General features: G+C 38.7%; 2 protein-coding genes across 4 annotated transcripts; both read right to left on the bottom strand.

The window, feature by feature from the left end:
* Positions 1-30,314: 30,314 nt before the first annotated feature.
* On the bottom strand, positions 30,315-45,767 carry ptger3 (prostaglandin E receptor 3 (subtype EP3)). Of its 2 annotated transcripts, none has more exons than XM_046855245.1 (2): positions 44,531-45,654; positions 30,315-40,009 (listed from the first exon to the last, which is right to left on the bottom strand). In XM_046855245.1, exons 1-2 carry the CDS (start codon positions 45,374-45,376, stop codon positions 39,653-39,655), a joined length of 1,203 nt encoding a protein of 400 aa, XP_046711201.1. In that variant the 5' UTR covers positions 45,377-45,654; the 3' UTR covers positions 30,315-39,652. The 2 variants fall into 2 exon arrangements, with proteins under 2 accessions (XP_046711201.1, XP_046711211.1); XM_046855255.1 differs by lacking the exon at positions 30,315-40,009 and adding an exon at positions 41,153-43,876 and having other exon boundaries at positions 44,531-45,767.
* A 3,974-nt stretch (positions 45,768-49,741) lies between these two features.
* On the bottom strand, positions 49,742-59,991 carry zranb2 (zinc finger, RAN-binding domain containing 2). 2 transcript variants are annotated; one of them, XM_046856393.1, is made up of 10 exons: positions 59,770-59,991; positions 56,757-56,809; positions 56,564-56,672; positions 56,327-56,409; positions 56,092-56,168; positions 55,250-55,387; positions 54,990-55,179; positions 51,983-52,042; positions 51,516-51,668; positions 49,742-50,469 (listed from the first exon to the last, which is right to left on the bottom strand). In XM_046856393.1, exons 1-10 carry the CDS (start codon positions 59,823-59,825, stop codon positions 50,402-50,404), a joined length of 987 nt encoding a protein of 328 aa, XP_046712349.1. In that variant the 5' UTR covers positions 59,826-59,991; the 3' UTR covers positions 49,742-50,401. The 2 variants fall into 2 exon arrangements, with proteins under 2 accessions (XP_046712349.1, XP_046712357.1); XM_046856401.1 differs by lacking the exon at positions 54,990-55,179 and adding an exon at positions 52,744-52,934 and having other exon boundaries at positions 59,770-59,986.
* Positions 59,992-72,089: the final 12,098 nt, after the last annotated feature.

Here is a 72,089-nt window from a genome sequence, read left to right as displayed (position 1 = left end):
TGATAATGTGCATGTGATCAGATGTTCTGGAGCACAAGGTTATGATGTGATGTGTGTTATGTGTAGGCTTTGCTAAAAGATACGTTTTAATCTACACTTAAATTGGGTGAGTGTGTCTGAGCCCCGAACACCGTCAGGAAGACTATTCCAGAGTTTAGGAGCTAAATGTGAAAATGCTCTACCACCTTTAGTGGACTTTGCTATTCTAGGAACTACTAGAAGCCCAGAGTTTTGAGATCTCAGGGAGCGTGGCGGATTGTAGCGTGTTAAAAGACTGGATAGATACACGGGAGCCAAACCATTTAGTGCTTTATAAGTGAGAAGTAATAGTTTGTAGTCTATTCGAAACTTAACAGGAAGCCAATGTAGGGACGATAAGATCGGGGTTATGTGATCATATTTTTTTGACCTTGTAAGAACTCTGGCTGCTGCATTCTGGACTAACTGAAGCTTGTTTATTAATGAAGCAGGACATCCACCTAGTAACGCATTACAGTAGTCTATTCTGGAGGTCATAAACGCATGGACGAGCTTCTCTGCATCGGATATAGACAACATATTTCTTAGCTTAGAAATATTTCTAAGGTGAAAGAAGGCTGTTTTTGTAACCTGATTGATGTGATTTTTGAAAGACAAGTCGCTGTCTAAAATAACACCCAGGTCTTTTACCGTTGAACTAGTGGTTACAGAACATCCGTCTAAATGCAGGTTGAGATGCTGGAGCGTCTGTATACCAGTTTTGGGCCGATGAGCAAAATCTCAGTCTTATCAGAATTTAAAAGTAGAAAGTTATGGGTCATCCAATCTCTTAGTTCCTTAACACACTCAGTCATCCGGGTTAATTGAGCTGTATCGCCTGGTTTAGATGAAATATATAGCTGAGTATCATCAGCATAACAATGGAAGCTAATTCCATGCCTTCTAATAATATTTCCTAACGGAAGCATGTATATTGTGAAGAGCAGGGGTCCTAGAACTGAACCTTGCGGCACGCCATAATTTACTTGCATTAGCCTGGATAGCTCTCCATTCAAATCTACGAAATGGTAACGATCGGACAGGTAGGATTTAAACCAGCTTAATGCCTGTCCCTGAATGCCGATGTAATTTTGTAAGCGATCTAGGAGGAGATCATGGTCTATAGTGTCGAATGCAGCACTAAGATCTAGTAAAACCAACAGCGAGATGAAGCCTTGGTCTGAAGCTAAAAACAGGTCATTAGTTATTTTAACTAGAGCAGTTTCTGTGCTATGATGGGGCCTAAAACCTGACTGAAATTCTTCAAAGATATTGTTCTCTTGCAGGTAGGAACATAACTGTGCAGCGACAATCTTTTCTAAAATCTTAGACATAAATGGGAGATTTGAAATTGGTCTGTAATTTGATAACGTGTTTGGATCCAGATTAGGTTTTTAATGAGGGGCTTAATAACTGCTAACTTGAGGGATTTAGGACGTGACCTAAAGATAGTGAGGAGTTAATAATATTTAGAAGAGGCTCACCAGTTGTATATAACACTTCCTTCAGTAATTTAGTAGGAATTGGATCTAACTGACATGTTGTCGATTTAGCTTTGGCAATAACATTATACAGCTCTTCCTGTCCTATACATGTAAAACAGTGGAGTTGTGGAGTTGAAGGTAACACTGTCTCAGGAGATGCTGTAAGAGGTTGAACTGCCACAATTGTTTTTCTAATGTTATCTATTTTTCAGTGAAGAAAATCATAAAGTCCTCACTACTAAACTGTGATGGAACACAATTTTCAGAGCCCTGATTTGTAGTTAGTTTAGCTACTGTACTGAAAAGGAACCTGGGATTGTTTTTGTTGTTTTCTATAAGTTTGCTCAGGTGTTCAGCTCTAGCAGCTTTTAGCGCCCGTCTGTAGCTGAGCATACTGTCTTTATACGCGATTCTAAATACCTCCAATTTAGTTTTCCTCCATTTTCTCCAGATTACGTGCTGTTCTCTTGAGGGCATGTGTATGACTATTATACCAAGATGCAGGTGCTTGGTCTCTAACCTTTTTAACCGGATGGGGCAACGGTGTCTAATGTGCTAGTGAGGATAAGGTCTATGTTCTTAGTTATCTCATCAAGATTAATAGTAGTTATGGGTTTAGTGAGAAATTGAGATAAATCAGGCAGGTTATTTATGAATCTGTCCTTAGTGGTTGGAACAATAGTCCTACCAGGTCGATAACGTGGTGCAACACGGCTAATCTGCTCTACCGGTAGTGTGTACAGTATGAGGTAATGGTCTGTGATGTCATCACTCTGAGGTAAAATATCTATATCAGTGACGTCTGCTCCGTGTGATATTATTAAGTCTAGTGTGTGGTTAAAGCGATGAGTTGGTCTGGTGACGTTTTGTTTAACCCCAAAAGAGTTTAATAAGTCAACAAATGATAATCCTAGAGCATCGTTTACATCATCTACATGAATATTAAAATCTCCTACAAGCAGCACTTTATCAAAATTGATCAAGAGATCTGATAGAAAACAAGCAAACTCTTGAAGAAAATCAGCGAGGGTCCTGGGGGTCTGTACACGGTGACCAGAGCGAGTTTACTATGTATGTCCGAAAGTACAACTTTAAGAACGAGCACTTCAAATGATTTAAAGCTGAATCCTAACATCTGACTAACATTAAGAGAAGCAGTATAAATGGTTCCTACACCCCCCCCACGACCAGTCTGACGGGGCTCATGCTTATAAACATATCCTGACGGTGTCGACTCGTTTAGACCCATATAATCACCTGGTTTAATCCAGGTCTCAGTGAGACAGAGTGCATCGAGATTATTCTCTGTGATCATCTCATTTATAATCAGTGCTTTGGGTGCAAGTGATCTAATGTTTAAAAGACCAAACTTTAAAACTTTTTGGTGTTTGTTTATCTGGCATTTTTCAGTTTTAACTTCAATGAGATTGTTTCTGGATCTTGTGTATTTACTTCTTGGTTTTGCTACACGAGGATAGATACGGTTTCTATAAACTGGGCTGTGTGTGAACTTGTAACTATTTGGTCTGTTGTATGCGTGTTCTCATTGTCGAAGATTTCCTGATGTCTTACCAGTCAGATGGTGTGAAGTATCCTAGAGATGTTATCTGATAGCACTGCTGCTCCAACTCTGCTGGGGTGCAGGCCATCAGGGCGGAAGAACCTAGGACGCTCCAGAAACAGTTCCAGTTATTAACAAAGAGAAGTTTATGTTCTCGACACCATGACTGTAACCATTCATTTAGAGCTAAAAGTCTACTAAACTTCTCAGCCCCTCGCTGGTAAGTGGGAAGAGGTCCTGACACTATGATCCTCGTTGTGGGTGATGTGCTGCGTACCGTCTCCACCAGGATCCTGAAATCCTCTTTAATACCTCCGTTTGTCTCAGCCTGGTGTCGTTCGTTCCGGCATGAAGAACAACCGCTCGAAGTTCTCCTTCAGGACCGCGGGTACCTGCGCAGCGACATCAAGAACACGAGCACCAGGAAAACAGCGAGTGTGCACCTTACCTTTAGCTCCGGTAGCGGACATGCCGGACGATGGAATCTCCGAGAATCACAGTGTCGCGTTCCGTCTCGCGGAGAGGCGGCGGTTCTCGGTCGAGATCTCGAAGGCCTGTAGTGGTGGCGGGGAGACGTCCTCGACCGGGCTTTGCTTGTCTCTTCCGCTGCTGCCGCATCCAGGGTCCATGTTGCACCTTTGCCGGAGTTGTAGGTGCGCTGGGTCTGGGCAGAGAAACACGCGGAGTTGAGGTGCTGGGAGCGTTAGGTTCAACCCGGAATTTACCTGGGACGAGTGCGCGTCCGCCGGGATGTTTCCAGCGCCGCTTTCCGCTCTCGAGGCTTGGAAGACGTTGGACCTTTCAACAGGACAATGATCCCAAGCATACCTCCAAGTCCACTAGAGCATGGTTGCAGATTAAAGGCTGGAACATTTTGAAGTGGCCATCGCAGTCACCAGACTTAAATCCGATTGAGAACCTCTGGTGGGACTTAAAGAAAGCAGTTGCAGTGCAAGCCTAAGAATGTGACTGAACTGGAGGCTTTTGCCCATGATGAATGGGTGAAGATACCCGTAGATCGCTGCAAGACACTTGTGTCAAGCTATGCTTCACGTTTAAAAGCTGTTATAACTGTAAAAGGATGTTGTACTAAGTACTAAGATTGAATGTCACTTGGGGTTGAATAATTTTGAACACAACTGTAGATAGTTAGATAGATAGATATTCAGACAGATAGACAGATATACAGACAGACAGATAGATAGATAGATAGATATTCAGACAGATAGACAGATAGATAGATAGATAGACACAGACAGACACAGACAGACATGATAGATAGATAGACAGACAGACACAGACAGACAGACAGATAGATAGACAGATAGATAGATACAGTTGTGTTCAAAATTATTCAACCCCTTAAAGACTACCACTCTGAAGAACAGAGGTTCAATGAAGTGTTTTCAATCAGGTATTGAAAACACCTGTGGATATCAGGGAGCAGCAATAAAGCCTAATAAGCACCAATTAGGCAGCTTTAAAATGACTGTGATACTCAGCTCCTTCTAGACATTTACTGGTGTGGTTACAAACATGGTGAGGTCAAGAGAATGGTCCAGGAAGACAAGAGAACAGGTGATTACTCTTCACAGGAAGGGCAATGGCTATAAGAAGATTGCAAAGATGTTAAACATACCAAGAGACACCATAGGAAGCATCATTCGCAAATTCAAGGCAAAGGGCACTGTTGAAACGCTACCTGGTCGTGGCAGAAAGAAGATGCTGACTTCGACTGCTGTGCACTACCTGAAGCGTAGAGTGGAGAAAAGTCCCCGTGTGACTGCTGAGGAACTGAGAAAAGATTTGTCAGATGTGGGTACTGAAGTTTCTGCTCAGACAATACGGCGCACCCTGCGTAATGAAGGCCTCCATGCCAGAACTCCCAGGCGCACCCCCTTGCTGTCCCCAAAGAATAAGAAGAGTCGACTGCAGTATGCCAAAAGTCATGTGGACAAACCACAGAAGTTTTGGGATAGTGTTCTGTGGACTGATGAAACAAAATTAGAACTGTTTGGGCCCATGGATCAACGCTATGTTTGGAGGAGGAAGAACAAGGCCTATGAAGAAAAGAACACCTTGCCTACTGTGAAGCATGGCGGGGGGTCAATCATGCTTTGGGGCTGTTTTGCTTCTGCAGGTACTGGGAAGCTTCAGCGTGTGCAAGGTACCATGAATTCTCTTCAGTACCAGGAGATATTGATGACAATGTGATGCAGTCCGTCACAAACCTGAGGCTTGGAAGACGTTGGACCTTTCAACAGGACAATGATCCCAAGCATACCTCCAAGTCCACTAGAGCATGGTTGCAGATTAAAGGCTGGAACATTTTGAAGTGGCCATCGCAGTCACCAGACTTAAATCCGATTGAGAACCTCTGGTGGGACTTAAAGAAAGCAGTTGCAGTGCGCAAGCCTAAGAATGTGACTGAACTGGAGGCTTTTGCCCATGATGAATGGGCGAAGATACCCGTAGATCGCTGCAAGACACTTGTGTCAAGCTATGCTTCACGCTTAAAAGCTGTTATAACTGTAAAAGGATGTTGTACTAAGTACTAAGATTGAATGTCACTTGGGGTTGAATAATTTTGAACACAACTGTAGATAGTTAGATAGATAGATAGACACAGACAGACACAGACAGACAGACATATAGATAGATAGATAGACACAGACAGACAGATAGATAGATATTCAGACAGATAGACAGATAGATAGATAGATTGATAGATTGATAGATTGATAGATTGATAGATAGACAGATATACAGACAGACAGACAGACACAGACAGACAGATAGACAGACAGACAGACATATAGATAGATAGATATTCAGACAGACAGACACAGACAAACAGACAGACAGATAGATAGACACAGACAGACAGACACAGACAGACACAGACAGACAGACACAGACAAACAGACAGACAGATAGATAGACACAGACAGACAGATAGATAGATAGATTGATAGATAGACAGACAGACAGATAGATAGATATTCAGACAGATAGACAGACAGACAGATAGATAGACACAGACAGACAGACATATAGATAGATAGATTGATAGATTGATAGATTGATAGATTGATAGATTGATAGATTGATAGATAGACAGATAGATAGATAGATAGATTGATAGATAGACAGACAGAAACAGACAGACAGACATATAGATAGATAGATAGATAGATAGATTGATAGATTGATAGATTGATAGATAGACAGATAGATAGATAGATTGATAGATTGATAGATTGATAGATAGACAGACAGACATATAGATAGATAGATAGATAGATAGATAGAGACACAGAGACATAGATAGATAGATTGATAGATTGATAGATTGATAGATTGATAGATTGATAGATTGATAGATTGATAGATAGACAGATAGATAGATAGATTGATAGATTGATAGATAGACAGACAGACATATAGATAGATAGACAGATAGATAGATAGAGACACAGAGACATAGATAGATAGAGACACAGACAGACATGATAGATAGATAGATAGATAGATAGATAGATAGATAGATAGATAGATAGATAGATATTCAGACAGACAGACAGATAGATAGACAGACAGACAGACAGACAGACAGACATAGATAGATAGATAGATAGATAGAGACACAGACAGACACAGACAGACAGATAGATAGATAGATAGATAGATAGATAGATAGATAGAGACACAGAGACATAGATAGATAGATAGATAGATAGATAGATAGATATTCAGACAGATAGACAGACAGACAGATAGATAGACAGACAGACACAGACAAACAGACAGACAGACAGACAGACAGACAGACATATAGATAGATAGATAGATTGATAGATTGATAGATAGACAGATATACAGACAGACAGACAGATAGACAGATAGATAGATAGATAGATATACAGACAGACAGACAGACAGACAGATAGATAGATAGATAGATAGATAGATAGATAGATAGATAGATAGATAGATACAGAAGAAGAACCATTCAAATATTTATTGTTTGAGTCATGAGTCAAATGTTGAAGGTTGTAGCTTAAGGCATTGCGCTTTTGGGGCCCCCGAGCAGGGCCCTTAACCTGCATAGCTGCTCACCTGTATCAATAAGAAAAATGTAAGTCTGCCACATGCCGAAAATGTAAATGATGGAGTGATTTCTATACCATATAAAGCATTTTATTAGCATTTATTTATGTATGTGTAACATTTTTTCTTAAGCACATGCGTCGCCTGAATAAATAGGACTGGAGTGAAAGATTTTATGAAAAGCTATAATATTAGGTAAACCTTAAGATACAAAAAAAAAAAAAAAGTTGAGGACGCACACTGTGCTCTCACTAAACAAAGCCTCGAGGTCGCTCTGCTCAGCTGAACAGCATCATGAAAGGCACACGGAAGCGTGAAAGGGTCTGAGATTCTTCAGATAGTACTTCAAATTCAGCAGAAAAAAACCATCAAAAACCATGAAGAAACAGGAAAATATGAAAGGAGAACTAGGTGTGATTTATTTTTAGACGTATACTATATGCAAAATGTTTGCAGACAACTGAGCAAAAGATTTGTCCTAATTTCACTACTAGAAAGGTGTTAGTAAAGTCAGCTACAGATGTAAGTGAGGCAGTGAGGAGGCCTGGAGTGCAGTCAGCATTCACATTCATGCCAAAGGTGTTCAATAGGGTTGGAACAGGAGATCTTCCACGCATGTAAAGATCTTCATGTAGCTCAATTTGTGCACTTTGTGTCATGCTAGAACAGATTTGGGTCTCCAGGTTCAGAATAATAACGCTTCTTCATCCAAAGAAGTGCTATACAATTGTGTGCCTCTAAATTTGTGGTAACAGTTTGGTGTGGAGTGTCGCAATACTTTACAATGTACAATGGTGCAATGCCCAGTGAGCATGCACAGTTTTCTTTTTACCATTGCAGAGCAAGAGTTATTACTAAAATGGCATTAAGGTTTTAAAAACCCTATTAAAATGGCAAAGAGCACCTAAAAATCTAAAAACAAAAACAAAGAGAGGACTCTCATAATAAGTGTCTGTACTAAATTATGAACAAAACATTTTTTCAAAATGTATAAATAGCCTATCTAACATTAATATATTGATGATTAATCCATAATCATTGATTCAGAGAGCAGGAAAAGTGTCTTTTTTAAGTTTTACACCACTCTTTTTTGGATTAAAAACATCTACCATTACACACTATGTCCTGTTTTACCTTAGATGTTAAAACAGCCATATTGATTTTATTATATTTTAATGATAGTAAAAATGGGCAAAAACATTTTGGAACTGTCAGGATTTATTATATAACTGTGAACAATTACATTACATTACAACGTGAAACATGCCTTAACATAAAAAAAATCCTCATAACTGCTAAGAACTTTCTGTAATTATCAATATGAATTCAGCATTAACACTTAGACCCAATGAACACTTTACCACCGTTTCATAAGAAACAGTTTCACAGTTTCAAGACTCTGACCATATTTCCTGATTTCTTGGGTCAAATCTGATGTACAAAAAATCGTAGCACCAAAAAGTATAATAAAAATGTTTGGTTTATTTTGGGTCACTTTAGAAAAATCCAACAAATTTCTGGCTAAAAAGATAAATATTTAGGGTATTTATATTGCTGTCATTCAGAAATTAATTATATATACGTATATAATATATTTATATTATAAATATAATAAAATTAATTTTTTTACATAGTGCGTTCTTAAAGTCAGGGTTTTTTACATATATATATATATATATATATTACAATTTATTCTTTTACAATTTACACTTATACTGAGTGTTCTGGGTCAACCTAATCTAGGACTAGTGATGAAAGATTTCTTACACTGTGTTTGAAAATAAAAAGCTGAAAAGCAAAGTGTGGAAAGAAAGGAAGAGTGGTCCAAGCTTGTCTCCTCATTCCTCCAGAGGCAAGAAACGTTACACAGATCCTCTGTTTCTATCCAATCACGTGCATTTATGTAAACTGTTTAGCTAAAAGCAGCTCAACAGACCAAAAACTATCCAGAGTGGGAGATCTTCTCTCCCAGAGCAGAGAGATTTCACAGACCTTCATTGATTTGAATTTTATTACTGCCTCTGGTCTGATTAGTGAACTGATGACACGGTTGGTTAATAACAGAATCTCGATCCAACATGGCGGCGTGGCAGCTGTCTTAATGACCTCTGTGTTGTTTTGGGATTTATTTTATTTTGAATCAACTGTATCTGCTTAAAAAATGACCATAAACCCAGATAGAAGTTTCTGTGTGCATCAAACTAAACACATACCAGTATAAAACCAACCAGACCTCATTTATAACCTCATTTATAACCTTTTTTATAACAAGTGTTACAGATTTGAGATAAATACTGGTATAATATAATATGACACAGACACCAGGCTGTGACCAGTTTTGCAAGAACGTTCTGGGAAAATAAAAGAACATCCTATTTTCCAAGCTTGTTAGGAAACCAGCATCCCTGGAGCTGATAGGGTTAAGGGCCTTGCTCAAGGGCCCAACAGTGGTAGATTGGTAATGCTGGGGCTTGAACCCTTGACCTTTTGATCAGTAACCCAAAGCCTTAACCAGTTCCCACACTCTGAAAATACTGAAATACTGAAAATACCTATAAAATATACCACAGGATAAAACATCTTTTCCACCACTTTCATAAGTGTTGTAATCTATTCATAATGTCAGTGCATTAAGAGGAGCAACTCATTGAGATCGCAAATGATAATAGGCTTAAAACTATATTTCAGACATTTGTTCCTTGCAGGCTTCTGGATTAAAACAGAAATTAAATATCTATCTATCTATCTATCTATCTATCTATCTATCTATCTATCTATCTATCTATCTATCTATCTATCTATCTATCTATCTAGCTAGCTAGCTAGCTAGCTAGCTAGCTATCATATGTATGTATGTATACAAACATAAGGTAAATCTTAGCTCAGTGTTTGAGATGTTGGACTTTTACTCAGAAGGTTGTGAGTTCAAATCCCACCACTCCACAAAAACATTTTTAAAATGAAACACGGTTGAAGGTGTACAGAACGTTTGAGATTGAGATTGCACCATCGGATTTATTGTTTTTAGTTTCATTTAGTTGTATTTATTAAGTGTCATTGCTTCTCTGGTACTCACCTCACTTTTCAGGAATTGTATTTTTTTCCGGAGAAAACAGAGACATCAGGCTGAGCAGTAAACGTCAATATGTCAACGGAAGACATTGTGTTCTGTCAACAAACCGCCACACAGGATTCTAAGGAAAATGTGTTATCGCTGATGTTTGAAACATGGAGAACTTTGTGTTTCAGCTCTGGAAGTTTGTTTCCGCCAATCAGAGAGTCTTATTTAGCTGTTTATTCAAGCATTTGTGAGAGTTTTGTAGGAGAACAAAAAGCAGGTCCTCATTTGCATGACCTTTGGAATACTTTGGAATGTGATTGGAATGTTGATTGTTAGTGGAAGATCTGTAGTTAAAACATTGGACTTCTGATTAAAAGGGTGTGAGTTCAAATCCCAACGCTCCCAACACTAAGTTACCAAGCATTTGTCCCTTAACTGCTCAGTTGTATAAATGAGTTCATCTCCAAAAAATAAGTTCATCTGCCAAATAACATAAATGTAATTAGCTAGTGACAAGTTTTCTTGTGTTGTTTAATGTCAGAATAAATCCGATGGGATCAGTTACCTCTTGTTTTTTTTTTCCAAATCTCTGCCCCCAACCACCAAACCTGCAGTTCCAGAAATGAGTTTTTTTGCAGTATATAAGAGCGAGTGCTCATATTTGCGCTGTGTGTTGTTTTTTTATTTGTCGGAATTATCGAGACCCCTAACATCTGTAGTTGGAGCGAGACGTCTTTATCTTTTATTCTGGTGAAATGAAAACAATAACTTTTTTTAATCTGTGTGAGTTTGATACTTATGATAGAAAAAATTCAGACAGGAAACCAAATACAGTAGGAAAATAACTGAATCTAGGGGGATATTAATATGAAATATGAATTAATTGAACAAATAAATTTAAAAAATTGTATTTTAAAGCACAGATGAAATGAGATTAATCCAAATTTACCAAGAATTTGCATTTTTTCTTCGGGATACAAATCAGGAGCAGAAGGGGGCGGGGCTAAGGAGAAAGCATGTTAGCCACAATATTAAAAGGTAAGCACACACACACAGAAATGACCTGTATTCAACTTATTATAATATTCAAATAATTTAGTATGATAAAACTGTGTAGACTATACTACTATTTAGCCAAAAATATTGGGACACGTGACTTTTCCAACCATATGTGGTTCTTTCCTAAATTGTTAGCAAAAAGTTCTTTACCTGTCCTAGCATGACTCAAGTGCACATGCTCCATGAAGATCTGCTTAACATGGGTTGGAGTAGAAGATCTCCTGATAGTGAGCTCCAATTCTATTTTGGGATGAATGTGAACACTAACTGCACCTCAGACCTTCTCACCACAACTAGATCAGTACCTGAATGAATATCCATAAAATCTCCACAGAATCTAGTGAAACATCTTCCCAGAAGGGTGAAGCTTATTATAACTGCAAACGGTGGGTAACTGTAAAATAGTCTGTTCAAAAAGCATGTCTTATGGTCAGGTGCTTGCTGGTTAATGTGGTGGACATCTACTCAGAAGGTTGTGAGTTCAAATCTCACACATTTAACTCCGAACATCAGGGTTTACTGGGGTGATGCCCAAGCCTCAGGGTTGTCAAGGAAACATCTATGATAAGTTCACTGACTACAACCTTGCTCTGGAAAACACCACTAACAAGAACATCGTCACAAAACCTTTGTAGAAAGAAGCCATATGAAGACCTCCTCACACTTAACCATACAGGATAATACACTCTATTGCAAAAAGTATTGGGTCACCTAGTCATAAGTATCGTATGTACTTTTTGAGCATCGCATTCTACATTTAGTCCCAATTTGCGCTTATAATTCCCCCCACTCTTCTGGGAAGATGTTCCACCAAATTTTGGAGTGTGCTTGTAAACATTTGTGTTCTTCATCTACAAGAGTGTTAGTAAAGTCAGGTAGTGATGTAGGTGAGAAGGTGAGGAGGCCTGGGGTGCAGTAAGTGTTCACATTCTACCCAAAGGTGTTCAGTAGGGTTGAGGTTCAGAGCTCTATAGCAGGGGATCTTCCTCTCCAAACCATGTAAGGCATTTTTTTCATGTAGCTCACATTGTGCACATTGCCATGCTGGAACACTTTTGAGTTGTCATGTTCAAGTAAACGTAAAATTTTATTGTCTGTATCCAATACAATTGTGTGCCTCCAGCTTTGTGGTAACAGCTTAGAGAAGAATCACATATGGCAGGAAAGATCGTGCGTCCGTGAAATTTTTGGCAGTATAGTGTATATGTGTCATAGCAGATCATTATCAGGGCTAATTTGCATAAACAATGACCTGAAGGCATTTGGATTGCTTGTGTGGCACAAATCTCATCTGCCGGACTAATTATGATCATTATCACCTTCAATTAGAGAAAGGTATTTCGAGAGGTAACTATCAATCGAATAACATGGGTATTACAGCACAGCATCTTTGCTTAGTGTCTGACAGGAGAACATTGTGGGCAGGGGAATTCTCCACAGCCAGGAGGAGCTTTCACACTCCATTACTTTGGGAAATATGTTTCACTTAACTGGCGCGAGGTCCTGTGTGGTGCTCCGAGCCCTGGCTTCATTCGGTTCGATTCAAATTGGATTTGCAATCTGCTTTTCACGTTGCAACAAAACAGCTGTAGGGAAGCAAATCGATTAGAAAAAAACATTATAAACTCATAAATGTATCCCTAATGAGGAGACCTAAATCTGTTCAGGCATGACAATGTCTTTCCACAAACATATTACTTACATGGGTTGGAAGATGGAAGATCTCCTGCTGTAGAGCTCTGACCTCAACCCTATTGAAATGAATAATTTAGTTGTTTAAAGGCTCGGAATGATTTACATTTACATTTGCGGCATTTAGACGCCTGTGTCCAGAGCAACGTACAAAAGTACTTTGAGTCTCTATCAATAAATTAATCAACACTGGTACACTGGATATCAAACTTAATATAAATGAACTCTTTTTTTTTCACAAAGCAAACTTGAAAAGTGCTAATTTAAGTGTTTCAGGAATCAGATTGGAAGGGTTTAGGTTCAAGTCCCAGTATTGCCCGAGCTGCCACTCTTTGGCCCCTGAGCAAGGCCCTTAGCTCTCTAAAAAGACCCTGTGCTCTGATGCCAGATTTTTAACTTCTCTGGGAAATACGAAGAAGGGATTTCACTGTGCACCTATACCTATTGAACACCTTTGAGATGAACATGAACACTGACTGAACCCCAGACATCCTCACTTCCTCACCTACACCATACCTGACTTTACTAACACCCAGGTAACTGAATGAAACTCCACAAAATTTAGTGAAACACCTTCCAGAAGAGTAAATAATTATTTATGATGAGTTAATGGTGATAATGGTTATAAAGGTGTTCAATGTTAATTTTGAAATTAACATGTGCGTGTAAAAGAACCGAACAATTCCAGGCTCTTGTCCTTATCATTGTCATGAGTAAAGATCCAAATTGCCTGCATAGAGAAGCTCTTCATCATTCTTTTTCTTCTGGCCTTCAGAGCTTTAGAGTGGTGCAGGGAAACAGGACATTTTGGAACTAGGATTGGGTGACCCTGGGGCGCGGGCGATTATTAGGAACCAGTGCGAGTTCTTTCTGAACCCCTTGTTATTAGTTATAATGGAGCAGCGGAGTGGTGCTCAACGAGCGTTCACTAGTAATAACCACGAATGCTGATAGTGTGAGTGCTGCGCAAAGAGGATTTTGGCATCATTACCAGCTAGGACGTCATGATCGTGTTCCGTCTGCTAATGCGATTACAAGATAATTTCAAAGAAACAGCGATGATGCGTGTTTGTGGAACGGAGCTGCGAGGGCTCCTTACGATGGCAGCTCAATATTTAGCCCACCACTTTACTGCTCCATTCTAAGTAATGGCATGGGGTTCGAAATGAGCTCACACTGGTTCCAAATAATAGCAGATACCCCAGGGTTCCAAGAGTTCACATTTTCCTGTGCCACCCTGTACTTTCCTGACTACAACAGAAAGATGAGCCTCTGTGGTGTGATGTCCTTCACTGTATTCCTGGTCTTGGTCCAGCACCGCTTGCAATTGATAGACTTTAAGTCTGGGACCTTATTAGTAATGCAAATCTCATTTGATCACACCAGCCTTTGAAGAAGAACTCACCCACCCTGTCTGGTGCTGTTCCCAAACCAGGCTTGGAAGTTCAATATTTCAAGTGCTAACAACGAAGGCTCCTTCCATAAATGCATTTTTTTCTTCAATACCAAATTATTAATGATTTTTTTTCCAGAGTCTGTTCATATGGAACGTCTGCTGTTGTATAACTGTTGCTGTGGCTGCTGCTATTTTCTCTTGTGGCTCTTTCGTTTTTTTTGTGTATTTGAGTTGTAAACTATCACAGAGATGATTTGTGAAGGTGTACTCCTGGCCCGTGTGAGCTGATTGCATCATGCATCACGTCTTCTCATTTCGCTCTCAAAGCAGCTCTGTACATGAGTCTTCCTTTGATTAGAGGCAGCACTTCCCTCACACAGAATCCTTTCAGGCTCCACAGCTTCACTTTACCACATAATAAACGGTTCAAATGGATTTTTGTGGTCAACACACTGAGGATGAAGGTGTTTTTTTACTACAGAATTATGGAACTGGGTTACTCGCCTGAAAATAAATCCCATCCCCATGATATCTCCACCTGTGAGAACATCTGGCCAACTATTTTATCATGTATATGTAAATGAATTGTTCACAGAAATTTGTCTTGCTTTCTAGATGGCATTAATATTAATAATCTAAACAGGAAGTGACATCTGAAGCCAGAGGTTAGTGATGTGATACAAAATGCATTCAGCCACAAGGGTGTTAGTAAAAGTCAGGGACTGATGAAGGTTAGGTGAGAAGATCTATAGCAGTAGATCTTTCACTCCAACTCATGTGAAACATATGTTCACTTTGTGTCATGCTGGAACAGGTTTGGGTCTCCTAATTCAAGTGGAGGGAAATTTTTATGATACCAAATGCATCCACAGATGTCCTGTACAATTGTGAGCCTCAGATTTTGGTAACAATTCAGGCAAAAACCACATATGGCTGGAAAATTCTGGTGTCCCAATACTTTTGACAATGGATAGTATTTTGTGACCAGGTTCACAAGTCTCTTGCCTGCAGTCACAGCTTTTTTCTGAAGCATCACCAAAGAAGCTTGCAGTGTTGTATCCTCGCAGGCAGCCGCTTTGAGTAATCGATATTAAACCCATAAGGATAATTAGAGTACGGGTATTTGCCATAATACAGATTGAATCCCGCTCGAAACACAGACGTCTGCTTCAGCACAAACTCCAAATCTCCTTCTCATGCCAGGTCTCGAAATTGAACTTCATTTGAATGATCTATATCTCTGTTCCTGCGCGCTGTAAAAGAATCAATAATTAAATTGGTTTGTATTACATTTAGGTAGCAGTGGGAGCAATTAGATGAACGGTACAGTAATGTGGGCTTAATTCACTCTCGAGGGTCAATCAGGGATACGGTCCTACTGTTATACACTGCACCTACAGGAAGTAAGTACCAGCAAGTGACAGAAAATATTCTCTTTAAAATATGATGTATAAATATAATTTTTCTAAGATGTTCACACAGTTTTCAAAATAATGAGCATCATTTTAAGTAGAAAACATAAATCCATAAATCAAAAATAGAATTGTATTTATAATTGTATCCATTAAAGGCATTTGATACAATAATGATATCTTAGTGGAAGGAAGAATAATGCAAGCTGCATTCATTTCTATAGTATTGCCCCTTACGAATAAAAAAAAAGGTTGCTGACATATGAGGGGTGTACTCACTTTTGTGAGATACTGTGTATATGTAAATATATAAGGTTATATATATATATCTATATCTATATATCTTGTGTTGTCTTGGCTTGTGCAATAATATATATATATATATATATATATATATATATATATATAGAGAGAGAGAGAGAGAGAGAGAGAGAGAGAGAGAGAGGGAGAGAAAGACAATATTATTGGAGACATTTTCAGTCTCCCTAAACGGAAACCACGGCCCACCTTTTATACTCTGTTGTCTTCTCAAAGATGATGAGGAGCTGCTCCACTCTTCGCTCCGCCCCGCCTTCCTCCCATGTGCATGTCAGCTTTCCACAACACAGGTGCTGAATGGGTGCTGTCCATGTTCAGAAATTTCCTTCCTGATCAGTCATAATATTATGACATTATAAGATCATAAATAGTGAGTGAATAACACTGATTATCTCGTTATTAGGCAGCAAGTAAACATTTGTTGATGTGTTAGAATCAAGAAAAATGGGCGAGTGTAGTTTTGAGCGAGTTTTACAAATTGTGATGTCTAGATGACTGGGTCAGAGCATCTCCAAAACTGCAGCTCTTGTAGGATGTTCCCGGTCTGCAGTGGCCAGAATCTATCAAAAGTGCTCTAAAGAAGGAACAGTGTTGACCTGGCGACAGGGTCGTGGGAGGCCGAGGCTCATTGATGCACATTTAGAGTGAAGGCTGGTCTCTGTGGGCTGAACCATCAGACGAGCAGACAGGTCAGAACTGTTTAAAGGGGGACTAACACAAGGCTAGGCAGGTGGTCATAATTTTATGTCGGATCAATGTATAGCTACTAGTTGATTGGAGAATACAGAAATCTTTAACTCTACATGAAATGTACACCGCATAGACAAAATCATTGGGAATGGCTCCAAGTATTAAATTATTTGACCTAAACCCTATTGAACACTTTTGGGATACATTTTTTACACAACCTGCATCCCAGGCCTCCTCACCTCACCTACATACTATCTGACTGTAATAACAGCATGTGGCTGAATAAATCGCCACAAATCTCTACAAGTACACTCAAAAATCTAGTTGAACACGTTCCTAGAGCAGTGGAGTTTATTGTTTATTGAGCAAATAGGGACAAAATGTGGAATGGGATGTCTTTAATTTTTGCATCTGGTAGCATGTATTTATCTCTTTTAGCTTCAAATGGACTTGCTCACCACACAATTACCACACGAACACTCTAAATGCTGAATTTTCAAATTGACCTTGTGGTCTGAAATGTTTCTGTTGCTCAGTTAGAACATTATTCAGAAACTCTATATGATTTCAGGGTTCAGAGTTTTGTTTATAATTGCTGCAAAACCAATAATCGATTCACTACACATTGTTACCTGCTGGCTACTTCTGTGTTTCATGCTCACTGCATGCAAAGGTCAGGATGGAACAGTTCATACAGAAATGAAAATTGATTTGCACAGACTTACCTACATTGATCATTATCGAGAAAAAAAAAGAACGCAAAAAAAAAAAAAAAATCGATTTATATGATGCGAAAGCAAAAATACTTTGAATGTTGTCAAATCGGCCATGTCCTGATTACAAGCTATAATAAAAACAAAAAACAAAACAAAACAAAACAAAAAATAAACATATAATATTTAATAGAACTATATACATTTTAATTCTGTGGTCTTTTAAGTAAATCCTGGGATCGCACTTCCTGTTGGTATTAAGTGCAGCAGAGTTAGGGAGAACTGATGTGGGTGGAGCTATAGCATGATTGACCCCAACATTTTGTCTCCAACTTTTTGTGTCCAGAGTGTGAATGTTGATGAAGGGTGAGACAAACCGTGTCAGAGAGAACGTCTCCATGTTACGCTTGTAAACCATGGTTCCCAGAGGGAACGAGACACTGTGGTAACAACGCTTTGGGAACGTTTCTGCATTGTCCACGCTCTGAATCACATGTGCAATCAGTCTAATAGAAAGCACAGCATCACCGGTGGGGTGAAGTCACGACCAGGAAGCTATAAAAAGCCCATGGAGTGAAACTGGCGAGAAGGAAGCGCTGCAGGGATGCAGGCAGTGTGGCATGGAGACGCAGTGTCTCGTTCCTGAATGTAATAGAAATTTATATTTATATATATATACATATGTGTTCTTGTATTCCACTCTGGTCCAGAATAGCAGCAGGAAATTACTAACCTCTGAAATGAAATTTACATAGAAACATTTGTTTGTAATACAGTTCTGTCCAAACAGAGATTGCATCTATAAAAATATTTAATGGTGCAGAAGTGTGGATAAGCAATCAGATGGGCATTTTAAATCTTAATAATATTAAGCTGTCAGTGAAGACCGAAGAGTGTGTGTAAGACTTACGAGAAGTGTTCGCTTCTGGGGTTAGTGTTAGAAGTGTGGGGTTAATGTTAGTGTGTGGTTAATCCTAGAAGTGTGGGGTTATTATTGGAGTTTGGGGTTAGTGACAGAAGTGTGGGATTAGGGTTAGAAGTGTTGGGTTAATGTTAGAAGTGTGGGGTGGGTGTTAGGGTGTGGGGTTGGTGTTAGAAGTGTGGGGTTGGTGTTAGAGTGTGGGGTTGGTGTTAGAAGTGTGCAGTTAGAGTGTGGGGTAAATGTTAGAGTGTGGGGTTAATGTTAGAGTGTGGGGTTGGTCTTAGAGTGTGGGGTTAGTGTTAGCGTGTGGAGTTAATGCTAGAGTGTGGGGTAAGTGTTAGAAGTGTGGGGTTAATGTTAGAGTGTGGGGTTGTTGTTAGTGTGTAGCTAATGTTAAAAGTGTAAGGTTGGTGTTAGAGTGTGGGTTTAGTGTTGGAGTGTGGGGTTAATGCTAGGGTGTGGGGTTGGTGTTAGAGTGGGGGTAATGCTAGAGTGTGGGGTTGGTGTTAGAGTGTGGGGTTAATTTTAGAAGTGTGGGGTTGGTGTTGAGTGTGGGGTTACAGATAAAGTGTAGGGTTGGTGTTAGTGTGTAGTTAATGTTAGAAGTGTAGGGTTAATGTTAGAAGTGTGTGGTTAGAGTTGAAGTGTGGGGTTGGTGTTGGGTGTGGGGTTAATGTTAGAGTGTGGGTTTGGTGTTAGAGTGTGGTGTTAGTGTTAGAGTGGGGTTGGTGTTAGAGTTTGGGGTTGGTGTTAGAGTGTGGGGTTGGCGTTAAAGTGTGGGGTTGGTGTTAGAGTGTGTAGTTAATGTTAGATGTGTGGGGTTAGAGTTAAAGTGTGAGGTTGGTGTAAGAGTGTGTAGTTAATGTTAGAAGTGTGGGGTTGGTGTTAGAAATGTGGGGTTAATGTTAGAGTATGGGGTTAGTGTTAGAAATGTGGGGTTAAAGTTAGAAGTGTGGGGTTGGTGTTAGAAATGTGGGGTTAATGTTAGAAGTGTGGGGTTTAAATTAGAGTGTGGGGTTAGTGTTAGAAATGTGCAGTTAGAGTGTGGGGTTAGTGTTAGAAGTGTGTAGTTGGTGTAAGAGTGTGGGGTTAATGTTAGAAATGTGGGGTTAATGTTAGAAGTGTGTGGTTAGAGTTGATGTGGGCTTGGTGTAAGAGTGTGGGGTTAATGTTAGAAATGTGGGGTTAATGTTAGTGTGGGGTTAATGTTAGAAGTGTGCAGTTAGAGTGTGGGGTTAATGTTAGAAGTGTGTGGTTAATGTTAGAAGTGTGCAGTTAGAGTGTGGGGTGAGTGTTAGAAGTGTGTAGTTAGTGTTAGAGTGTGGGGTTAGAGTGTGTAGCTAGAGTGTGTTAGTTCTGTGGTTAAAAATTGTGTTAACATGGAAGGACTAAAGACTTCCTTCACTGTGTCATCAGCAAAAACAGGGCCGTTACCATGACACTTAACCGAGGAGTTTCATTAAGCTGAAGTGTTTGTTTGTTTAGTGCAGAAGGACTGTGGACTTTTTCAGAATTCCAATCAGCTCATTTTATAACTTATAGTGTTACAGTTTGAGGCGATGTTAGAGGTTGGGGTTAATCTCAGAGGTTGGGTTTAGAGATGGAGGTTGTGGTTATTTTTAGAGGTTGATGATATGTAACATGAAAAGGCTAAAAGCTTCTGTTTATGTAATTCGGAAAAAAACAGATATGTTACTATGGCACTTAACTGAGGAGTTTTATTAAGCTGGTGTGTGTGTTTGCTCAGTGCAGAAGGACTGTGGACCTTTTCACAAGTCCAATCAGCTCACCTCCAACTTAATAATGGAAAAAAAAACATGGATCAGGCATAACATTATGACCACCTGTCTAATATTCTGTTTGTCCCCTTTTGCTGTTTTTAAGCCATAACAGCATTAATTGCTTTAGTAATTTGAGCTTTAGTAACTTATCTGTTGGATCAGACCACACGGGCCAGCCCCTGCATACCAGGAACATCCCACAAGAGCTGCAGTTTTGGAGATGCTCTGACCCAGTCGTCTAGCCATCACAATATGTCAAATCCTTAAGCTTGGCTATTTTTCATGCTTGTAACATCATCTTTAAGGACAAAATGTTCACTTGCTGCCTAATAAATAAATCCACCCACTAACAGGTGCCATGATGAAGAGATCATCAGTGTTCTTCACTTCACTGCTCAGAATGTTATAATGTCATAATGTTATGACTGAACAGGAAAGAAATCATTCCAAACACGACTGCTGGCATAGTGCTGAACGGACAGCACCCATTCAGCACCTGTGTTGTGGAAAGCAGACATGCACATGGGAGGAAGGCAGGGAGGAGCGAAGAGTGGAGCAGCTCCTCATCGTCTTTGAGAAGACAACAGAGTATAAAAGGAGAGTCGTGGTTGCTGCTCAGGCAGAATGAAAATGTCTCCAATAATGCCGGGTGACACTCTCTCTCTCTCTCTCTCTCTCTCTCTCTCTCTCTCTCTCTCTCTCTCTTTTCTCTATAGGCGATAGCACAAGTCAAGACAACATGAGTAATCCTGTGAATGTCTTTGAGTGGCCTAAACAGAGCCCTGACTTAAACCCTACTGAACATCTCTGGAGAAATCTGAAAGTGTCTGAAAGTCTACTGATGCTCCGCATCCAATCTGATCCAGCTCTGAAGGATTTGCCTGAAGAATGGCAGAAATCCCCAATTCAGAATGCAAACCTTGTTGCATCAAACCCAAAAAGACTCGAGGATGTAATTGTTGCCAGATTAGAGTAAAGGCTCTGAATTATTATGGACATTTGATATTTCAGTTTTTTTCTTTTTGCTTGCCCATTTTTCCTGCTTCTAACACATCAACTTTGGGGACAATGTTCATTTGTTGCCTAAATAGATTTCCACCCACTAACAGGTGCCATGATGAAGAGATAATCAGTGTTATTTACTTCACTGTGTACTTCATAATGTTATGCCTGATCGGTGTATGTTATATAACTATTATCAATTTCTAAATTCATATGCTCAGAAATCACTACATTGTAGTTAACAATATATCTCTCCCAAAAAAAGTAGATGTACATTTGCAAGAGACCTCATGGACCTAATGTATCTACACACAGGAGGATTTCATTTTAATGCAGTTTGATATGAAGATTGCAAGACAAAGAAAGATTTATTTATTTTCATTTATTCATTCATCAAATTAGGCTTTTAGTTGGTTTACAAGCAAGTGAATCTCAGGATCAAAAATTGTCCCTCACGCATCTTTAGTTGAGATGATTACAAACTGGAGTGAAAGAGCTGAAGTCAAGAAACGTTTTTGGAGTTTTCTCCCAGTGCTTTACAGTGTTTCTGGGCTCTTATAATACAGAAAACAAAAAACCCTTCAGGTCTTCAGGTTCCACATTCAGTTTAAATCACAATACAGATGTTTCCTTTGATCTGATTTGCACCACAGAGGGTAATAGGTGTGAAATTTCATTTTGGTCTGGTGTAACCACAACACATGGGTTCAGTGCTGCTATAATAAACAGGGGGTTGCATGTTGTGGCTTGAGATGTGATGCTACCTCAAATGTTAATAAAAGGCTTGTATTTAGTAGAGTTTCTAGTGATTGAGAGAAGTGTGTGTGTGTGTGTGACCTCATAACATCTCACACTGCACCACGCTGTCTGAGATCCTCCAGCACTGCTCGACTGGTACCACCTTCTCTCAGAATGAGAGGTAAGTATACTTCAAGGCTCTTCTCATGGAATGAACGTCCACTAGATTTCCGAACAGCAGAGTCCCTGGCTATCTTCAAGCGACGGTTGAAGACCTACCTCTTCCTGAAACACTTAAATTAGCACTTTTTAATGGAAGAAAAATATTATTGGGACGTCAATAATTTTCTATGTTTTCTGAAAACAAGGCGAACAGAGCAAAACACAAATGGGCACATGGGACGATGAGAGGAAACAACAAAAACGTCTGAGTTCTGTAAACATTATTTAGAGAGTAAACAGACATCTGAAGTGATATGTATCATGGAACCACCTGCCCAGTCATCGCACCTCAATCCTACTGAACTGCTTTGGGGTAAACAAGAAACCTCCAACTAATGAAGAACATCTTTGGAGAGTTTTACAAAGTAATTCAGCTGAATGTTTGGAGAACAAAGTGTCCGGATGCTGAGAGTGTGTAAAGCTGTTCTTCATGCGAAGCGAGGATTTTTTTAATTACATTTAAGTGGAACATCTGGACATGTATAGATTATGAAATAAATAAGACAAAGACTGAATGAAAACAAGAAGTGAGCTAAAGTGCTATTAGCTGATAATATGTGCTCAGTGTGAAGGGGAAAATCTCTAATATACCTTCTACAACATGGCCCTCCCTCCACCTGGTTGTCCAGTCCCTGTGAGCACAATGTCCATACTAAATCCTGGATCCTGAGGCAGGGATCGCCCATTTTGTGGAACTAGTTTAGGGTTGTCAGGTTCAGGTTGCAGGAAGGAGGATCCGCCTGCTTCTGGTGTGATCAGCTCGTGGAATTTTACTTTTCAAAAGTACAAATGGACACAAAATAGGGGTATTTAAATGCAAAATTATTAACCTCAAAACAGATGTAAACAATAAAGATACGTGAGGAAATTAATCCAAATCAAATCTGGAATAACCTGGTCTTCGGTCCTTCGAAATACAGTATGAGTGTTTAAAGTAAGACATATTTTTGGTAATGGTTTTAAAGGCATCAGGCCGAATGTGTGCGTTGTGTGTGTGTGTGTGTGTGTGTGTGTGTGTGTGTGTGTGTGTGTGTGTGTGTGTGTGTGATTTCTTGCAAGTCAGATTCCTGGAAACGGTTTTGTGCTGTTATTTCGCTGAAAAGGCTGCACTGTTGTTTCGAGTAATTAAATAAAATTGCCTTAATGAACTATAATTACAGTCAGAACTACCTCCAAACTACACAATCTCATTGGCTGGAAAAAACAAACGAAGAAACATACGTTGGCTGAATGGAGATCTGTTAAAAAATTCTGCTGATGGACATATACTGTGCAAAGTTTTTAGCTAAAACAGATTTTATTGGCTTAATTAAGAACTAGTGAACTTAGCCAAATTAGGGTTACTTTATCTAACAATTAGCATAAGACAATCAAAGAATATTGTTTATAGAGAAGACAGAAGTGCAACTTCGGCTATTATATATATATATATATATATATATATATATATATATATATATATATATATATATATATATATATAAATAAAAAGGAAATAATTTTTTGGAGGAGTAAAATACGAAGATGTTGTAATAAACGCCCAACAGTCACTCAGTGAAATACGATAAAGACTGCAAAAATAAAGTTAAAACAAATGACAAACAATACCAGAGGATTAACACGTATTTCTCCTGTAAGTTATCAGTTAAAACAGATTTGATTTCCTTATGAAAAATCAAAAAACTAAATTTGGGTTACTTTACCAAACAGTTAGCATCAGACAATTAAAGAAAATTGCTTATTTATAGAAGACAGAACTTTAGCAACATTTGTTAGATAAAAATATAAGAAAATTACGTAAAAAAATACAAAATGACAAAGATGTTATATTAAATCACTCAGATACTATAACTATAAACACTGCATTGCAATAAAAATCTAAAATAGATTATTTTTAAAAATAGCAGAGCATAAACACATTCAGCGATTTACTCCAAAGACTAGCAGTGAATTTTGCTGAGCAGCATTTTTTAAAACTCCATACAATATTGTCTGGTTGTTAAAACCTACAAGTAACATTTTATGGTTATCTAAACCTGAATAGTAGCTCACTAGTACCTGGCTAGGTCTGGCTAGATACCCAAACTGAAAAGGTGAGAATCAGTTACCTGATCAACTGACTAATTTCTTCACTATATGAGTTTGTGGAGACCTGAGCATAAGATGTGCTTCTTTTTGAACATCCCAATTCACTCTGGTGGGAAAATGTTCTACTAGATTTTTGTGGAGATTTGTTCAGACACAAGGGTGTTAGTAAAGCCAGAGACTGATGTAGGTGAGGTGAATTCATCCCGAAGGTGTTCAATAGGGCTGAGGTCAGGGCTCTGTAGCAAGAAGAGATTCCACTGGTCCCATTGCAGAAGACTGTTGATATAAACTACAGTCCAAATTCATCTGCAAACTTCTTGGGTTGCTCCATAAATTCATAGATCTTTAGGCTGTTCATGTAAACCCATCCCCAGGAGCACAGTGTGGACTCCAACTGATGAGAAGTCCAGAACATCCAGAAGTAGGGGGTCAGGATAAATCAGGCAGATCCAAAGAGACAAAAGAGACATGAACACTGGTCAAAATAGCAAACATCTGTGTGCAGGTTAGTCTAAGAGATGAATGTCAGTTACAGGAGAAAATATTGTCTTTCCTCACCACATTCATAAACCACCTCCTTGGCTTGACTTGACTTGACTTGGCCTTTTTCATTTACTCCTGACTGCCAGCTCCATTCTCAGCAATCTCCGACCCATATAAACAATGTCCCTTATCTGAACTTGACCAAATCATCTCAATCGTGCCTCCCTCACCTTGTCTCCAAAACATCTTTACCTGCACACTTCCTCTAATAAACTTAAAACTCAAGTCAGTTCACTTCCGCACCCACCCTCCTCGCCAGATATGGCTCCTGCGGTCTTTACCCTCTTCCCAGAAGATGAAGATCGAGCTCAATGGTCGGCCCACCATTGCGGAGATCCGGCGTGAATCGCAGAAGCTGCTTGACACAAAGATTTTAAGACATTCAGGACACGTTCCAAAAGTAGCAGGAACACTGGAAGTGCTGTATTGCTGTGCAACAGGACTGAAGGTGATAGCGTGCACGCATAGATAAAAAAAGTACTTTCTTGTAAACAGAGCAATTCTCGAAACGTTTCGATACCACCATATGACGTGTCCTGCTAATGTGAGTTCCCTGGAACGGTATTATGCTCCAGATTTGTTTTGATGTGGATCTGTTTTTTTTCCTCGACATCAAACAGATGTTTGTTTTCTTGAGTCGAGCTCGTGCTCATCACCTCATGCTTTAAGGCACGCAGAACAAAAACAACAGAGTGTTGGAAATTGGATGATAAGCAAACGAGAGTGGAGAAAGAAAAATGGAACGAAACATGATAATGGACAGTTAACGTTGTAGGATGCTTGAAGTTGTTTTGCAGAATTTGCGCTCATTACTGATGTGACAAGAGGCGTAATTACAAAGAAGCTGTACAGAAATAAATCGATTAAAAACATACATTTAAAAAATCTATCCCTAATGAGTAAGACAGAGCACTCCTCCAGATAATACACTGGAAGGACAAATCTTTGTAGACACCTGACCTTAAGATGCTTTTTTTGAACATATCATTCCACATTTAGTCTCCATTCACTGTTATAATGAGCTCCACTCCTCTGGGAAGATGTTCTACTAGATTTTGTGGAGATTCATGCAGCTACAAGGGTGTTAGTAAAGTCAGGTACTGATACAGGTGAGAAAGTGAGGAGGCCTGCGGTGTAGTCAGCATTCACGTTCATTATTCAATAGGGTTTGGAGCTGTACAGGAGGAGATCTTCCACTCCCACGCATGGAAAGAAGATATTCATGTAGCTGGCTTTGTGCATGTTGTGTCAACAGGTTTGGGTTTCCTAGTTCAAGTGAAGGAATCCGAATATTACTTTGCAGGAACAGTTTGGAGAAGAACCACATATGGCTGGAAAGGTCAGGTGTCCCAATACTTGTTCATAGAGTGTATGAGGAAGAAACCTTGAGAGGAACCAGACTTTAAAGGCAACCCATCCTCATCTGGGTGACACTGAATGCCCATCCTTTTTCTAGTTTTACTGATGGATGGACACGAGTGCAAACAGTTTTAGATTAGATTAGTTAAGAATAAAGTAGAATCTAATCTAATTGAATCGAATCGAATCTAAAAATGTTCAGGACAATTGCAGTCCGAAGCAATTAACTATTCATTAAAGTCCAAATCCATCTTCATGGAGTAGAGTAGAGCAGAACCATCCACAGTAATCATGGGAATTGTGGGCAGCTCAGTGGTTAAAATCGTTGAACTTCTGATAAGGTTTTAAGATTAAATCCCACCACCAGCAACAAGCTGCTTCTACTGGGAAAAACGTGTCTGTCAAATGCATCAATGCATCTTCAGAGTACCTACGTGGAGAACATCCTCAGCAGCAACTCCGGAGAGAGAAAGAGAAAAACAAAGCGATTACCCAATACGTTTGTCTGTCCAGTGTATGATCTTGATGATGATGGTACAAATAGCGTCCATCTTGAAAACTGAATAGCGATTACACAGAAATACAACAGGTTTGCTGTTTTTTTTTTTTTTTATTTTTTTTAAAATCCAAACCAAATAACATTATTTTTAACATTAAAGTGTGAAACTGGAGTCAGAAAGTGTGAATTTATGTATTAAAGAACAGATTCAGACACGAATGCAATATTTTTTTTAACACCTTATAAAAAAGGCACGTAAAAAAAATCTAATCCGTTGAAAGTTTCCTTTTTTTTTTTCCTTTTCCAAACCCCAGCTTTGCAGAATCTGTCCGTTTTGCCCGCTAATGATTTTTTGGCGAAAACCTTTTTTGCCCAATTCAACTCCAGAGAATTCTCACATGACCATTAGGCACATTAGCTAGTTACATTATGTGGGAATATGACAGTAGGTGAGCTTGATCCGCTAATGGCTAGCGTAACCCCGTCTGCTGTGATCGCTGCGTAAAAGTTGTTCTGCTCCATCTCTAAATCCAATAGAACGTCCCTAAGTAGCTTTAAGTGGCTCTCTGCAAAAAAACGAAAAAAAAAAACGAATGTAATGGACAAATCAAGGGGACAAATTGGCGTGGATAAAATCGATGACGCTAGCAATTTGGTGCGACTCCGACTGCACAGCACTTTATCATCCAATACAATGATTAAAAATTCAAAAGGAGTTCAGATACAGCATTTAATGTGTAGTTTAATGTTTCAAAAGTATTGGGACATCTTGCAGAAACTGTTCCCATGAAGATGAAGGCACACAATTGTATAGGACATATTTGGATGCGTGACATTTTCCATTTATTTAAACAAGGAGACCCAAACCTGTTTCAGCATGACAATACATGAAGCCAGCTCTAAGAAGATACAGTGAGGAAAATAAGTATTTGAACACCCTGCTATTTTGCAAGTTCTCCCACTTAGAAATCATGGAGGGGTCTGAAATTGTCATCGTAGGTGCATGTCCACTGTGAGAGGCATAATCTAAAAAAAAAATCCAGAAATCACAATATATGATTTTTAAACTATTTATTTGTATGATACAGCTGCAAATAAGTATTTGAACACCTGAGAAAGTCAATGTTAATATTTGGTACAGTAGGCTTTGTTTGCAATTACAGAGGTCAAACATTTCCTGTAGTTTTTCACCAGGTTTGTACACACTGCAGGAGGGATTTTGGCCCACTCCTCCACACAGATCTTCTCTAGATAAGTCAGGTTTCCTGGCCTGTCGCTGAGAAACATGGAGTTTGAGCTCCCTCCAAAGATTCTCTATTGAGTTTAGGTCTGGAGACTGGCTAGGCCACGCCAGAACCTTGATATGCTTCTTACAGAGCCACTCCTTGGTTATCCTGGCTGTGTGCTTCGGGTCATTGTCATGTTGGAAGACCCAGCCTCGACCCATCTTCAATGCTCTAACTGAGGGAAGGAGGTTGTTCCCCAAAATCTCGCAATACATGGCCCCGGTCATCCTCTCCTTAATACAGTGCAGTCACCCTGTCCCATGTGCAGAAAACACCCCAAAGCATGATGCTACCACCCCATGCTTCACAGTAGGGATGGTGTTCTTGGATGGTACTCATCATTCTTCTTCCTCCAAACACATTTAGTGGAATTATGACCCAAAATTTCTATTTTGGTCTCATCTGACCACATGACTTTCTCCCATGACTCCTCTGGATCATCCAAATGGTCATTGGCAAACTTAAGACGTGCCTGGACATGTGCTGGTTTAAGCAGGGGAACCTTCCGTGCCATGCATGATTTCAAACCATGACGCCTTAGTGTATTACCAACAGTAACCTTGGAAACGGTGGTCCCAGCTCTTTTCAGGTCATTGACCAGCTCCTCCCGTGTAGTTCTGGGCTCATTTCTCACCTTCCTTAGGATCATTGAGACCCCACGAGGTGGGATCTTGCATGGAGCCCAAGTCCGAGGGAGATTGACAGTCATGTTTAGCTTCTTCCATTTTCTAATGATTGCTCCAACAGTGGACCTTTTTCACCAAGCTGCTTGGCAATTTCCGTAGCCCTTTCCAGCCTTGTGGAGGTGTACAATTTTGTCTCTAGTGTCTTTGGACAGCTCTTTGGTCTTGGCCATGTTAGTAGTTGGATTCTTACTGATTGTATGGGGTGGACAGGTGTCTTTATGCAGCTAACGACCTCAAACAGGTGCATCTAATTTAGGATAATAAATGAAGTGGAGGTGGACATTTTAAAGGCAGACTAACAGGTCTTTGAGGGTCAGAATTCTAGCTGATAGACAGGTGTTCAAATACTTATTTGCAGCTGTATCATACAAATAAATAGTTTAAAAATCATACATTGTGATTTCTGAAATTTCTTTTTTTTTGATTATGTCTCTCACAGTGGACATGCACCTACGATGACAATTTCAGACCCCTCCATGATTTCTAAGTGGGAGAACTTGCAAAATATCAGGGTGTTCAAATACTTATTTTCCTCACAGTATGCTTTACATGGGTTGGAGTGGAAGATCTTCTGCTATAGAGCTCTGACCTTGACCCACTGACTGCACCCCAGGCCTCCTCAACCGACCCACATCAGTTCTTGACTTTATGGCTGAATGAATGTCCACAAAATATAGTGGAACCTCTTCCCAGAAAAGTGAAGCCTATACTAAATATGGAACGGGAAGCTCAGAAAGCACAGGTTTTTTTTGGTGCTCAAGTTTACCAACTTGAGGTTTAGATACTAGTCTTTACACTCGTCCCTGCATTTTGGAGAGGTTTCCTTTTGGAGAATTTGCCCCAATTGAAATTTTCTCCACACATGATCTGTGGAAGCCAACCAGAATGACCGTAACGTTCTTGGTCACCTTCTCTCCTCCCAAAAAACGCTTCACAACCAATAATTTTTGGTGGGCATCAGGAAGAGTCCTGAAATTCTGAAGGTTACTGAAAACTTAAATGAAAAATTCACATGAAACATGAAAACATGTACAATGAATCAAAATGGAATTTATGTCACGGTTCCCACAGCAACCAGCACCTGTTTTGGCCAGGTCATCACTCTGTTACCTGATTGTGTAGACCTGTTTTGTATTGATTATATTTAGCAGACGCCCTTATCCAGAGCGACTTACAATTGAGCAGTTGAGGATTAAGGGTCTTGCTCAAGGGCCCAGCAGTTACAGCTTGGTGGTGGTGGGATTTGAACCTATGACCTTCCGATCCAGAGTCCAATGCCTTAACCACTGAGCTACAACCTTCCTTTTGTTGTGCTCTTGTTCAGATCTTCAGTCGTACAGTATGCTTTGCATTGTTAATTCCACATTTTTTACTACTTGGTTTTCCATCACATACACAGTCTGTCAAAAATTTGGAAATCCCCAGCCTTTCATAGTTCTTCAAAAACACTTCGTCTTTTTGTTGACTGTATATGCAACAAACTATCATGTAACGCTATTAATATGCATCAGGCTGCAACTTATGCAATGTTTATTGGCTTCGTGTCGATAAAATGAAACACAAACCAGGTTTGCACTCTGGAAAAAAGGGTTCATATTCAATGTAATAGCGTAAAGTACTTAAGCAAAAGCAAATTAAATACACAACATGTTTCAAATTTCACATTTGGCTGGTTTTATTTTACCCGCGGAGCAAAAGCGGCACATACACAACTGAAAGCGACTCAATTGGGTGTTTTCTCAATACAGGTATTTTTTTGCGATAAATCACAATCAACAATAAATGAGGAATACTAATTACATATTAAACATGGAACGTAATGAAAGATTGATATATACTAATGACATTTCTCTGCAGGAACATACATCAGAGAGTCAGCACCAGGAGAACGCAGCTTTACGCCTCACGACTTGAGTGCATTCGCCAAACATGTAAAACATTTACGAGTGCTTATTTTACGACCCACATTTCCCGTTAAAAGCCCGGACACACCTGACTGAGAGTGCATGCTTCTCCTTAAATGATCGTAAAAACCATTCGAACAAATATAACTAGCAAAATGAATGCACATGTTAAACACCAGTGTACACCCGTATTTCACGTGTCAGTGTGTGTGTGTGTGTGTGTGTGTGTGTCAGTGTGTGTGCGTGTTGGAGGGTACAAACTAAATTTAAACCTAGTAAAACCAGGTACTGATGTAGGTGAGAAGGTAAGGAGGCCTGTGGTGCAATCAGCATTCACATTTATCTCAAATGTGTTCAATAGGATTTATAGCTCTATAGCAGAAGATCTTCCACTCCAACCTGAGAAAAGCAGGTTTTCATAGAGATGGATTTGGTCTCCTAGTTTTAATAAAGTGAATTTTTCATGCTACTGAGTCCAAAAACGTCCTATACGTCCTTAAACTTGGAGGTGTTTGTCATTATACCATGCTTTCAACATGTATTCAACATTTGTCATGTTTTTTACTGCAGGTTTTAGACCACATTTTTATAATAGATTTCATAAAAAAGTTTATTGACAAGATGTACAGAATGTGATTGTTTTTTGTGACGACTCGGGAGAAAAACAAAAATCGATTTTCTATTTTATTTTCAAGTGAAATTTCAAATGTGTGATTTTTTTATTCCACGTGCAACATTTTCACATTTGAAACAATTTCCCCACATATATTTTCTCACATTTCTTTCTTTTCTTTCCCAATTCAAGTTTAGAAGACTGATGCAAATGATGTTACATTTTTTTTTTCATTACATTTACACATAAATGTGTTTTTACACACTTTTATTTCTTCCAAGTTGTCACATATTCACCAGTAATGTCAAGAATTCTTACAAAGAACTTTTCATGTGCACATATTACGTTTTACGTTTGTATTTAATGTACAAAAAGGATAGAAATAAATCAGTGTGATATATGTGATTGTAGTGATGTGTGATTTTAGATAGATTTTTTTAGAAAATACATGATTTATCAGCTATACAAATAAAACAAACTATATGGCCCAAAAATATTGGGACAACCAACTTTTTCAGCCTTCCCCAAAATGTAACCACAAATGAAAAGGCACACAATCCTGTAGGACGTCTTTGGATGCATTTAGTAGCATGAAATTTTCCCTTCACTTAAACTAGCAGACCCAAACCTGTTCCTGCTTTCCATGGGTTGAAGTGAAAGATCTGCTGCTATAGAGTTTACAAATACCCTTGTGTCTAAATGAATCCAGAAAATATAGTGGAACATCTTCCCAGAAAATCTGAGCTTTTTATAACAGCAAATGGAGACTAAATGTGGAATAGGATGTTCAAAATTAGGCACATACCCATCTTATGGTCAGGTGTCAACAACCTTTAGTCAATATAGTGTATATATTAAATTATGATGTCTACAACAATGACCACACTAAAGCAGGGAAAAAGAAATTAAAATATAAAACACTCCCTGAGACTGTGGACCATTTGTAACTCAAATTTGACAAATTTTTGTATGCATTATACAACAAGAGATTAGGTAAACATCTATATTGACTCAGGATGTGGCGATTCATTAATTAATTAAAACTAAAATACTAACTAAAATATTAAAATACATTCTGAGTGGTTGAATTTGCACACATAAAAATATTATTATATCAAATATTAAATAATTTTTTGTATGTCATAAATATATCACATAACAACCTGAGTCAAATTTGTATTTGGATATTTTTTGTGATAAATAGTACATTAATACTATAACGTACGTTCATGATAAAATTACAAAAACATTCTTTTTTTTAATATGATGTTATGTGAGAAATTAAAACTTTTATCCTGTGTAAAAGTTTGGTTAGTGGTTAGTCATCTTTACTTTGTAGATTAATAAAACCATCAGTTTATATGAAATAAAATGTTTGATTTTACTGTTTTATTTGCTTTTATGTAAGCTAGCAGGGTTTCTTTGCTAGCTAGCTTTGCTTCTGTATTACATAATATAACATAAAGCTAGCATGTTAACTAGCAATCTTTGTTAGCTACTACTGCTAGTTCGATAGCTACCATCAGGCTAGTTAAAGCCATCTTATGTAAAAAGATTTGTTGATAGATTGGGTTTTTCCAGAAGTTTGTTGTACTGAGTAAACAAAATAGAGGCTAGCTGATCAAACTTCTGGTGTGCGTGTGCGTGTGTGTGTGTGTGTGTGTGTTTGAAGAAATATTTTCCATGCAAGCAAATTTCACCCCTCATGCAAACAAACACTCTTGTGTTTTTGGCTCAAGCTCGTTTGCCCCACGGCTGCTGGGAAAAGATAACATATCTGACGCACATCTGAGACTCAGACTCGTTAGACTAAATGATCTGCTCTTCAGCCTGGTTTTGCTGAATCATTAAACTATAACTAGCATAACAAAACTAACACCATATAGACAAAAGTATTGGGACACCTGACTTTTCCAGCCATATTTGGTTCTTTCACAAACTTTTAGAGAAATGTGGCCCCAGGGTTAAGAATAAACCTCAAATGTCAAATGAGTAAAAAAAATCAAATGAGAACTAGCTAAATATGTGAATAAGGGACGAACTGCTCAGCACCATTTTCCCTAAAAAAAAAAAAACACTGATTAGAATTGATCTCAAGAACGAATCACTGATCATTTTTTCACCAAAATTACCCACTGATCAAAACTGATTGCCAAAATCAATCATTCAAAAAAAAAAAAAAAAAAAAAAATCGCTGATCACAATTGATCCCACTGACAATTCACTGATCACCACTGATACAGAAACAAAATCATTAAATCATTAGTATTTGATCTCAGGGACTAATTACTAAACGAATAAATAAACTCCACAGATCTCAGAGACCAATCACTAATCTCCATTTTCCCCAAAAAACAATTAGTGATCCAGTGACTGTTCTCAGGTTCAATTACTGATCACCATTGTTTATCCACCCTTGTTTCTTGTTTTAAATTCTCTTCTTGGTGATTATAAAGTAATAAACGTGAGCATTTCTCTTTACCTTAGTTTCTCAAACCCACATTTACTGGGATAAGTATATTTTTGTATTTGTAAATATCTTCTATTTATATGAAAAATAAAATTCCCTTAGAATAAAACATTTAGAACATCTTACCCCTGGACAAAAAAAAGAATTGTCCTAGAGGTGCACAAACATTTGCACTCAACTGTATGCCAGGAACCACAGAGATTAATTTGATAATGAACTTATAATAATGGAATCATGTCTAAGTTGAGCCGAGCTGTAAGGTGTATACATGAAGTCCAAACGTTCCCTGTTTTAGATTCAAACCAGAACATTAGCTAGAAAAAAAATTCTTCCATTTCAAAGGCACAGGAAACATTTAGAATGGCTAAAAGTCTAAAGCGCTACACACCACAAAGCCTGCTGATAATGACTGATATCAAAAAAGGCACTTGTAGACAATTTCTTTATAAAGAACATTTACAGTCTTGATTAAAATTTCATGAGGGTTGCTTAGTCTTGGCAAAATGTCAGACTATATCTTACTATCCACAGAAAAAAAAACCCTGAAACTAGCTCAGAAAGTTTATGTATTGGATAGCTTGAGTCCTAGAATGTTTGGGTATTGGGAAGTTCGGGTACTGGAACATTTAGGTACTGGAAAGTTTGGGTATTGGAGAGTTAGGGCACTAGAAATGTTTGGTACTAAAAAGTTTGGGTATTTGAAAGTTTGTGTATTGGAAAGTTTAGGTACTGGAAAGTTTGGGTATTAAAAAGTTTGGGTACTGGAGAGTTTGGGTACTGAAGAGTTTGGGCACTAGAAATTTTGGGTACTAAAAGTTTGGGTATTGGAAAGTTTGGATATTGGAAAGTTTGTGTACTGAAAAGTTTGGGTATTAGAAAGTTTGGGTACTGGAAGTTTGGGTATTGGAGAGTTTGGGCACTAGAAATTTTGGGTACTAAAAGTTTGGGTTTTGTAAAGTTTGGGTACTAGAAAGTTTGGATATTGGAAAGTTTGGGTACTGGAAAGTTTGGGTACTGTAAAGTTTGGGTATTGGAAAGTTTGGGCACTAGAAATTGTGGGTACTAAATAGTTTGGGTATTGGAATGATCGGGTAGTAGAAATAATAGGTACTAGTAAGTTGGGGTATTGGAAAGTTTGGGCACTAGAAATCGTGGGTAATAGAAAGTTTGGGTATTGGAAAGTTGGGGTACTGAAAGCTTGTCTTGTCTGTTTATCTTTTTTTTGTCTTTGACTGGAAACAGGTTCATGGTGGTGCACTCGCATTTCTGAGTCTCGCTATTTACAGCAATCAGCCATGACATTAAAAGCTTATTATTTGTTTATAAATAAATGTTTATTATTTCTCATTACAGTGGCACCTGTTAAAGGCTGTGAAATACTAGGTAGCATGTGAGCAGTCAGTTTGCAAAGTTGATGAATCAGGAGCATGAAAAATGACAAGCATCTGAACGACCTTAACAGGTGGCAAACTGTGATGTCAAGATGACTGCGTCAGAGCTTCTTTAAAATGGCAGGTCATGTGGGATTTATCTCAGTATGCAGTGGTTAGTACCTATCAAAAAAGCACCAGAAGTCATGGTCACCAAGAGCATGTGGAGCTCAGGCTAACCTCTCTTATCCAATCACACAGAACTACTGCAGCACAGATTACTGAAAAAGTTGATGCTGGCTCTAATAAAAAGGTGTCGAAACACAAAGTGCATCAATGGATGAAAGTGTCCTCGTCTGATCAATCGCATACTCATGTGGACAGCCAGGTGCGTGTGCGTCGCCTACCTGGGAAGACCTTGCACCAGGATGAACTATGGGAAAGCAATTAAGCCGAAGCAGTGTGATGCTCTGGGTGATGTTCTGCTGGAAAACTTTGGGTCCTGGATATTACTTTGATGCTCAAGTTAACTGTCGAGTTAAACATGTTCCCGAGGTACCAGTGACCAGTGTTCCTGTCTCTTTCGTCTCTTCAGATCCGCCCGATTTGTCCCGACACCCTACCTCTGGATGGAGTTCACTTCAATTGGACACCACTCTGTGCACCTGGGGATGGTTCTACCTCAACAGCCTAAAGATCATACAGTTCCTGAGCAACTCAAAACTTTGAGGATGGATTTGGACTGTAATAAATATCAACAGTCTGCTACAATGTGCTCAGGACCACAGTTTGCATGAGCAGTTTTGCATTAAAGTGAATATAGGACTGGACAGTACAATGATGGAACTGTAATGAACAGACATTCATCGGTTAGGTTGGTTCCCTTTTGGGTATGGTTCCTCTGTTGACATATTCGCTGAAGATTCGGTCAGTAGGGACAAACTTATCACCACTAAATATAGACACTCTTTTATTAGGGTTTATAAGCACTTTATTTCTGTAAAGGTGCTTTGAGACAATGTAGAAAGTGCTCTACAGATAAAAATGAACTAATGCTACATACCACCTACCTCACCACTGTTGCAGACCCCATGCAGTTACACCCCTTCATGATAAATGTATTCCCTAATAACAGTGGACTCTAAGCACAATAAAGCTCCACCTGATCCACACTGCAATAAACTGTTCAGGAACATTTTGAGGAGCATTAGAGGAGGTTCAGGGTGTTGAATCAGCCTCCAAATTTCATAGATGTCAATCCAATTGAGCGTATGTAGAATGTGCTAGTTCATGAAGGGTCCAACTCTCAACTTACAGGACTTGAAGGATCTGCTTCTAATATCTTAGACATTGACTCGGTGCCACACAGGTGCTTTTAATGTCATTGCTGATCAGACAATTTCCACTCCAAATCACCTTTTCCCGTCCCCAAGACTTTGCACTGGAAATTTTTCTGTATGTCGTAGATACAGTATCTCCACCTAGACGTTCTTTTTGTTTGCTATAACCAATTAATTCCAGGGAAGTGCTCCAAGCCATGGACAAGCTCCAAAAACAACAATTGTTTTTCCACATCCATTCCAAAGCTTCCCAATTTGGAGGCGCTATGCCACCACCTCACATAAACCTCTGCGATGTTCTGGTTGTGATAAGCATGTTAGAATGTTCTCAGTTGTGTTTGCAAACGTTAACTAAGGAATGAAACCGGTTCAAGGACAAACAGCACGTTGGTATGTTGCTTAGGATTGCACTCAGAAGCCAAAAAGGATGAAAAGAAGGTGTGAAGGACAGAGTTGGAACATGCAAACACTCATAAATGCAACAAAAAAAACCACCACTCGAGATCATAATACATTCACAGAATCAGGAGACACCTTTGTGCACAACAGGCAGCATATTGACCCATTCGTTCGCCGGAATGAAAAAAATAAAATGAGATTGAAGTGTAAAATTTTGCACTTCCTGTAGAATCTTCCTGTTTTATAAAATACAGTATATTGCTGTTCTCTGCAGAGACAAAATGAAGTAGGTTTCATAACAGTAAGTACCCTGTCGTCGATTATTTCCTGATCACAGAGTGTTTTATTCCTTAATTGATTCGTTGGTTGCAAAAACAATCATCTCACAGCTTAGTTTAATACATAAAATGGACTCTCACACACACACACACACACACACACACACACACACACACACACACTTACAAGGCATGTCCAAAAGTATTGGAACACCCGACTTTTCTGCAAACTGTAACCACAAACAATCGTATAGAAATCTTTGGATGCATTAGCATGAAATGTTCTTTTCACATGAAGTAGGAGACACAAAACCCATTTCCAGCATGACACAATGTTTGCAAAAGATCTGCTTTCCATCGGTTGGAGTAGAAGATCTCCCGCTATAGAGATCCAACCCTATTGAATGATGGATTGGACTTTACTAACACCCTTGTGGCTCAATGAATCTCAATGTCCACAAAATCTAGTGAAACATCTTCCCAGAAGAGTGGAGATCTAAATGTGGAATGGGATGTTCAAAAAGTAGGACATACCAATGTTACAGTCAGGCGTCCACATACTTTTGTCCATATAGTGTACCTATTGGATCTTTTTCATAACAGACAGAACGCTATCGGTTAAACAAATAAAAAATAATTCAATTCAAAGTCGCAAACTTAGACAATAAATAAATAAATAAATAAACCCTCCACACTTTTAGACCGTCCTTTTCTTTTCTTTTCTTTTTTTTTTTTACACCTTTTTTTGTTTGTTTTCTCTCAAAGATCTGTATGTTCATGTAGATTTCTTTAAAGCTGCCTCGCAACTATGGCTACTGATTTGAGGTAAATTAAAGCCATGTTTAAGACACATTTGGTCACCAATATTGTCACTCAGTGTCTAAGAGTCTGAAAGTTGATGTTTCCAACCCTAGCACCACCAAGCGTCCACTTTTGGGCCCTTCAGCAAGGCCCTTAACAACTTTTTTCCCTAGGGGGCACTGTTTTATTGCTTACCCTGAGCTCTGACCCTTAAAAAAAATCCCCAATCTATAGATTTTAATTTGTGCCAATTGTATTGAATTTTACCAAGAAATTACCTAAAATTATGACGTTTTAGTGCCACGTAAAAAAAAATAAATAAAATGTACAAATTGAAGATTATGTGAATAAAGTCATAGCAATACAAGAATGAAGTCGAAATATTTTGAGAATAAAGTTGTAGCTTACAAGAATAAAGTAAAAATAATTTGAGCAGAAAATCGAAATTACGAGAAGAAAGTCGAATTTACGAGAATAAAGTCGAAATATTTTGAGGAAAATAAATTTGAAATATTTTGAGGAAAAAAAAATTATATTTTGAGAATAAAATTTTTATATTTTGAGAATAACGTCGAAACGTTAAGAGAAACGTTAAGCTGTTTTGTATAAAATTTACGATTTTCTACTTAATGAACGAATCCTACTTCAGGTTAGCATTTAGCAATAAGAAAATGATTCATCTTTTGGCGCATCGCCGTCAGTTATAATCACTAAACGAACACTGCAGCGGTGACGTAGGAAACAATTTATTCAGAAGAAAAAAAACACAGATATTAAGGAAACTTCCTCTTTTTTTGCAGTGTGAAGGATTTCGATAGTCACATCTGCGTGCTATTCGTAGACGAGACGTTGGTTCACGAGAGTTTACGAGAATGATGATCAAAGAAATCGAGTGAAACACTGATGCGCTCGACGTCTACGACATCGCTAGTACATTAGCTTCATCCAGGGTTCAAATATTTCGACTTTATTTGCGTATTTCTACAATTGAAATCCACAGTCTTCAAATTAACGCCGTTTCTTGATCAGGGCTTTTGGCAGACGCCCTTCTCCAGAGCGAGATACGATTATCTCATTTATCCGAACAGTGGCAGCTTGGTGGTGCTGGGATTTGAACTGGTGCCCTTCCGATCAAAAGACCAGCATCTTAACCACTGAGCTGTTAATCATCAGCCAGTTTTGGCACAAATTTAAAACAAAGGCATTTATTAAATCAGAAAAACGATTGGCGTCCTAATGAACTATAAACGAAGGCTTCAATGCTCATGTTAATAGCGCTACTTATAATGCACCATAATGCATAATGAAGCTCTAAAAAATTATAAACTGTACATTCCAAACCTACCTCTGGAATTCTGTGAGGCTGCGAAGCGTTATTGAGCTTTCATTGCTCAGTCAAAGGTTATAACAGATATGGATATGTACATGTTTCATAGTTTATTATAGATAATAACCTTCAGAGAAAAATCTCCTCACAGTTTCTCAGAGTCCACACGAGGCCTGTAATTACCCCGGATAACTCAATCCGGCTAAACCTTCTCTCGCTCTGAGACCATTATAACAACCGGCGCTTCTGGAATATGTCGACTTGTATTTGTTAAGCAACGTGTTAACAAGAACAGGTCCAGATCTCTGTACTGCGGTGTTTCGCTCACAGGATCACATTCATTTACGGACTCCGGCGCCGAGGGATCGGATCGAGCTGCTTTTACAAGCGATGGCATGCTGGACTCGCTCATGTTTCACGCTGAAATCCAGAAAGTCGCCGTTATTCATCACGATTTTCTCGTCCTTGAGCGACAAAACAAAACCCACACTTTTTTATAATTAGCTGCAGTCAAGCTTCTGTACTTCCACCAAGATCAGGATCAGGAGAAGACAGTTTCTTGCACTCCTCGTTCTCCTTGGCTGGATTCTTCACAGTGTCCGGAGCTGTTTCCTTCTGAGTCTCTTTCTGTCCATCCAGTGAGCAATTAGACACTGCGTTGGCCACCTGGCAGAACTTCCTCAACAGGATCTCCCTGAGGAGCAGATAAACCCACGGGTCCAGAATCTGATTAAGAGAGGCCAGGCGAATGGCGATCAGGAAGAAGTTACAGTCCATCTGTAACTCTCGGCTGGGCAGGCGAGGAATCATCGACGGTTTGCAGTGATGAGAAGATGTGTGGTTGGAGATCATCTTTAACATTAGGATCTGTAAAAGTAAAAAAAAAAAAAAGGTAAATAATAAATAATACCCAAAACTGTTCTAGCATGACAATGTTCCTGTACAAAAACTCATCTCCATGAAGATCTGCTTTTCATGGTTTGGACTGGAAGATCTTAAATCGCCTTCTGTAGAGCTCTAAACTAAACAAGGATAAATGTGAACATTTGACTGCATCCCAGGCCTCCTCACCTCACTTACATCAGTACCTGACTTTCCACAACTCTCCACAAAATCTAGTAGAACATCTTCCCAGAAGAGTGGACATTATTATAACAGCAAATGTGAAATAGGATCTTGAAAAAAGAAGCACATACCAATCTTATGCTCAGGTTTCCACAAAGGTTTGCACCATAAAGTCACAGCATCATCAGTAATCAAGAACCCGGCAGAAACCTTCTGTTACAGCCATGGCCAAGTTCCCAATCTCGGTCTCGGAAAACCCACCATCCTGAGGGTGTAGTAGGAGCAAGAACTAATCTAAAACATTTCCCAAATGCAGGTTTATCTGGTGAGAGTATGGTGGCAGCATCAGGCATCATGATGGCATCAGGCAGAGGCTCTTGCAGTGCAGACTTCTCTACCCTCTACCTCTTTTAGGTGGTTGCTATGGTAATACAAGGTGGTTGCTATGGTAGGCGGTTGTTGGAATATTCCTATTTAATCGCTGAATAGTGATGGATCGTTTATGAGCAATTGATTCATTTTGAACGAGTCTTTATTGTGACTCAGAAGAACGAGTCGTTTTAAAGAGTGATTCGCTCATTTTCGACTGGAAGCGCACGAGCAAAGCATCACCAAATCTCCGTAGGTTTTGTACAGGAATCAGAATCGAGTATTTCACCTCTCGAACTCTTCTAGTCAGAGCCGTCCCTTCCTTTACCCTATTCCTTTATACTATATATAGTGCATTACACAGGAAACAGAAGTGAGTCGTTCGTCTTGTGAGTCGTCTGGTCCGAGTCATTTGTTCTTTTGTCACGTGACTCCCATAAACTCTATGCAGTTATATATACATATATAAACTATTGGAACTATAGTCATGTACGTAGACGTGTTTGGGGGATCTGCTTATTGAAAATGTACCATTTTATTTAATTTCTGATCAAAGGAACGAAATGACCTAAATGACAGAAAAGATTCAAAGAACCGAGTCACTAAAATGGTTCGATCTTCTCATCGCTAATTCTAACAGGTTACTATGTTACTATGCATCACAGTTGGTCACTACAGTGTTTAAAAATGGTTGTCATGGTACTCCAGGTGGTGCTAGTGTATAGCTAGGTGGTTATTACATGCATTGGTGCTGTAGGTTGTTATGTTTTTAGGTGGTTGTTCGCATACTCCAAGAAGTTTCTCTGGTCATTTAGGTGGTTGCTGCTGTATAATGTTGCTTGACTGTTGCAATTACATTACAAGTGTTCACTAGAGTGGTTATTATTGGTTGCTAAGTAATCCCGGGTGATACAACCGTGTTGCTAGATGCTTCCTATGAAATTCTTCATGGCTGCTAAGGTGTTGCTGTGTAGTTCTCATGCTATTCCAGGTGATTGATAATCCCAAAAAGGTTGCTAGTTGTAGGTGGTTGTTATAGTGTTGTTAAGCCCTTGCATTGCTTTCCAATCTGGTTGCCAGATATATATTAATCTGATTTTATAAACTCATTAAAACAAATATGGTGGTCTTTTCTTTGTTTTATGTATTGAATTCAGTGCTGAGACCGATCAAGATTTTACTGTCAGCTGGTTGTTGGTTGAAACCCAGCATGCAGCCATGTTTTGCTCTTCCTTGCTTGTACAGCTGTGTTGTGCCATGTTTTCATTTCTCTTCGCGCTTGGTGAAAAAATTTGAAGCTAGAACACCTTCAATAATCTGTCAAACCCTTCAAGAACTGCTGAAGAACCCAAACTCCAAGTGATATTTGATTATCATTTGGTTTTCTATTACGTAGTCCATTAGCTCTTCTTATTTAATACACACTTTGTAGGAGCTTTTTAAAGAACCTTTGAGGTTTGGTGATCCATGTTAATTGTTTCTCTCCCGTTTACTTCCCGAGGTGTCTCTTACTGTCACTGTTGAGTCTTAGATTTTACTGAAACTTGAACATGAAGAAAAATTCCTCCGGTGGATCTTGTTTTTGCAGCGCTCACGTTACATGGTGCATTAGTTTTGCAATGAGGACCTTTTATCTCTCGCCAGCATCCTTGAAATAAAAGCGGGTCCCTCGGGGCCACCCCGTGTCGTGCCGTTTTAGGAAAATAATCAACAAGGGTTGATTACAAGACAGAGATGTGTGATGAAGTCGAGATTCTCTGCCCATGAAAAGTGTCGTTTCTAGATGGCTGCCAAGATGTCGTAAGGTTTATTAAAAGGAATCCTAGATGGTTGCTAGCGCGTTCCACATGGTAGCTATAGTTTTTCCGGTGGTTGAGTGAATTTAGATTCGCATGGAATCCTCTGTGGTTGCTATGGAATTCTGTTATTCCAGGAGGGTTCTAGAGTGTTGCTAATCCTTCCATATGGACGCCTATGTGGTTGCTATGGTATTCTGGTATTTTAGGTAGTTGCTATGTAATTTCTTTATTTTGTATTTCAGGAGGTTACTAAGCCTTTCATTTGCAATCCTACACTATATTGACAAAAGTATTGGGACACATGATCTTTCCTGCTATACGTGGTTCTTCTACAAACTGTTACCACAAAGCTGGAGGTGCACAATTGTATAAGACGTCTTTGGATAATGCAATTTTGCGTTGACTTGGAACTTGGAAGCTCAAACCTGTTCCAGCATGACAGTGTTACTGAAATGTCTACAAGCACACTCCAAAATCTAGTGGAGCATCTTCACAGAAGTGTGGGGGAAATGATAAGAGCAAATTAGGACTAAGTGTGGAATGTGATGCTCAATAAGCACCTTTCAAACTTCTCACCAGGTTTCCACAAACGTTTGGCAATATAGTGGAATCCTATGTGGTTGTTGTGGTATTCTGGTGTTCCAGTTTTGGTGTTGCTAGATTTTTTCCTATGGAATCCTATGTGGTTGCTATGGTATTCAGGTGTTGCTAGGTCTTTGGTTGCTATGGTGCTCCAGGTGGTTGCTTAATTTCCTAGAACAGCATATCCTGAAGTGTTTTATTCCTCTTACACCACACAATCGCTCTAATCAACGCTACACCTTTATTAAATAAACATCTCTTTTACGGAAATATCAACAAGTAAACATTCGGTTCGTGAGCTGCCAAGTGAACGAGTCCCTGCCAATAAAGCGTTGCTATAGAAACGATAAAGCTTTGAAAAGATGTCAGAGCAGCTGTAGATTAATCACAACACTCCCAAGAGAAGACAGCAATCATTCAATCCTAGCAAATGACCATGAAGAATGCAACTGAGAACGAGAGAGAGATCTCATCCGTCTCTCTGTATGAAAAGGGCACATGGTCCTGAGCGACGTATTTATGAAAGAAGGGACGTAGGTTGAGGTGTAAATCGCATGCAGTCAATATTTCTACACAACGTTCATGCTAATAAAGTGCACTACAAATGACGGCTTTGTGCTCCTACACCAGCATGATGGCTACCAGATGCCTGCAAATGTCAAATGGCTGATGGCAGGACTGTAAGAGCCCCAGCGTTCCAGCTTCTCCCTGCTGGCAAAGATTCACCAACACGAATGCCAAAATAAAACGGCAAAAAAAAAAAAAGAACAATGAACAGAAACTGGACGTCTGAGAGCTTATTAGATTTTATTATGCACAAGCGCTCATTATTAAAGATCGTCCCACATCTCTGGCTCAGAAGAACTTTATTCCTCAGACATCTGGACTTGTTTAGGTTTTCCTCAAGCTGACTTTTAAACTTTCAGAATAGAAAAAAAGAATAATAATAAATAAATATTCCAGAAGGATCAGAAATATCTGATAAACTTCAGAAAACTGTTCCAAGAGATTGGAAAAATTTGAAACACAGGAAAATTTATATCCAGATTTAAAAAAGGAATAAAAAAATAAATGGCAGACGAAGTTGTTAGAATTTATGGTGTAGATTTATAGCAAAATAATGACTTTAATGTCGAAGCTCAAACTGTTTAGATAATTATGTGAAAATGGTGAGATTTCTAACATTAATAATAATAAATAATAATAATACTAATAATAAATAATAATAAATAATAATAATTGACAAGAATAATAATTAGCATTTTAACGAATACAAATATTTAAAAAAATGAATTTTTATGTAATTACACAATAATTAATTAACTCTTATTTTGTTTATTATTAGTAACAAAAAAAGTTAATTGTGACATTAAGATAATGATGATTAATTCATTAATTCTGGCAAAAAATTTAGACTTTTTTTATTTATATTATAACAAGTTTAATTAAATATAGATTTTCTGATTATTCTCAGCTTTCCTGTGCGCTTTGATTTCAGAAGCTAGAAGTTTGTGAGATTGGAAATAACGTGCACTTTATGACACGCACACGCACACGCACACGTAATACACACCAGTAAAGGAGACCAGCAGACGAGTAGCACGCACATGATCCCCATGAGCTGGATGACGGTCTCGGTGGTCAGCCTCTCCCAGTGCCTGGACCACTGAGACGCGCTGGGCTTTCCCCTACAGCGCGCCACGAGCGCACGGATCGTCACCACGTTGCACGAGAACGTGACGAGCAGCGAGGAGATCCCGAGCGCGGCGAAGGTCACGGCGAAAAACGTGTTCCCGCTGACGTCCGAGTCGCCCGTGCTGATGAAGCACCAGGTCCCGGGCCACTGCAGGGTGTACTTCCCCACCCCGATGATGGGCAGCAGGGCGAAGCACAGCAACAGGCACCAGATGGAGACGAGCACGTGCTTGGTGACGGTGGTCTTCATGCTGTTGGAGTACCAGTGAGGCGCGGTGATGGCTAGAGCCCGTTCCACAGCCATGGCGCTCGCGAAGAACAGCGAGCACAAGCCGAAAGTGGTCATGCACACGCCGAAGAACGAGCACAGGGTCCCCGAGGCATCGACGCGCTCCCACTGGAGCTCGGCCCGGTACACGGAGATCACTATGGGGCTCGTGAGAAGCTGCCCGAACAGATCCGTGAGCGCCAGAGAGCCGATGCACAGCAGGAACGACTGCTTGCGCTTGTTCTCCTTGCGCCTGTACGCGTTGGAGACCAGTATGATGGCCAGGAGGTTGCCCACCATCCCAGTGACCATCATGGTGATGGGGTAGGCGACGGACACCGAGCCGCACGTGGCGCTCCGGCCGCCGTTGTGCTCCGATCTGGACACGTTCGACTCCAGCATCGCGTCTCCGGAGGAGCGGTTCGAGGGTGAATCGGATTCACATTTGGACGTCATCCTGCCGGACTCACCATGACCGGGGTGGGAGACACGCGGGCGTCGGGAGAGCGCGAGCGCGCGTTACGCGTCCGAGCGCAGAGGCGGGACTCCTGCTATGGACATTCATAACTGTCCAATGTGCACAAGCACCGAGCACAGAGAAAGTAGCATCTTACATACACACACACACACACACACACACACACACACACACACACACGCCCATGAGCCTTCGAAAACGTCAACATAATAACACACGTGTCCCACACGTGCAGAAAAACAAACAAACACGTGCATATTCATTTAAAACTTATTACGACCTCAAAATGGCACATTTATAAACACGTGGGGAAAATAATCACGTGAAAGGATGAAGAAAATAAAGAAATACTGTATATGCAACAAGCACAGAAACACTGCATCTAATAATAATGTTGTGAACATGTGAGACTTTAACACTGAGGGTAAAGTTGTAATAATGTTGTGAACATATTAAAGTTGTAACTGTACAGAAACAATTTCACTGTAACTTCACAATGAAGTGTTGCTTTGCTGGAAATTGGCTACAGATTTACAGTGGATTATGAATTTGCGGTGAAGTTTTTTTTTTGTTTTTGATGTAACTTTAAATCAGCAAAGTTGGAATGCAAACTTTAGAGTTCAGGTCTTTAGTGTATCTCCTTCAATTATAGCTTTACTCCTGAAATATCTCAAACGCTGTGGGGGGGGAAAGTGTCTGACATTTTAATTACAGTATAGTAGATATTAATGGTATGAATGTCATGTCTGGAGCGCCATCTGGAGGTCGAGCAGTGATGATGCACGCTGCACTCTTTCATGTCAGTGGGGTGGCGGATTTAATACCCTTAGTGCCCTTCATTTACCTGGAAAACTTTAGAAATAATATATGAAAGAACAGAATGTGTTTTTGCTACAGATTTAAAAAAAAAAAAAAAAAAAGTCAACAATGAAGAGGGATGCTGTTACCATGGCAACATTTATTTCTGCATAACTGCAGGTTTCTAAATGTTTAATTCAACTTGCACATTTAAGTTATTCCAAAACATCATGTGTTTATGTGTTCTTGCCAAATTTTATTTTAAATTCTTACCATCTAAATGTGCAACTTTGACTTATGTGGATTTGTGGGTCTCCTGAACAACCCAGATGATCCACCATCAGCCCATAATCAGTCAGTGGCTTCATCCAACATCCTTGTTTCAATCAGAGTTCTTACGGATCAGTGTTTTAAAAAACCATGTAAACGTGGAAGTCCCTCACATTCCTACAGTGTTCTACCATGAACAAAACCTTCACCCTCACTGCAGAACCCTGCACCATATAATACTGTCTGAGATCTCAGAATATGTCGCTGGAGTTTCTATTATATTATGTACCTTTTGTGGAAATGGCCCCAGAATGTAACATTTATTCCTAAGAAAAGACCACAAATAAAATTCCCTTAAAATTCCAGGTCCAATTTGCACTTTAGGTTCATTGACCAGATTTGGTATAGTGAGATTTTGAGGACTTCACTTTATGGAAGTAAATGACCAGAGAAAAATTGGTCACAATTCTTGTTCCAAATGCGAATGAAAAAAATGAGCGCAACATACACGGACCTTCATTCTTAATATTGTAATGATGTTATTAGAAGTTATTAGAAGGCATGGGATGAGCTTCCACTGTTATGCTGATGATACCCAGCTATATATATCATACAAACCAGATGATACACTCAATTAGCTTGGATAACTGAGTTTGTTTTGGAATTAAAAGACTGGATGACTCATAACTCTTATTAAATTCTGATAAGATGGAGATTTTGCTCATCAGCCCAAAAACCAGCACACAGAAGCTCCAGCACTTCAACCTGCATTTAAACAGATGTTCTGTAACCACTAGTTCAACAGTAAAAGACCTGGGAGTTATTTTGACAAAAACAGCTTCTTCCACCTTAGAAATATTGCTATGCTAAGAAACATGTCTATATCTGATGCAGAGAAGCTCATCCATGCGTTCATGACCTCCATGCTGGACTACTGTAATGCATTACTAGGTGGATGTCCTGCATCATTAATAAACAAGCTTCAGTTTGTCCAGAACGCAGCAGTCAGAATTCTTACAAGGTCAAGAAAATATCACCATATAACCCCAATCTTATCGTCCCTGCACTGGCTTCCTGTTACTTTTAAAATCCACTACAAACTACTGCTTCTTACCTACAAAACACTAAATGGTTTATCTCCATGTATCTCTCTAGTCTTCTAACATGCTACAATCCGTCACGCTCCCTGAGGTCTCAAAACTCTGGACGTCTAGTAGTTCCTAGAATAGCAAAGTCCACTAAAGGCGGTAGAACATTTTCACATTTAGCTCCTAAACCTTGGAATAGTCTTCCTGACAGTGTTCAGGGCTCAGACACACATCATAACCTTGTGCTCCAGAACATCTGATCACATGCACATTATCTACTTGTGCTTGTTTATCATGAACAGCAGCTACGCTAATTCCTCTCCACTGCTTCTCTTTCTCTCACCATCCCGAGGCATCCTGAGGTTGCTCCAGCTCCAGTCACGTCCCACCTCATAACTATGGACCTTCAAATAAGTCCAAACCTGCAAACATCCCGTACCATCTAGAGATGTACCAGCACCATTTGGATCCCACCTCATGTGAAGTTTGGACACTGGACCTTTTTGAGGGTTTAAAGGCTCTGGCATGGAGAAGCTGGTGTTGGATCTGTGATGATCTCAGATGTTGAGATATTTTATGAGTTGCTCAGTAGCTCCTAGTTCTATAATCTCACCTGACTGTAGAAGATTGTAGAAAGATCATCACTCATAATCACACACTCCAGTGCTCATGTTAGTTCTCTCTCCAGTGTTCTGTAGTGTTTAAAGACTATAATCACACTCTTGATGTCACCCAAATGAAGATGAGGTTCTGCTTTTGAGTCTGGTTCCTCTCAAGGTTTCTTCCTCATAACATCTAAGGGAGTTTTTCCTTCACCACAGTCTCCATGGTGCTCATCAGAGAAATACACATCGTTCACCTTCACTGTTAATATTCTGTAAAGCTGCTTTAAGACAATGTCTGTTGTGAAAAGCGCTATAGAAATAAACTTAACATCTATTTATAATTTTATTTAAAGAAACTAACGTGTATGTAACATTGTTACTCACATTACAGCAGCTGTAAAGAATCGTTCCCTCACCAGCCCTGATTCATTCCTCTTCAGCTGCTCAATCCTCAACACTTCCTACTTAAACTTTCTTACATCAGAGGTTATTAGTTATAATGACCATGTGAACTTGTGGTTTTAAATAGAAATGCAGATAAACAGCATGAAAAAATTACCAGTAATCAGTTCGTTTAGAATTATTCACAAAAAAACAAAAAAAAAACCATTTGTAGGTAATAATAAAACATTTGATTAAAATGTAATTTGCTGTATTTTTATTTAACAAGCTGTAAAGTTTTCCCTGGCTGCCTCTTTACAGTATTTTACACCAACATGCAAAAATGTTTACATTTAAATTAAAAAATGTAATGTAAATAAATAAATTGATACTGTAACTGTACAGCAGGTAATTGCGCTTTTTTTTTACTGCAACTTTACAGCTGTTACAGCTGTTATATTTTGCCGTACTGTGACATACTGCATATCAACAACACAGAAGGAACACTAATCCTTTATCACCACAAATTTAATAAACAAAACAAAAACTAAAAATGATCCAATCTGACATCACACACCAACTTTGTGTATGAATTTCTATTTACAAAAAAAAAATGAAAAAAAACTATTTGGTGGAAATCTTATGAATTTACAGCTGTAAAGAATTACTTTACAGTAATATTTACACACAAATTAGCTGCTCATTTGCTGTTTTTTGTTGCGATTTTTTTTACGTAAAAGTACAGCAGTTACAGTCATGGCCAAAATTCTTGGCAACCATGAAATTTTTTCCAAGAAAATCAAGTATTTCTCACGGAAAATTATTGCATTAACACGTTTTGCTATACATGCGTTTATTCCCTTTGTGTGTATTGAAACAAAATCAAAAAGGGAAAAAAAAAAAAAAAACCTAATTTGACAATGTCACACAAAACTCAAAAAATGGACTGGACAAATTTATTCGTCAGCGTTACTTTTCTGTGAGAAATACTTGATTTTCTTGAAAAATTTCAGGGGGGTGCCAACAATTTTGGCCATGACTAAGTGCTGCAACTTTAAAACAGCTGAATAAATAATATAACATCATATCGCCAAAACAACTGGGGTCGTACAACGTCTAAAGAAATAGAAATTGACAGTAATCAATAGACACCTGTGAAACAGAATACTGAAATGACCATAAAAGGAAATCAGCACACGGATAAAGTTTGAACAGTTTTTTATTCACGCTGATCACATGGTCAAGAATTTGTAACGAATCGAAGCGTCGCTTCACATGATGCGTCCCGATTTCGCATGTTATTAAGGTTCTGGCGTTGCAGAGCTGGTTCCTGAACAAACCGTGACTACTTTTTTGCATGTTTCGGTGCCAATCAGGACTTTTATAAATCTAAAGCTTCCAGAGATTAACTTTATTTAAAAAAAAAAAAAAGAAAAAGGCAAATTTGATCAATATGGCTAAAAATTTTCCCTCCAACAAAAAGAAACGCATACTTACCTTCGTCTTACACAATGAAAAGAAACAAATCGATTACTGAATTACAATCAGCCCTCAAACACAATTTAGAGAATTTCGAACGGGAAAACCAGTGTGATCTAAATAATTCTTTAGTTCTACATGAAGCTCCTTAAACTACCTTCAGCAAATGAAACTCAGACAGATTAGAGATTCCACACGCTCAGAAAGGCAGATTTTTAGTTACTGAATCATCAAGGGGAGAAAAAAAAAGAAAAAAAAAAAAAGGACTGAACATATGAGCAGTGCACTCGGTTGAAACGGCAGAGTTTTGTTTCTCTCCCTTAAGACAACATGCAGTTCTAGAAAGATTTCCTCTCCCCTTATTTCTGTGTGTGGGTTATTTTTATTTTTCTGAATTATTTCTTTTGTGAGGCCGAGCCAGAACGAGACGATCCGGATGAGCCACGTCCCCTAGAGTTAGAGAGAGTCAAAGAAAGAGAGAGAGAGAGAAAAAAAAAAGCACAGAGAACTTAGTGACACATCATAGGAGGATATATAATAAAAAGAAAAAAAAGAAAAAGAGCACACCTGCCAACCGATAAAAAAGAAATAACATGGAGTTAAAGAAGCATCAAAATGGATTCAAATATAAACGGTACTGTAAAGCAGTCTATGACACTCTCGCCAAAAGTTTGTGGACACCTGCCCATAATATTTCTACATGCTTCTTTTTGATCATCACATTCCACACTTAATTCCCTCCACTCTTCTGGGAAGATGTTCCACTAGATTTTGTGAAGATTTGTGCTCATTCAATCACAAGGGTGTTCGTAAGGTCAGGTACTGATTTAGGTGACGTATTAATATTAGGGCCATCAATCGATTAAAATATTTAATCGTGATTAATCGTATGATCGTTTGAGTTAACTCAATCGCGTATTTTTTACCTTGAACTTCAAATTAATACTTTAGGTTTTTAATACTCTAATAAACACGTGTATGGAGAAATATAGATGCTTTACGCAAATGTTTATTATTAGTGAAACCAAACATGTCATTGTAAACAAATACAAATGTAATTTTTTTTTCAATGACTTAAATCATGACACCAAACGGAACTTTTACTATATGTTTCCACACGGACGGTTTTAATTGCCGGATACATGTTTGAGACTTTGCGCATCGGCACATAAAAAATGATTTTTCTCTGGTGGTGTTTTTTTTTTTTTTATATCCGAGTGAAGAAAAGAACGTCATGAATAAACGTGATGTTCATTTGCATTAAAGTCAAAATATTCTCCGTTTCTCTCAACAGATTGTAAAAATCGAGATGAGATTACAGATGAAGGGGCGGAGCTACCAAATCTTTTTTTTTTTTTAAAGCAGGAAATCATACTAAAGAAGTCACATGTGAGGGTTGGCAGGTGTGCTACAGCTCTGTGAGACAAGCAGAAATCTCTCATCGATATAATGAAATGTAAAAGGAGGTCATTTGGTTACACCACATAAACCCAAACCTTTCGGACGAGTGGGAGCGAGAGCGTCTTTTTTTGCGTCCGCCAGAGGAGGATCTGGAGCGACTTCTCTTCTGGCCTCTCTCAGGGGACGCCGAGGACGAGCGAGACCTCTTTCTCGAGGAGGCGGAGTCTTTCCCAGAGCGGGAGCTGGATCTTTTAAAAAGGGATACAAGGTGTTTTTGTTTTTTGTTGGGTTTTTTTCCAGTCAGTGACACGACAAAATAAATACACCAATGCACAATACACAACTGAAGACATGCTGCTTTGTGCGTCTGGATAAAATTGAGAAAAATTACTTCTCTACATTTAAATAGCAGCTAACAATTTTTTTTGTTTTTGACTAAATTCAATATAAATAAGTATAAGAAAAAAGTGGTGCTGCTGCTGAGTCCGAAGCGGTTGTTGTAAACCACCGCGAGTTCGCATACACTCTCTCTGCCATGGAGAGCGCATGTCACCTCATTCACCTTGAGCGAGACCTCGAGCGAGAGCGTGATCTGGAACCGGACGAGCTCCTGGACCGGGATCTGCAACACACAGCGACATGTTTCCAATTTCCCCGAACAAAATGGCGAAGAAAAGGCAAAATGCTTCACAACATACAGCTCAAACAGTACACTCCTGTTCCCGAGGAAACCCGGGAGAGAACGCTTTAACACGTTTACCCCAAAAAAAAAAAAAAAAAGTGAACGTGTAAGTAAAAACGAAGGTACAGAAGAGTCTCAGGAGTTTGCCTTAATATGGTTTTTTTTTAAAGATTTAAAAATTTGAATCAAATTAATAATAATAATAATAATAAAAAAAAAATGTTAAATATTTATTTAATATAAAGATTTATTTTTTCCAGAATAATCCTGGCACAAAAAAAACAAACAACAAAAAAAAAAAAAAAACACTAAATAAAATAGAAAAACAAAAATAGGATTAAAAAAAAGTTGTGTTCTAATTAAAATTGTCCGATTAAACAATTCAATCAAATTGCAAATTTTAATATCTTAAAAAAAATAAATACAAATTGGAAACTAACCCTACTCAGCTTGACGTAACCTTCTCAATCACCTCAAATTTACACCTGAGCAGATAAACCTCCCCACCCTCGTGATGAACGACGTACACATGACAAAATCAACACACAGTAGATGAACAAAAGGAAAAGCAGGTTTGAATAAAGACTGTAGGCTGATACTGACATTTTGTCTGGAGTTACCCTTGACCTGTAACCTTTTACCTGGACCTGGACCGAGAGCTTGAGCTGGAGGAGCGAGAGGACGAGCCAGAAGATCCTGAGCCGCTTTCTTTCTTCTCGGACGGCTTCAGCTCGTCGCTCACATCCAGATCGTACTTGGACAAATCTGCGTCGTCTTCGTCGTCATCATCGCCGTCGTCTTCGCCGCCGCCGTCGTCGTCATCATCATCGTCCTAACGTGGGTTACATACAGGTTTCTGACACGTAAAATTTATATCACAATTTTAACAGTCAGAGCCTTACATCAAGTTTGTATTTGGAAAGATCGCCATCTTCATCGTCTTCCTCCTCCTCTTCGTCGTCATCCTCGTTTTTCTTTTCAGGATCTCCCTTTTTCTCGCTCTTGTTTTTTCCTCTGAACTTCTTTTTAATGCGGCCGAACTGTCAAGATACACAATGGGTACAAAAACATTTTTTAACTACAACACTGCTTTATAAATTGCCAAGCTTTGATCTAATGTGAGTGGAAGAAAACAATGTCTGTCTGTCTGTGTGTGTGTGTGTGTGTGTGTGTGTGTGTGTGTGTGTGTTACTCCAAACTCCTAAACCTCACTATATACCCTGCCATCTGTCAGTGGATCACCAGCTCCCTGACAGGCAGGAAACAACAGGTGAGACTGGGTGGTGTTCAGACAGTCAGCACTGGTGCTCCTCAGGGATGTGTCCTCTACCCACTACTATTCTCCCTCTATACAAACAACTACACATCAAGTGACCCAACTGTTAAACTCCTGAAATTTGTAGATGACACCACGCTCATTGGACTCATCCAAGATGGCGACGAGTCTGCATATGAGCAGAAGGTGAAGCAGCTGGTGCTATGGTGCAGTCAGAACAACCTAGAGCTAAACACACTCAAAACTGTGTAGATGATAGTGGACTTTAGGAAACACTCTAACACGACTGCCCCTCACAGTATCTAACATCCCTGTGTCCTGTGTGGAGAACTTCAAGTGTCTGGGTACCATATTGTAGTCAGATGTCCACAAAACGTATAACCCTATTATATAATTGTGTATTGTAGCTAAAGATTTAATATATATGAATATACATCTACCTCGTCGTATTCCCCATCGGACTCTTCCCTCTCGTTGTAAACCAGATTCTCTCTCTCGTTGAAACCTCCGCCGTATCCTGTTACAAAACATTTTAATAAATATTAAATAAATAATGTTGAAATATTGTTGTGCGGAAAGCAATTAGATCCAGTGCTCGCTAGGAATAATTAATAATAGTAATCATAATAAAAGTAAGAAGAAGAGTATTGCACAGAAAGGATTTGATGAGGTCACCTGTTCTTTCCTCAAGCTTGGCATATTTGGGCGTGTTGCACATGTTACACTCTGATCTTCTGGCCCAGTTCACGTTTCCACATCTGCATCAATTAAACAATGTTTGCATTATTTTTGAGGTTACACATGCAATATTATTAGTGAAACCAAACATGTCATTGTAAACAAATACAAATGTAATTTTTTTCAATGACTTAAATCATGACACCAAACGGAACTTTTACTATATGTTTCCACGGACGGTTTTAATTGCGGATACATGTTTGAGACTTTGCATCGGCACATAAAAATGATTTTCTCTGGTGGTGTTTTTTTTTTTTATATCCGAGTGAAGAAAAGAACGTCATGAATAAACGTGATGTTCATTTGCATTAAAGTCAAAATATTCTCCGTTTCTCTCAACAGATTGTAAAAATCGAGATGAGATTACAGATGAAGGCGGAGCTACCAAATCTTTTTTTTTTTTAAAGATTTAAAATTTGAATCAAATTAATAATAATAATAATAATAAAAAAAAAAAATGTTAAATATTTATTTAATATAAAGATTTATTTTTTCCAGAATAATCCTGGCACAAAAAAACAAACAACAAAAAAAAAAAAAAACACTAAATAAAATAGAAAAACAAAAATAGGATTAAAAAAGTTGTGTTCTAATTAAAATTGTCCGATTAAACAATTCAATCAAATTGCAAATTTTAATATCTTAAAAAATAAATACAAATTGGAAACTAACCCTACTCAGCTTGACGTAACCTTCTCAATCACCTCAAATTTACACCTGAGCAGATAAACCTCCCCACCCTCGTGATGAGCAGCGTACACATGACAAAATCAACACACAGTAGATGAACAAAAGGAAAAGCAGGTTTGAATAAAGACTGTAGGCTGATACTGACATTTTGTCTGGAGTTACCCTTGACCTGTAACCTTTTACCTGGACCTGGACCGAGAGCTTGAGCTGGAGGAGCGAGAGGACGAGCCAGAAGATCCTGAGCCGCTTTCTTTCTTCTCGACGGCTTCAGCTCGTCGCTCACATCCAGATCGTACTTGGACAAATCTGCGTCGTCTTCGTCGTCATCATCGCCGTCGTCTTCGCCGCCGCCGTCGTCGTCATCATCATCGTCCTAACGTGGGTTACATACAGGTTTCTGACACGTAAAATTTATATCACAATTTTAACAGTCAGAGCCTTACATCAAGTTTGTATTTGGAAAGATCGCCATCTTCATCGTCTTCCTCCTCCTCTTCGTCGTCATCCTCGTTTTTCTTTTCAGGATCTCCCTTTTTCTCGCTCTTGTTTTTTCCTCTGAACTTCTTTTTAATGCGGCCGAACTGTCAAGATACACAATGGGTACAAAAACATTTTTTAACTACAACACTGCTTTATAAATTGCCAAGCTTTGATCTAATGTGAGTGGAAGAAAACAATGTCTGTCTGTCTGTGTGTGTGTGTGTGTGTGTGTGTGTGTGTGTGTGTGTGTGTGTGTGTGTGTGTGTGTGTGTGTGTGTGTTACTCCAAACTCCTAAACCTCACTATATACCCTGCCATCTGTCAGTGGATCACCAGCTCCCTGACAGGCAGGAAACAACAGGTGAGACTGGGTGGTGTTCAGACAGTCAGCACTGGTGCTCCTCAGGGATGTGTCCTCTACCCACTACTATTCTCCCTCTATACAAACAACTACACATCAAGTGACCCAACTGTTAAACTCCTGAAATTTGTAGATGACACCACGCTCATTGGACTCATCCAAGATGGCGACGAGTCTGCATATGAGCAGAAGGTGAAGCAGCTGGTGCTATGGTGCAGTCAGAACAACCTAGAGCTAAACACACTCAAAACTGTGTAGATGATAGTGGACTTTAGGAAACACTCTAACACGACTGCCCCTCACAGTATCTAACATCCCTGTGTCCTGTGTGGAGAACTTCAAGTGTCTGGGTACCATATTGTAGTCAGATGTCCACAAACGATAACCCTATTATATAATTGTGTATTGTAGCTAAAGATTTAATATATATGAATATACATCTACCTCGTCGTATTCCCCATCGGACTCTTCCCTCTCGTTGTAAACCAGATTCTCTCTCTCGTTGAAACCTCCGCCGTATCCTGTTACAAAACATTTTAATAAATATTAAATAAATAATGTTGAAATATTGTTGTGCGGAAAGCAATTAGATCCAGTGCTCGCTAGGAATAATTAATAATAGTAATCATAATAAAAGTAAGAAGAAGAGTATTGCACAGAAAGGATTTGATGAGGTCACCTGTTCTTTCCTCAAGCTTGGCATATTTGGGCGTGTTGCACATGTTACACTCTGATCTTCTGGCCCAGTTCACGTTTCCACATCTGCATCAATTAAACAATGTTTGCATTATTTTTTGAGGTTACACATGCAATATTATTAGTGAAGGCTATAAGGACTAGTGCAAGAGCCGTATAAGTGTAAGAGTGTGCATGATTGTACAAGTGGGCATTAGTGTGTTAATGTGAGAACGCTCACGTTTTGCACTGCCAGTCGTTGGCACTGAAGAGCCCCCTGCTTTTCTCAGCCAGAGTCTTCCCGATCTCAGTTCCTCCTGCCTTCATCAGCTTCGCCTCAGTCGTTTTCTCTGTACACACACACACAGGTTTATTTTTGAAAGTAAATCCTGTAGGCGTGTGCGATTAACAACACTGTGTGCATCGTCACTTACCCCTTCCACATCGGTTACAGCTCGTTCTTCTGGCAAAGTTCACATTTCCACATCTTGGGACAAGAAGACAAAGAAGTGATTAGCAGCCAGCATCATCATCATCATCATGTGTCAACTACAAATTTCTGAGAATTGCCAAAAAATACATAAAATAAATGAAAGATATAACTCATAAAACATTCTGGACTGGATTAGGTTTCCAGACATTGTACATCTGCTAAATTTAGATGCATTCCCAAGAGATGGTGAGGACTTTATAAAATAACAGAGACTGACACGACTTTATAATTGCATTGGAGATTGGATCCAAAGGTCATAACTTCACCTCCCGGGCCCCTGAGCAAGGCCCTTAAGCCCATATCTGCTCAGCTGTATGAATGCCATTTCATTTCTACTTCGATGCTTGTCAAGACAAACAGCACGTGGAGTCAGTGATTCGCCTCTAGAGGCCGCTCTGGTACCATAGAATGACGGCGGACTTCATCAGCCGCAACCCGGAAAAACTATAAGTATAAATTTAATAGTTTATACTTCCAGTAATTAACTATCGACATTGATTAATCTACAAAACCGCATATGTATAACTTTTCTACAGATGTACATGTGGCGCTTTATACCATTTATCCTTTCATTCCAGGATGTTTCTGTAATGCATAACATTTTTTTTTATGGTACTCAACCAAGTCAGTATAATCCAAAAGCTGATGTGTGTGTTTAGAAACACTCTTGATGCAGAATTGAGCACAGCATAATTCTTCTTGAGGACTGATTTTGTCAAGAGTAATAAATGTGTCGGCTAAGATTTGAAGCAGTGGTCAGAAGAGAGAATCATGAAGCGGCCATACGTGGACGACTTACTACTTTTTACAAAAATAATCATAAACTGGCTTTGTCTGCATTATTGGAAAGAACCTGGACATTTCATGATAAATATGGCGGATTAACGAATGTTCACCAAGAACAAGAAAAAGAGGAAGACCAAAGAGAAGGTTTATGGATGTGGTATCTGGTGGTCTAGTGGTTAGGATGCGGCGCTCTCACCGCTGCGGCCCGGGAACCAAGCCCAGCCATTAGGGTTACACAAGCCAGTGCACTCTTAGTGCCGGTCCCAAACCCGGATAAATGGGGAAGGTTGCGTTTGGAAGGGCATCCAGCTTAAAACATGTGCCAAATCAAACATGCGAAATAAAGTTTTATCAAAGAAGACACTCTTCTTCCCTTGGCTGCTCCCATTAGAGGGCACCACAGTGGATCAGCCATCTCCATACCCCCTGTCCTCTACATCTGCCTCATCTCACCTTGTCTCCAAAACATCCTACATGCGCTGTCCCTCTAATAAACTCATTTCTAATCCTGTCCATCGTCGTCACTCCCAATGAACATCTCAACATCTTCAGCTCTGCTACCTCCAGCTCCACCTCCTGTCTTTTACTCAATGCCACCGTCTCTAAACCATACAACATCTCAGGTCTCACCACAGTCCTACAAACTTTCCCTTTCACTCTTAAGATACAGCTACTCACCTCAACCCATCTTTGTCTTCCATTCTATTTCCAGATGTCACACCAAGTATCTTTCTAGCTGCCTCCCTCATCACTCTTACAGTAGTTCCCCAATCATCCAGCACCTCTTCACCACCATCGAGCTCCTGTCAGACCTTTTCCCTGAATCTCACACTACAATCTTCCTCCTTCAGTTTCCACCATGTTATTCTTCTTTCAGTCCTCACTCTCCTCCTCTTCTTCGCCTCCAAAACCATCCTACAGACCACCATCCGATGCTGTCTAGCTACACGGTCCCCTGCCAACACCTTACAGTCTCCAATCTCCTTCAGGTTGCATCTCCTACATAGAACATAGTCCACCTGTGTGCACCTTCCCCCACTCTTATACGTCACCCTATGATCCTCCTTCTTCTTAAAATACATGTTCACCACTGCCATTTCCATCCTTTTAGCAAAATCTACCACCATCTGCCCTTCCACATTCCTCTCTGTAAAACCATACCTACCATCACCTCCTCATCACCTCTGTTCCCTTCACCTACATGCCCATTAGAGTCTCCAATCACCAATCGTTCTTTCCTAGGTTTACCTTCTACCACTTCATCTAATTCACTCCAGAATTGTTCCTTCTCCTCCATCTCACAGCCAACTTGTGGAGCATAAGCACTGATGACATTTATCATCATCCCTTCAACTTCCACCTTCACTATCATCACCCTATCAGAAACTCTCTTCACCTCCACTACACTCTTACTGTACTCTTCCTTCAGAATCACCCCTACACCATTTCTCTTTCCATCCACACCATGATAGAACAGTTTAAACACCTCCAATGTTCCTGCTCTTACTCCCTTTCCACTTGGTCTACTGAACACACAACATATCTACCTTTCTCCTCTCCATCATATCAGCTCCCTCTCTCCCTTTACCAGTCATAGTACCAACATTTAAAGTACCAACCCGAACCTCCACTCTCCTCCACTTCTCCTTTCCCTGCTGTCTCTGTAGACGTCTTCCTCCTCTGGATATTTGACTCGGCACATGTTTTACACTGAATATAACCGCATTTGAATATAAACGGATCAGTTAAGAGACGAAATGCGGCCGTGCTTTTATTAATCATCACTTTTTCCCGGATAAATATTAATCCCTTTATATTCCTACACTTATTACATACAATAAATCGTATTAAATATTGGTGATCAAATACTTTTAGGCAGAGTTAGCATACAAAAGTTAAACAATAGACATTAGCTAGCGATACTGGTGGTATAATAAACAAATAAAAAACACAGGAATATGAAATTATTCGTATAAAAAGTTCCAAACAAAATAATATTTTTATTTATAGCCATTTTTTTGTATCGACGTGGAAATCTATGCACGCCATGTCACACGTCTCCTAGCTAGCTTTGCTAATACCTCAATGGAAGCGTTCAGACCGCAAGTACACAACAATTAAAGCATTAAAATCGTAATATTTCCACACAAAAAATATGTTTTACTCACTTTTTATCGGGACAAATCCAGTCTCCGTCGCTCACACGAAAACTCTTTCCAGACATTTTGTGTCTCCGAAGTGGCCGCTCGCGGGATCTCAGAGCAAAAGACCACCGCGCCTGAATATTAATACCTCCTGTAATATAATATATAACTCTGTACCCGTCGAATAAATATTATTTTCAACCGAAACCACTGTAAATGTATAATCACAGTGTAACATCCTTCGTGAACAGGGTTCTGATAGCGCGAGTTTGAATTGCGCTTTTTTATAGACGAGTTTCACACAGGCGATCAATTTGGGCACCTCGCATCGCAGAAGACCACGTCGTAAAAAGGACCTCAAGTGGGCGTGGCTAACATCAACAGGGGGCGGGGTTTTGTACAACGGGCGCCACCGAAAATGGGCCAGCGAGTCATATCAACTCGTTTACAAGAGTCGACTCTTTCGAATCTAATTGATTCCATATAATCAATCCACCTTTCAATACAATCAATGCTTTAAAGACACACAGCCTAACAGACCGCTGCATTACAGACAGGAATCTCATACAGTGAGAATTAATGCCATTGCTAAAGTATTCAATTCAATTCAATTCAATTTCAATTCATTTTTATTTGTATAGCGCTTTTAACAATGAACATTGTCTCAAAGCAGCTTTACACAGATAATGTGGTGATTAAATGTAAATATGTTCTTTGTAAGTATGTTTGTCCCCGATGAGCAACTGTGGCAAGGAAAAACTCCCCGAGATGGCATAAGGAAGAAACCTTGAGAGGAACCAGACTCAAGAGGGAACCCATCCTCATCTGGGTTGCACCAAATGTCCATTTGAAGCATATATGCAAAGTTGCAGGGTACAGTGATGATGATCAGAAGCAAACTGCACTCCCGAGTCAGTGCAGCAGACCGCCGACACCGACTACAGTCCAATCCGTCCTCAAAAGCACCCGTTCTACTCCGGAATTACATGGAACCACCCAAGATGTTGATGAGAGACCGTCCCGAGCTGCACAGAAGTGTGAAGATCCATGGAGGGGAGAGGGGCAGGAACAGTGGTCACTGGAGCCTCAGGAGCATGTTTAACTCGACCGAAAGAGAGAGAGAGAGAGAGAGAGAGAGAGAGAGAGAGAGAGAGAGAGAGAGGGTGACGGAAGAGAAGGATATGGATTATTAAGTGTAACTATTGGTGTATGAAAGTTAATGTCACTGTGCAGTTTGGACTCCGGCAAGATTTGCTATGGCAGCATAACTAAAAGGGAGAACCAGAAGGTAACACAGACATGAGGGATCTCTGGGATAAGAGACGACCCACCACACCACCGTCAACAAACCTGAGTGAGCGTGTGAATGTGAGGGGCGACAGCATACAAATATACCAGTTCACCAAACACTCTATATCCATGCGCCCTCCAGATCTGTGCCTTTACCTAAGAAAGATCTACTGATAAAAGGCTTGACTAAATAAATAAGTTTTCAACCTCGACTTGAACACTGAGACTGTGTCTGAGTCCCAAACACTGATTGGAAGGCTGTTCCATAACTGTGGGGTTTATAAGAGAAAGATCTGCCCCCTGCTGTAGTCTTCATTATTTGAGGAACCAACAGATAGCCAGCACCTTTTGATCTAAGTAGGCGTGGAGGATCATACTGGTACAGAAGTTCACTCAGATACTGCGGTGCGAGACCGTTAAGTGCTTTATAGGTCAGTAGTAATATTTTATAATCAGTGTGAGATGTAATAGGGAGCAGTGTAGACTGATTAAAACAGGGCTGATGTGGTCATATTTTCTAGATCTAGTGAGGACTCTTGCTGCTGCATTCTGAACTAACTGAAGCTTATTGATGCACTTACTCCAACACCCAGACAGTAAAGCGTTACAGTAGTCTAATCTAGAAGTAACAAAAGCATGAACTAGTTTTTCTGCATTCTGTAACGACATCATATTTCTAATCTTAGCAATATTTCTAAGGTGAAAGAAGGCGATTCTGGTGATATTATTCACGTGAGACTCAAAGGAAAGACTCGGGTCAATAATCACACCAAGGTCTTTGACAGCCGTACATGCTGAAACAGAAACACCATCCAGAGATGCTACATAATCGGAAAGTTTATTTCCAGCTGCATGTGGTCCTAGTAAAAGTACTTCTGTCTTGTCTGAGTTGAGCAGAAGAAAGTTATTAAGCATCCACTGTCTAATGTCCTTTACACACTTCTCAACATTGTTAAGCTGATCTCTCATCTGGCTTTGCTGAAATATACAGCTGTGTGTCATCAGCATAGCAATGGAAGCGAATCCCATGTTTATGAATGATTTCACCAAGAGGCAGCATATATAAAGAGAAAAGCAGTGGGCCTAAGACAGATCCTTGAGGAACACCAAACTTTACCTCATAGAGTGTGGAGAACTCACCATTTACATCCACAAACTGATAGCGATCAGTCAAATAAGACCTGAGCCAAGAGAGAGCTGTTCCTTTATTCCTACAACGTTCTCAAGTCTAGCAAGCAGTATAGTGTGATCAATGGTGTCAAAAGCTGCACTAAGGTCGAGCAAAACAAGTAAGGAGACAAAACCCTGATCAGAGGCCAATAACAGGTCATTTACCACCTTAACTAGCGCCGTCTCTGTGCTATGATGAGGCCGAAATCCTGACTGATACATTTCAAAATGTTATTCATAAGCAGATGTGAGCATAACTGCTGTGCTACAACCTTTTCTAAAATTTTGGATATAAAGGGGAGATTTGATATCGGTCTGTAGTTGGACAACTGACATGGGTCAAGGTCAGGTTTCTTAATAAGGGGGTGGATAACTGCCAGTTTGAAGGATTTAGGTACATAACCAGTGCTAATGGAAGAGTTAATTATTTTTAAAACAGGTTTGATTACCTCTGGAGCTATCTGTTTAAAGAAACTTGTAGGCAAGGGATCGAGAAGGCAGGTTGATGGTTTTGATGAGGAGACTAATGAAATTAAGTCACTCTCATGAATAGTAGTGAAGCTTTGTAATTGATTGTCTGCTATAATGACACTGCTGTCTACAGGGTTACTTGTAAAATAATTTGGATTTATATTAACCGCCTGGATTTCTTGCCTGATGTTTTCAATTTTATTATTAAAAAAGTTCATGAAATCATTACTACCTATTGATGGTGTGCATGTTAGCGCAGTGCTTTTATTCCCTGTTAATTTTGCTACCGTGCTAAATAAAAATCTAGGATTATGCTTGTTATTTTCTATGAGGGTGGAGAAATATGCTGATCTGGCAGCACTAAGAGATTTTCTATAATTTAGGAGGCTCTCCTTCCATGCTATTTGAAATACTGTTAATTTTGTTTGACGCCATTTACGTTCTAGTTTTCGAGTGGTCTGTTTTAAGGTGCGCGTATGATCATTATACCACTGTGCTAATTTTTTCTCCCTGATCATTTTGGTCTTAAGGGGAGCTACATCATCTAGAGTGTAACGTTACGTTGTTTCTAGATGTTCAGTGGCCCAGTCGAGCTTTGCGGGGTCAGACGGAGATCTATCTAATATCGTAATATCGGGAAGATTATTAATAAAACGCGCTGCTGTAGCTGACGTGAAAGTACGCTTAACACGGTAACGTGGTGACGTAGAAATGCATGTAACCTATGGGTTCGAACATAGAGATTCAAAAGAGTTGACTCTTTCGAATCTCATTTATTTTATATAATCAATACACCTTTTAATACAATCAATGCTTTAAAGACACGCAGCCTAACAGAGCGCTGCATCACAGACAGGAATCTCATACAGTAAGAATTAATGCTAAAGTATGTAACCTAGGGTTCGAACATAGAGATTCAAAAGAGTCGACTCTTTCGATTCTTAGTGATTACATATAATCAATCCACTTTTTAATACCATCATTTTCACAACAGGGTTAAAAAAAAAAGAAAAAACATTATTATGGAGAAACGCAGTAGTGCAGAGCGCCGCTTCGCAGACAGTAATCTCATACGGCAAGAACGAATGTCATCACTAAATCAAGAAACCCAATAAACACAATTCAACACGTCTCTTTTCAATGTAGCCACAGCTGCACCGCCCACATACATCATCTCTTTAACCTCATAAAAGAACAAAAACAGTCCATCCCGGGTTTTCCATGCATTTCTGTAGTACTTTCTGAGTTTATCGACTGGTGACAAGCTTCACGACTGGTTAAAACTGTCTGGGCCGACCTTTCCTCACGATGTCCAACTTTTCTTTAAAAGTTTCTTCTCCTCTGTCAACCATTGTGGAATAAAAAACCAGCTATTATATACACGTTAATATATTTGAGCTTGTTTTCTCTACGAGCCATGACCAGTGCCAACCGACTATCCAATCCAAGGACGTGAAAATGTCGAGGTTACTGGACGCCTGCTAGACGGCACCGCTGTTGCCAACTTGAAATCTGATTGGTTAAAGCATCCACACACACACACACACACACACACACACACACACACACACACCTTTACTCTGCCGTTTGGAAAAAAAGTAAGGCTCATCTTTCTTTTTCTTCATGATATCATATAATTTTTTCATGTTTCAGACTCATCTCTTTCAGGTTCTCAGGCTTATTTGATATCTCGTTTGAGATCTCCTTCCCTTCCTGCTTTCTAATTTCCTCTCTCTTTGTTATTATATTACATCCCTCACTTTTCCAGTGTTTTGGAAATGTCTCTGGATTTCTCTCTCGTAACTTCACCGCCTTTGGATTAGTCCATTTCCTGGTCCTTATTCTCCAAGGCTGTGACTGATTAATCCAGGAAATCAGACACATCTTCTCGTTCATCTGCTGCTTTTTTTCCCACAGCTTTCTCTGTCAGCTTTCTTTCCCATCACGGGTTGCTCGTGCTGCGTTACTCGTTTTCATTTTGTCTCATTTTTGGAGATTTATTTCGAAATAAGCTGTAGTACATTTGAAATCTTTTGGTGAATTGCTTCTAAATGTCTTTATCTGAAATGACAAATATGTTGAAAAATGAAAAATCATTTTAAATGTTTTTTTGAGAGGCAAGAGCATGTTCCTTTTGTTTCTATGCAACAAACTCGGTCATGTAACGGTATGACATTATAAATGTCCAGATGTTTCATTTTATTTTCACTGAAAAATCCTCCCTTAGCATGAAGAACAGCTTGGCACGCTCTCAGCATCCACACAGTTCGTTTCTCCAAACATTCAGATGAAATACTTTGCTGTGCCTCTTGTAAAACTCCCTAAATTAGTTTTTCACTAGTTGGAGATTTCTTTCTTGTGATGCAGTTCATCCCAGAGCAGTTTAGTAGGATTCAGGTGCAGTAACGGGGCAGGTCGTTCCATGATTAGATATCACGCTTACAGAGTTTGGACGTGTTTGTTGCTTCGGCTTGTCGTCTTGTTGAACGGTGAATTCGGTTTCACTGAGACGCAGTCCAGACGCATTGTACGGGGTTGAAGGATAGAATGTTCTAGAATGTTCTTCAACAGGTGACAGCAGGAAGCTACACTAGAATTATCTAATATCTGGAGAAATATCTACAAATAAAAAGTGCAAACTCCGAACCCAGGCACTGGACACAACTCTGACCCAGACGAAGGCCTTAGTATGAGTGCTGGACAAAAGAAAGCAAAACTAGTGAGCTAGAGGCAAAACGGTGAAAGTTAGGACTTCATCTGGATTTGGATTTTATCGGGAATCTGAGAAATATCTCAGAGAAACATTAAATTCAAACTAATGAAAAAAATAAATAAACGTTTATAGATTACAGTGTGCTATTTTGTACAGTTGTTGGTTGGTGATGTGCCTTGGGATTATTAGAATTTTTTTTAGGGGTCAAAGGTTACAAAACACTGCTTTAGATGACAGAACAACTTAAACATACGCTTTACCTCTGACCATAACATGTTAAATACACATCTCCTAACTTCACCTCATTTTTTAATCCGTTTACGTCGAGAATCCGAAGTTGTTATGGAAACTCATCGGAATGAGCGCATTAGTAAAAACCGGCGCCACCCAGGGGCGATCAAGAACCAGTCTGCGGGGGTCCATGGGACAAGTCAAGTGCCCCAGCACAAGTGGGATGGCATAATAATCGCATCTCTTTTTTTAAAAATAAAAACCAATGAACAGACAATAATTGTTCTTAACTGTACTGTCTTTGACGTGGTTTCTTCTTGAAGAGACCTTGAATGTATTGCTGCTGTGCCTGACTTTGTCCCCTTTCCGTTTATATATCTCCTGTTTGACCTGTGCAACTGACAGCACTTTAATCCAATGGCGTCGTAAATATACAGGAAATAATTGCCAGTTACCCAAACAGTGAGTAGGTGTGTGTTCTACTTCAAGTGGCGCTACGCTGACGATTAGCGCATGACATCAGCGTGTGATTTTTAAATGCACCCAAATTGCCCCTGCACCGCAGAACGTTATACTCTGATCAGTCTGCGCTGGTTTGGGGGGGGCAAACACCCCGTGTCACCCCTTTAGACACGCCCCTGGAGCTACCTCTGTTGTAGAGAATTATATCAAAACCTTCTGACCAATCAGAATCCAGAATTCGTTGGTGCCGTGGTGTTACAGACTTTCCTTTTATCCTGTTGTGTCTGGATTGATTTGAACTGATATTATCTATTATGTCATTTAGCAGGGTTTTATTGCAAATGTGCAGGATCAGAAGACTGCACAATAATCTATTTCTCTAATCATCTCACCCAATTCGTTCCTGATGATGAACTTTATTAGCTATAATCTTACTCCATATAAGCAGCAGTTCAGTTTTAGCACGTTTTACACTGGCTTGCTTTATATCACTGTTATGGGGTGAATAGAAGGACTGAGAAAGTAGAAATACTGCCATCTGCTGGGGAGAAGTTGCGTACTACGGAAGCGCATTGCATTCACAAAGAAAAAGAAATCATAGAAAAGATCTAATAATTATGACAGTATCTCATAATTATGACGTACTATCTCATAATTATGACTTAATATCTTAATTATGACTTAGTATACCATAATAACGACTTATTATCTCATAATTATGACTTAATATCTCATAATTATGACTTAATATCTTAATTATGACTTAGTATCTCATAATAACGACTTATTATCTCATAATTATGAGTTAATATCTTAATTATGACTTAATATCTCATAATTATGACTTAGTATCTTATAATTACGACTTACTATCTCATAATTACAACTTAGTTTCTCATAATTACGACTTAGTATCTCATAAATATGACTTAGTATCTCATAATTACGACTTACTATCTCATAAATATGACTCAGTATTTCATAATTATGACTTAATATCTTAATTATGACTTAGTATCTCATATTTACGACTTAGTATCTCATAAATATGACTTAATATCTCATAATTATGACTTACTATCTCATAATTATGACTTATTATCTCATAAATATGACTCAGTATTTCATAATTATGACTTAATATCTTAATTATGACTTAGTATCTCATATTTACGACTTAGTATCTCATAATTATGACTTATGTCGTAACTCAGACCCCATGTCCGAGTAGACATTACAATTAAGTGGCTCAATACTGAAATTAGTTTTAGCTATTCACTAATCAATTACCAATAAGTTTCAAAACTTCAAATACATAAACAAACCAAATGAAGACATCACGAATGAGAAGGAGCAAATCAGCTTTATTGCAGTCACTCCAGACCCGTCCCATGGAGCTCTCGGGAGAGAACTATCCTGACAGCAATGGCACCCGCCAGCTTTCACATGCGAGTGCGAATTTGATATAAACAATCCTTACTTTTCATATTTCACACCTAGTGAAATTTACATATTTTGTCTAATATCTCCTCCCGCACAATTTACATACACCAATCATTTTACGGGGCTTTGCATATCCCACCTTTTGCTCACGTGTTTTCTGGTAAGTTTCTACCTATTCTTAGTAAAATTCCACCCATTTCCAGGACGCCTCATTCACCTCCATACGATTCTAATTTACATGTACAACAAACATCCCTTGATGGTGAGCTTTTCTTAAAAAACATCCCCTGATCGTGCACTTTGTACACAACAATGCAACAGATCATCCACCGCAATATTCACACCTTTTCTTAAAATCTCGTCTGGGTTTTTTTCCTATGTCTGCAGATCATCCTTTGTTTTGTTTTGTTTTGTGTAGACTTGGTACATATTCGTTTGTTCTAGTTTTACAAAACAGGGCTTTAGTTTAAACACCAGCACTTTTCTCCAAATGCTTTTCCTATTTCGTCTCGTCTTTTACTTAGTTTTTCTTAAAATCTTCCTAAAATATATTTCTTATGCCAAAATACTTCTTTATCTAACATTTCCTGTCTTACTCTCATCCTGCCTGCATCTTTGTTTGTTTGTTTTTTTGTTTACCCTTTATTTTTACAGGCAAGTCATTAAGAACAGGTTCTTATTTACAATGGCGGCCTGACAAGTGGAGTAAGCACTTAGGGAAAGGGAAGTCGGGCTAAAATAAATACAAAACATTAAACAAATACATACAAAATTAAAAATTACATAAATACATTTTAAAACAAAGTTATGTAGAGAAGCAACTGCATATATCCGTGAACAAATCTATCATATTTTTAAAGGTTGAAACTGGAATGAATTTATCCAGTTTGAGAGTATTTTGTAAAGCGTTCCAGTCGTGAGCGGCAGCAGATTGAAAAGATGCGAGACCAAACGCAGAGTTGGGTTTAGGAATGCTGAATTGAAAATGAAGTGAGGACCGGGTGTTATATGTGACAGGCTTTAGCTGCAGCACGTGACCTAAGTAAGGAGGTGAGTGGCTGAGAAGGGTCTTATAAATGAAGGTGAACCAGTGAATTTTACGGCGATTGTGAAGGGAGGGCCAGTTAACAGATGAATATAAAGCACAGTGGTGTGTATTGAAAGGAGCATTTGTGGCAAACCTGATAGCAGAATGGTAAAGAGCATTAAGTTTTGATAGGGTGGACTTACAAGCAACCCTGTATATAGTGTCTCCATAATCTAACATGGGTAGAATGGTCATTTGAATAAGAATAAGTTTGGCAGAAGTGGTGAAGGAAGAGCGGTTTCTGTAAAAGAAACCAAGCTTGGCTTTGACCTTAGATTGCAGCTTTGATATGTGGATAGAGAAAGAAAGTGAAGTTTCCAACCAGATGCCCAAGTAGTTATAAGCAGTGAGTTGTTCTAAAATATCCCCCTTGCAGGTGGTGATGTTAAGGGCAGGAGGAGGCGTAGTTCCCCTACGGCAAAATCACATGCTTTTTGTTTTGGAGGTATTGAGAGTGAGTTGTGTAAAAGACCGCTGTAGTTGGGGAAAGCTATGTTGCAGGGTAGCTTGAACAGCATCAGGGAGGGACCCATGGCCATAAAAGATTGTAACATCGACATATAAGCTCATGCTCTCATAGAAACATCTCACCTCCTGTGTGTTTTGGACATTGTACCTCTTATACAAATTCTTGCAACTACTCCTCTACATGCTTTATTATCTGATGGCGTGTTGTGCCTATTAACCTGTTACTCTTCTCATTTTTTATATTTATATATATATATATTTTTTTCTATTTATGTTTGTATATATATAGTACAGACCAAAAGTTTGGACACACCTTCTCATTCAAAGAGTTTTCTTTATTTTCATGACTATGAAAATTGTAGATTCACACTGAAGGCATCAAAACTTTGAATTAACACATGTGGAATTAAATATGGAATTATATACATAACAAAAAAGTGTGAAACAACTGAAAAATGTCATATTCTAGGTTCTTCAAAGTAGCCACCTTTTGCTTTGATTACTGCTTTGCACACTCTTGGCATTCTCTTGATGAGATTCAAGAGGTAGTCACCTGAAATGGTCTTCCAACAGTCTTGAAGGAGTTCCCCGAGAGATGCTTGGCACTTGTTGGCCCTTTTGCCTTCACTCTGCGGTCCAGCTCACCCCTAAACCATCTCGATTGGGTTCAGGTCCGGTGACTGTGGAGGCCAGGTCATCTGGTGCAGCACCCCATCACTCTCCTTCTTGGTCAAATAGCCCTTGATGCCTTCAGTGTGACTCTACAATTTTCATAGTCATGAAAATAAAGAAAACTTTTTGAATGAGAAGGTGTGTCCAAACTTTTGGTCTGTACTGTATGTGTGTATGTAGTTTGAGTGTAGTTAGGGCATGTTGCCTGCATGCTGCTTCCTAATTTTACTATTTTTATTTTACATGATATATTCTTTGCCTGGTCACCACTTTCTACTGGCCTGTTTTCTGGAGTGACTTTTGGTCCTCATATGCGTCTCTATTTCCCACCTCGAACATCTCTTCCGTTTCATACTCATGTGCCTCTACATTTTCCCTCTTATTTTTCTAAAACTGTTGTTTTTTCTAATCCCTAACCAGATCCATCAGCCGTATCTGCTCACTCGCCTTTATTACATTTACAACCATTGTGATGATATAATGTATGCTAAATTTTACATATGATAAACTTTACTCTAAAGCATGATTACTGATTTTGTCTGAACTCTCTTTATACACCGAGTTCTCCAAAGCTGAGTATTATACTATATTAATGCTGAGTCATGGTTTTATGTATTAAGCTTGGATTTAAACTATATAAGCGATGTTATATGTTATCTGAAGCATATTGCTAAATGATATTATATATTACTGGATTTTACTAATGATAGCTGAAGCTGACCTCAGCTAAATTACATGGGCGAACTTTATGCACCCTATTGTGCAAGATGAGTCAAGACTTCTTGCGGTCTCTCCGTTTCCTCCCCATAGCCGAGGTGTTTAACCACATAGGCTTATTATTGCTGTTATAATTATTTTATATTATATATTATTATATTTATTATCATTATATTGTAAACCGAACTAGCTACATTTCTCAACACTTACTATCTTATAATTATGATTTAATATTAAGTTGGGGACAGTCTGTGGCAGGGGAGTGTTTTAGCACATAACACCGGATCTGACGTTGCTGCATTCTTGCTCTGAAGCGCCTCATTGTGCAACCATGAAGATGTAGCAGATATCATATAATTTAGCTTGATAACTGTATATTAGTTTAATTAGCTACTGGACATTTCCTCACTGACCTGAACCTCCTGCTAATTAATTTATTTACACTAAGTCTTGCTTTAGTTAATAGATACGTGGCATTAACTATTATTATTATTATTATTATTATTATTATTATTATTATTATTATTATTATTATTATGATTATTATTACTATTATTATTATTATTATATTTTATCATTGACTACTAATATATGCTACACATTCTGACTGTCCACTTTATTATGTACGGTCAGAATGTGTATATTAGTAGTCAATGATAAAATATAATAATAATAATAATAATAATAATAATAATAGTTATAATCATAACAATAACAATAATAATAATAATAATAATAATAATAATAATAATACTACTACTACTACTACTACTAATAATAATAATAATAGTTCTAATAACAATAATAATAATAATAATAATAGTAATAATAATAATAATAATAATAATAGTAATAATAATAATAATAATAATAATAGTTATAATAATAATAATAATAGTAATAATAATAATAGTTATAATAATAATAATAATAATAGTAATAATAATAATAGTTATAATCATAACAATAACAACAATAATAATAATAATAATAATAGTTATAATAATAATAATACTACTACTACTACTAATAATAATAATAATATAATAATAATAATAATAATAGTAATAATAATAATAATAATAATAATAATAATAGTTATAATAATAATAATATTAATAATAATAATAATAATAATAATAGTTATAATCATAACAATAACAATAATAACAATAACAATAATAATAATAATAATAATAATAGTTATAATAATAATAATAATAATAATAATAGTTATAATAATAATAATAATAATAATAATAATAATAATAATAATAATAATAGTTATAATAATAATAATAATAATAGTTATAATAATAATAATAATAGTTATAATAATAATAATAATAATAATAATAATAATAATAATAATAATAATAATAATAATAATAATGCCCCGTATCTGTTAACGTAAGTAAGACTTACTGTAAGTAAATGAATGATCAGGAGGAGCAGGTCAGTGATAATAGTAGCTAATTAAACTCATATAATGTTATATTTTTATTATGACCAAACAAAACTTGGAGATGTTTTTCATGTAAGCTACGATGCCGTGGTGTCTTTTCTGATCAGGGAAGAATCACACAGTACACAGAATGGTGCATATGTTCTTCTTTAGTT

This window comes from Silurus meridionalis, chromosome 1 (genome assembly GCF_014805685.1).
Source record: "Silurus meridionalis isolate SWU-2019-XX chromosome 1, ASM1480568v1, whole genome shotgun sequence".
Taxonomy (NCBI): Eukaryota; Metazoa; Chordata; class Actinopteri; order Siluriformes; family Siluridae; genus Silurus; species Silurus meridionalis.
This window is presented reverse-complemented; position numbering and strand designations above follow the sequence as displayed.

Excerpts from the sequence above, each read along its gene's own strand:
- zranb2 (XM_046856393.1), bottom strand. The coding sequence starts at position 59,825 with ATGTCTGGAAAGAGTTTTCGTGTGAGCGACGGAGACTGGATTTGTCCC. Across the intron at positions 56,810-59,769 it reads TGGATTTGTCCCGATAAAAA|ATGTGGAAATGTGAACTTTG; the intron begins GTGAGTAAAACA and ends TCTTGTCCCAAG. Across the intron at positions 51,669-51,982 it reads CGCTCGAGGTCTCGCTCAAG|ATCCAGCTCCCGCTCTGGGA; the intron begins GTGAATGAGGTG and ends CCTTTTTAAAAG.
- ptger3 (XM_046855245.1), bottom strand. The coding sequence starts at position 45,376 with ATGACGTCCAAATGTGAATCCGATTCACCCTCGAACCGCTCCTCCGGA. Across the intron at positions 40,010-44,530 it reads TCTGCTGGTCTCCTTTACTG|ATCCTAATGTTAAAGATGAT; the intron begins GTGTGTATTACG and ends TTACTTTTACAG.